Raw genomic sequence first — 72,089 nt, 5'->3', positions numbered from 1 at the left:
AAATAATGACCTAGACGGTGTAGACCCTCCCATGCAATTCGTCATAGGTCCTGATGGGTTTAGGGAATTCATCATACTTCCCTTGTGGAAGGTAAATGACTTTGTCTTTACTATCAAACCGTCGCACTTCAACACACTTAGGGAGAAGTACCAGATGCCCGACAACATATCCATCCGTCTACCCATTAAATAAGAAAGGTGCTACTATAGGGGTCTTGAAGACGTCGGGGTATACGAGTAGATGGTGAAAGCTGGGCTTCGCTTCCTGTTGAGTGCTCTTCACCGTCGTCTTCTCCAATACCTAGGATTGGTCGTCTCCTAGATCTCTCCGAATGCCTGGAGGGTTTTCCTGGGTGTAGAAGTCTTGTATGGGGTAATGTCCAATGGGGTGCGACGGTTGATGGTGGAAGAATTTTTCCATTGTTACCATCCTTCTAAGATTGCCTAGTCCAGGGGGATGTATAGTTTCCTTCCACGGAGCTCGGTGCTTAGATTAGTGTGTGAGACCTCGGACTCTAACAGGAATTGGAATGGTCGGTATTTTTTCCTCCGTGGGGATAATTAGATGTGTCGCCCCAATGACCATGAACACATGCCTGTGGACACGACATGGGGTATAATGCCTCCGTTTAGTATGTGTCTGTCTTATTAGGTTTAATCCCTTTTCTTATTTATTTGTTCAGTTGTCCTAACCGTCTTTTTTGCAACTCGCGACCGTCCACAGGTTACTACCGAGCAATTTGGTTTCCTAGAAAAAATCTTTAGGATCACCAAGTTGTTGGAGAGGACTTGGGTAAAACTTATTACCTTGGATACTTTCCATTGGTACTGCGACGGTCCAAAACCTACTACTGTTGCCCGTTTATACGACACACAAATTCACAGACCTAAGTTCGTTTCCCAATGTATGTTTGTATTAGTAATTACCAATATTCTTACCTGTCCACCTTTTTTTTTTTGTAGAAATGGAAGAGGCCAGGAGAATGGCATTCATCAAGCAGCAGGTTGCTGCTAAGAAAAAACTATAGGGGAGTCTTCCCCCCCAGACGGGTTCGACTTATATGTCCACAAAAAGGCAACCGTTCGAGAAACTTGACCGCCAAAGAAAAAAGCAAAAGGTGGTGACGCGATTAGCTGTCGGTCAAGCTTCCGACGGGTTTAAGTTGTCCCCTAAGCTTGGCTTAGGTAAGGAGAAACCTCCCGTCCTTCTCTGAGAGGATTCCCAGTACGCCCTTAAACAAATCACCTCCATCATCAAGGATGAGGACTAGGAGGACCTGGGCAATCACGCTACTGAAGCAATGGGGGAGATGACACTGTTCAACCTTACACAGGTTTGTATCCGTCACTACATGTTCCGTCGTATTTTTATCATTTCGTACTTACTCTTTATTGTTGGTATAGGGGGTCCTGATGATGAAGAGATTGATGGAGCGTTGCCTTTCTCACGAGAAGATGCTGGAGCGTGTCCGTGCAAAGGAAAATGCAATGGAGGAAGAGCTGACGGAGCTGAGGGCCTAGAGGCTCAGTCATGAAGAGAAGCTGAAGCTATCTGAGTAGCTTCGTGGTGATTTGGAGAAATAAGTAGAGTTGCTGAAAGAAATCTTGGAGGACAAAGAGGATAGTCTCCGTCAGGCAAAGGTTGGTGCTAGTCGAGAGTACCGGGGCTCTGATGCCCTTCTAAGTGAATTAGGCACTTCTTTTGCTGATGGCTTTGATGACTGCCTCTGTTAGGTCAAGGCTTCATTTCTGGACTTGAACCTTTCACACATCACCATTGACCCTTAAGGCTAGACTCCAGCTCACCCCGTTGACATTGAAGGGACGGACGAGCTCTTTGGTGAAGACCACAACGACGACGAGGCTCAAAAGGTTGATGCGAAGAGGTCCGTCAAGGGTGATGCCCGTCAACCTTCAGCTCAGGAGCCTGATGATAAGGAGGAAACTCCTGTAGCCCCAGAGTAGTTGTATATATTTTTTTATTTTTGTTTAAGTTTGGAAATGTACGGGAGAACAGTATGTTTGATATGTTTCAACCGTTGCCTTTTGTAGGCTTTTTATGTAAACGTTTAGTGTTTTGATTGTGTTTTTTCTAATGCACACTAGTTCGTTTTTCATATTAATTGCTTCTTATAATTTGAACAAGTTGTCCTTCTGATAATAATCTGTCCGTTTTATGGACTAATTTCATCCTTTATAAGATTATTCGTACAGTTGATGGACTTTACAAATTTCACTCTTCGTAGGATAAACCGTCCAATTTATGGACTATGTAAAGGAGTTTCATCCTTCATAGGATGATTTGTCTAGTTTGGGGATTTATGTAAATGAATTTCATCCTTCTTTGGATGATCCGTCCAGTTTATGGACTGTAAATAAATTTCATCCTTCATAGGATAATCCATCCAGTTTGTGGCCTTAAGTAAATGAATTTCATCCTTCATAGGATAATCCATCCAGTTTGTGGACTAGAAATGAATTTCATCCTTCATAGGATGATTTGTCCAGTTTGTGGACTTAAGCAAATGAATTTCATCCTTCATAGGATGATCTGCCCAGTTTGTGGACATAAGTAAATGAACTTCAGCAGAAAACATTCAATATGTTCTGCATAAACTCCTCTTATTATGATGGATAAGCAAATAGAATATTGTTCATAAAAAACAAGAAGATTGCCCTTTGGGCTCTAAAAGTACAGTAGAGAATAATAAAAACTAAAACTATCTGTTGAAAGAATAAACTGGAAATGAGAAGTGTTGGCGGTGGCACCTTTATCTATTGGTAGTATCTCTTTAAGTGTTCTGTATTCTGGGGATGCTGTAACTTTTTTCTGTCTAGTGTCTCGAGATAGTACGTGCCCTTCCTATGCCATGACACGATTTTGTATGGTCCTTCCCAGTTGGGTCCGTCCTTCCCATGAAGGAGGTACTTGGTAGCGCTCGTTACATTCCTCAAGAAGAGACCTCATTCCTTGAAGTCCCTGTGTTTCACCCGGGAGTTATAGTGCCTGGCTATGAGGCTTTGGTACCGTGCTAGCCTTTGTTCAGCCGTCACTCTGATTTCATCCACTAAATCGAGCTGCAGACACATCGCCTCATCGCTCCTCTTCTCATCGTGGTTCGCTACCCTGTAATTGGTGAGGCCTACCTCAGCTGGGATGACCACTTCGCTGCCACATGCAAGTCGAAACGGTGTCTTTCTTGTAGATGTTCTAGCTGTTGTCTTGTATGCCCATAGTACACTGGGTAGCTCCTCTGGCCCCCCTCAAGCCAAGTCTTGATGATTTTTAGTAAGGATCGTTCGTGACCTCAACCTGTCCGTTGGCCTGAGGGTGGGCAGGCGAAGAATAATGGTTCTTAATCCCAAGCTGTGAGCAGATACCCCTGAATGTGACGTTATCGAACTGTTTCCCGTTGTCTGATACCAAAACCCTAGGTATTCCGTATCTGCAAACGATGTTTGTCCATATGAAACTACATACATTATTTTTCGAGATGTTGGCCATGGCTTCGGCCTCTACCCACTTCGTGAAGTAATCTATGCCGACTAGTAGGAATTTTAGTTGCTTGATTTCCGTAGGAAACTGGCCCATGATGTCAAGCCCCCATTGAGAAAAGGGCCATGGAGCTGTCATTGGAATGAGTTTTTTCGTCGGTTGCCTTATGAGGTTGCCAAACCTCTGACATTTGTCACATTTCCTAACGTATGTTTGGGCATCCTTATGCATAGTGGAGCAGTAGTATCCGGCCCTAATCAGCTTATGGACTAAGGATTGTGACCCCGAATGGTTCCCGCATACTCCTTCGTGAACTTCTCTCATGATATAGTTTGCTTCTTCGGGGACAAGGCACCTTAGGTATGGGCGGGAGAATTATTTTTTGTATAAGACATCTTTAATTAGTATGAACTGGGCGGCACATACCTTCAATTTTTTGGCGGCTCCCCTATCCTCAGGCAACAAACCATCCTTCAGGTAGGAGATAATTGCCGTAGTCCAGTTTTTCTTAATTCATATCTCCTGCATGTTGACTACGTTTATAATTGGTGAGTTTTGAACAAAGAGGAATACCTGGCATGGGGAAGGCATGTTATCTGCTGAGGCCGCCCTGGCAAGACGGTCGGCTCGTTCGTTCTCTTCCCTTGGGATTTTAACGAACTCTACATTGATGTTGCATATCCAATTCTTCACCAGCTTAAGGTATTCCTTCATCCGTTCTCCTCTGCATTCAGAGCAACCGTTGATTTGACTAGTGACTACCTGGGAATCGCAATGTACCATCGCATTTGTGGCCCCTGCAGCTTGTGCAAGATCTAGTCCTATGATTAGAGCTTCGTACTCGGCCTCGTTATTTGTTACGGGGAAATTAAGTTTGATCATGCATTGAACCTCGTCTCCCTTGGGGCTAAAAAGTACTATACCGGCTCCTCCCGCATGTTTAATCGCTGATCCGTCCGTGTATATCACCTATCGGGGGTTCCCTCCTGCCCTTTGCTTATCCGAGCGGGCAAATTCAGCAATAAAATCGACGATAACCTACCCTTTGATGGCCGTACGTGGACGATACTGTATATCAAACTCACTTAGCTCAATCGCCCATAGTGCAATTTGTCTAGCCGCCTCTGGACTACTCATTACTCTCCGCAACGGTTTTTCTGTCAAGACGACTACAGTGTGGGCCTGAAAGTACAGTTTAAGCTTGCGCACTGCAGTCACCAACGCGCAGGTGAGCTTTTCCATAGGCGGTTACCTCTCTTCTGCCCCTCGTAGTGCTTGGCTTGTGAAGTATATCGGTTTCTGGGCTTCATTCTCTTCCTTGACTAGAGCCGTACTGACTGTGGTTGAAGAAACGACCTTGTAGAGGAAGAGCTCTTCTCTTGGTCTGGGTGGGCTTAACAATGGTGGGGAAGAAAGGTATGCCTTTAGATCCTCAAACGCCTGTTGACATTCAGTCGTCCATTCAAAAGCCTCCTTCAATGTGTGGAAGAAGGGGAGGGACTTATTTGTTGCTCTTGAAACAAATCTGTTCAATGCTGCGACCTTATTGTTCAAACTCTGTACCTCCTTGATAGTTTTCGGCGGTGCCAACTCCATGATTGCCTGAACCTTGTCCGGGTTAACTTCGATACCCCTTTGGGTCACCATGAATCCCAGGAACTTTCCTGTCGTCACCCTGAACGTACACTTGTTTGGATTCAACTTCATGTTATAGCTCCTAAGCGTCTCGAACTTCTCCTTCAAGTCGTCGAGGTGGTCATCCTCTCACACGTTTTTTATCAGCATATCGTCTACATACACTTCAACATTCCTCCCAATCCAGTGTGCAAACATCATGTTCATAAACCTTTGGTACGTCGCGCCTACGTTCCTAAGGCCAAACGACATTACCTTATAACAGAAGAGCCCCTAGCTTGTGACGAAAGAAGTCTTCTCTTGATCAGCTTCGTCCAGCTTTATTTGGTAATACCTAGAAAATGCGTCCATGAAGCTCAGTAGCTGGTGTCTTGCCATTGAATCTACCAAGATATCAATCCTTGGGAGTGGGTAGCTATCCTTGGGGCATGCTCTGTTCAAGTTTGTGAAGTCCATGCACATCCTCCACTTTCCGTTGGCTTTCTTAAACATTACCACATTGGCCAGCCAGTCAGGGTAGTACACTTCCTGTATGAACCTTGCTTCCTACAACTTACGAACTTCCTCCGCTATGGCTTTGTCCTGTTCTTGAGCAAACACCCGTTTCTTCTGGCGGACGAGAGAGAAAGAGGGCAAAACGTTCAACTAATGAACAATGACGGAAGGGTCAATTCCAGGCATGTCCTTATGGCTCCATGTAAAGACGTCCTAGTTATCTCTTAGGAATGACTTCAAAGCCTGCTGAACTGATAGGCTAGCAAGAGTACCTATTTTTGTTGTTCGTTTTGGCTTGGTGTCGTCAAGGCGCACCTTTTTGATCCCTTCTATTGGCTCTGCTGCTGTCCGCCATTCTTCTATACACATTGCTGGCAAATGGTCTTCTATCTCGAGCATGGCTATGTAGCACTCGTGTGTTGCTATCTGATCACCTTGTACATCCCCTATTCCATATTTGGTCAGGAACTTGACCATTAGGTGGTAGATAGAGGTTACGACTTTCCACGAATTGAGGGTAGGGTGGCCCAAAATAGCATTGTAAGCAGGTGAGCAGTCTACTACCAGGAGCATAACATCCTTGGTGATTTGCTAGGGGTAATCGCCAATTGTGACGGGCAAGGTGACCGCGCCTAACAGGAACACCCTTGTTCCTCCAAACCCAACTAGTGGTGTGTCAATCGGAATCAATCCTTCTCTTTCAATCCTTATTTGCTGAAACGCCGGGTAGTAGAGTATATTGGCAGAGCTTCCGTTATCTATTAAAACCCTGTAAGTGTTGTAGTCACCAATCTGTATACTTACGACAAGCGCATCATCATATGGATGATGGAGTTGTCGAGCGTCTTCTTCCGTGAACCTGATTACCGGGTCATCCACACGTGCCATCCTTAGGACCAACCCTGTCAGTTGGACGTTCAGAACCAACTGGAGGTAGGTCTTGCGTGCCCTCTTGGTTAAACAAGAAATTGATGTACCCCTCACAATCATTCTTATGTCTTCGAAGGGTGGCTTGGGGCACTTGTTCTCCCTTCGAGGGTCCTGCTCTCGCGGCTGGTCCGTCTTCTCTTTGCTCATGAACCTTTGCAATTTCCCTTGCCTGATCAGGGCTTCTATCTGCTGCTTCAAATCGTAACACTTGAAAGTATCGTGCCCGTGGTCGCAATGGAAATGATAGTATTTATCCCTGGACCTCTTGTTGGGATCACTCTTCAGCTTACCAGGAAACGTCAACGATCCTTCGTCCTTTATCTGCTTTAGCACCTGGTTGATTGGAACGTTTAGCGGGGAGAAATTTGCAAATCTTACTTAGGGGGTCTTGGAGCGTCTATCTTCTCGCCCGTAACCCGTCCTTATGACCTTTCGTCCTCTCTCCTGTCTTGCATCTTCCTGTTTTTCTCTCTTTCTAGGCTTTTCTTCTCACGCAAATAGCGCGTCTTCTGTATTCATGTATTTGGTAGCCTTGTATAGCACATTCGACATAGTCTTTGGATCGTTCTTTTATAGAGAAAACAAAAACTTACCTTTCCGTAGTCTGTTAGTGAACGTTGCCACGAGTATCTTGTCATCGGCCTCATCAATCGAGAGTGCTTCCTTGTTGAAATGGGTGATGTAAGACCTTAGCGTCTCATCCTTTCGCTGCTTAATGTTCATCAAGAACGCAGTTGACTTTGTGTACCTGTGTCTCCCAATAAAGTGTGAGGCAAACTGGGCGCTTAATTCATTGAAAGTATTGATGGAGTTTGGCGTCAGCCTACTAAACCACACCCTTGTAGGACCCTTCAATGTGGTGGGAAAGGCCATGCACATGATTTCGTGCGCTATGCCTTGCAGATGCATGAGGGTCTTGAGCGTCTCCAGGTGGTTTAAGGGGTCCTTCGACCAATCGTAGACCTCTCTTTGTGGCATACGAAAATTCGGCGGTAGAGGGAATGAAGTGACAGGTGTGGTGAAAGGTGAATTCGACCGGTGTACAGAATCGTTGAGATCATTTGAGGGCGTGCATCATCAAGTCCATCTGCTCTTTCATCATCTGCATATCTGCGAGCAGGTTTGGTAGGGCGATATCTGTGGCTGTTGGCCTGCTCATGACATTACTACCTTTTGGTCCTTTTCAATTCTATCTAGTGTCGTTGTGATGAAGGTTGTTGCCTTCTTGCTCCTCATGGTCCCGAGGCTCGGCGCCTCTTTGGCTTAGTTGCTCCTCCAAGTCTTGGTTTTGCTTGGTAAGGTGTTCGATTGTTGCTGCCAGTGTTTGAATTTGTTTCTTAAGAACCACGGTATGTGGTTCGTCTCCTTGGGCGTCGGTGTTGGTTGCCATCAAACGGGTAAGCACCATGCAACCCTTCTGTCCTTGAAATAGCAAAACTACTTACGTACTCTTTCCCATAGATACTAATGATGCTAAAAATTGTCAGTAGGCTACACGGTCCTCATGAGCCCGAAGCAGCACCTGCAAAACACCAAAAAGAAGAAGACCATAAGAGAGTACCAGTGTGGTATCGGCCTAATACCCTCCAAAGGTTAAGTCAGAGATTGTTAAAACTCTAGAGTGCCAGAGCTGGGATGAATTATGCGTCCCTCGTTTTTTGAAGGTTTTGGCATTTTTATAGTAGTAGGGAACCGACCTTGGTGCCTTGGGCAAGAAGAATATTTTCTTGTAGAGAAGATCCTCATAAATGCGCGTAATTTAAGGGACCCTTTCCATATAAGGGTTTGGTTAATTGTGGAGCTCAAGTTGTTGCTATTTGAAATTCCCTTCGAGGCCAAGTAAGCCATGTCACTGCCGCGTGGCCTATTTTGACACCGTTGTCATCAGTACCCATCTGGAGTGCTATTCATTTACTACAGGTCATTCGTCCACTAATGGACGATCCGTCCAGCTTAGACCGTCCATCGACTGAAGGTGATCCGCTCACCTTAGATCATCCATCCATACTTAAGGAGCTTCGTCGCCTCATGTTTTTAGCCGTCGTCCTAGTAATGCTACCTATTGTAGGTCTTTGCAAATTCTGACTGTCTACCCTAAATATACCCTCTTTAGAACGTCCAAAAAGATTTAATGGAAAAATAGGCCAAAATCATGAAAACCCATAAAATTCAGATTTGGCACTCATTTTGCTCATGAGAATTGGATGCAAAAAAACACGTGCTTTTTTGGACTAGAAGTATTCCTTAACATCTTGGAACAAATGGCTCGACAAAAATCTTCAAATTGAGAGAATCAAATCTGGAAAATTGACAATAACATGACAAATAGCGTGGACTAGCCTATTTTGGAGGCTAATAACTTTCAGCACGGTGCTCCAAATGACGCGAGACCAGATCCTATGGAAAGTACGCTGCGAGATCTTTCTGTGAACAGCAAGAACAATAAAGCTGGAGTCAAGCAAGGCCTCCAAATCAATGTGCAAAATCAGTGCATCAAAATAGGGAAAGCGAGTGAAGGAACAGCCAAAACTGGCCTAGAATAACTAGGCTCAGCTTAAAGCTGCGTTTGGCCCTCCAGGAAAACTTTTTCCTAAAATCATCCTTTGATTTTACGATATCTTACATATTTGTGGTCTAATTTTAGTCCATGATTACGTGCTCTTAATTTGCTTCAACCAAACAATTGGATTTTTGGTTAAAGTTTGGTCAAATTTGCTCAACTTTAAGGTTCAGTTGATCGAGTTTGTCATTTACAAGTTCTTCACAAAAATGGATGCGTTTTGACCTTGGTTGACCTTAAATTTGAATTCGGTTTACCTTGGTTGATTGTGAACCAAATATTTATTGAACCAAATTAGTCTTTGGTTAATTCTTGAAATCTGATTAATTTTGAAGAGGTATTTTTAGATGTCTCAATTTTTACAAAAGAATTCTAAAAAATTCTAGAGGGTCAAAATAGGACGATGATACAAAGCATATAAATAGGTTAACAAGCTTTTTCATTTATTTTTATTTTTTACTCTAAAATGGAACAATAAATAATAAAAAATTTGCATACTCTATCAAATGATACCCTTACAAGATTTTTTCAAGAGTTGACAAAAATTAAAGAACAAGTATTGGTAGTTACAATTTAGGTATAAATGTTCAACATGTATCTTATTGTATATATTCTTAAATAAGCATGTGTCTAAGTAGTGGTTACAAACTAATTTGTAATGGCATGTATGTTTTTTAAAATAAGTTCGCCAGAGATAAGGAGAAGTGGTGTAAGGAAATGCAAGCTAACACTATAAGAGATGTGGAGATGAGGTGACGGCTATAACATTGTAATTGTAGTAATAAAACAGAATCGGGACATTGAATTTTTTTTTTTCATGGGAATAGGAGCATTAATTTTAATTAAGAAGATTGGTACGGTTGAGAAAGGAGCAGCATATATGGATGCATGTGGCAACAATAAATAGCCGTCGAGGAGGACTAGTCAAACACACATCAAAGACAGTAGACACAATCTACTCGTTATTTAACTTGTCAATTCGTTTTAGTTCTATATATGCTTTACGATTCATTATTTTGAATTTATTATTGATTAATTAGTGGAGTAGTTGATTATCAGTGGAGTCCTTTTTCTGTAGCCTAGCTAGCTCCAAGTAGAAGGTGTTAAAACATACGTATATATGCTTCATTAACTTACTCTAAAACACTATATATCTATCCTGCTCCTACTTCTTCCCTCACAAAGAGCACTGCTTACTTAACAGTGGCCAGCCCGTGCCAGCAGGCCCAGCACCCACTGTCTTTTCTCCCCTCCCCCTCCAGTGGCAGCTCCACTTGTATGTGAGGGTGTTCACAACACCCTCACTTGCCATTTTTTTTTAATAGTTAGCAATATATATATATATATATATATATATATATATATATATATATATATAATTAGTTTAAATTAATCTGTTCAATGACCGCTTTGACTTAAAAAAATTGTATATATATATATATATATATATATATATTATACATTTATACTTACAAAAAAATATTATATACTATATTAACTTATTTTGACCACCCTAAGCCGCAGGCATGTGACAAATGCTGTGGTGTGGCTGCATAATAAAAATGGAAGGCACTCACTTAGGTCAGGTTATCATGTGGCTAGGAAGGTGCTCAGAAAGGAGGATTGGGCTGAATGCTCGACAGCTTCAGGGCAGCAGATATGGAACAAGCCATGGAAGATACGGGTGCCAAACAAATTGAAGGTTTTTGCTTGGAGAGCTTGTCATGAAATCCTGCCAACCCAAGTAAATCTGGCCAAAAGAGATGTTATCAAGGATAATACATGTCATTGCTGTCAGAGAGCTCCTGAATCTATGATTCACGCCATTTGGGAGTGTGCAGCTGCCTAGGATGTTTGGGCTGGCAGCTCCATTGCTTTGCAAAAATGTACTACTAACTTTAATGATTTTATGCAGTTATTTGAGGTGTTGATGGACAGGTTAGTTACTGCTGAGATGGAACTCTTCCTTGTTCAAGCTTGGACTGTATGGAACCAGTGAAATGCTATTGTGCACGGGAGACAGATGAAGGACCCACGCTGGCTGAACAAAAGAGCAGTACAATATCTTGAAGAGTACAAGAAAGCTCACGAACACTTGGCTATTATTGATGCCACACCAAGCAGACAGCATTGGAAGCCTCCTCCACAGAATGTGTTTAAGCTGAATTTTGATGCAGCAGTGTTCTCGGATTAGAAGTGTTCAGGTTTTGGTGCAATAATCCGAAATGCAGAGGGGGAAGTGATGGCTGGGATGTTTGTTAAGGGGCCCTATGTGAGAAACAGCGAAGAGGCAGAAGCTTTGGCTTGTTGAAAAGCAGTTGAATTTGCAATGGAAGCTGGTTTTTCAGCTTGTGATTGAAGGTGATAATCTCACAGTGATGAGAGCTATTTCGGACTTTTCTTGCCATAATTCTTTGCTTGGGCATATTTATGAGGACATTTATTACTACCTAAGTGGGCTACAACATGTTTCAGTTAGATGTGTTAAGGGGGGGGGGGGGGGGGGGAATGTGGTGGCACACTCGTTAGCTAGGTATGCAAAAAATATTATTGATGAAATGTATTGGCTAGAGGATTCGGGTGGCGGTAGAAGCTTTGTACCAAGATTTTTTTACGTCTTAATGAATGAATGATTTCATCGCTTTCAAAAAAAAAAAAAAAACTTTATTTTGACCACCCTAATAAAAATATTAAACAACATGATCTGAGAATTACAAGAATTTGAATTCAACAAAAATTATAGTAATGCTATATCTATAATATTTTCACAATAAATTTTACGTGGTTATTAATTCTAATTTGAATTCAGTATTGACATGTTTTACCCACCAATAATAGCTTATTGTGTAAGATTTGTAATGAAATTGTTGTGGTCACTTTATTATTCTCATATTAGCATTTTCAATTTCCACTTTATCTCTTATTTGTATTTTTTTTCCCTCTCTTTGCTAGTACAAAAAATTATAATATTTTATGTATTTGAGTGTTTTTTTTAGTGACGTTGATATATTTAAGTTGTCTCTTTATTAAATTTTATATAATTTAAGTTTTTTAATGATCATTCTAATAAAAGTTTTTAGAGTCGCCACTATCCCCCTCCCACTCCATATGAACCCTTTTAGGAGAAGTAGAACTACAACATGATAAAGAGACAACAGATGAAAAGAGCTCCAACCAAACCAAACTAATAGAATACAAATCAAATGTGTTGTTATTACAATGTGTACATATTTTTTTATTTGGTCCTTAAAATAAATTTCTGACTTTGCCACTAGTTAGAAAAATAATTATGAATGCTAGAGCCCTGATACAATGCTTTATTAAGATTGGGGAAATTTCTTGCATAAGGAGAGAAGCTAATGTAGTAGCTCATCAGCTAGCTTTTAAAATATTAATGCTTTGCAGTTTTTCTATGTATTTTAAACTTCGTGTCCTTTATGGCGATTTTCTTGCATGAAATTAGATATGTGAATAATGGACAAGTGTAAGAGCTGTTATTTATGTTTGAAAAAAAAAAAATCCATGTAATTGGTGTAGTAGAGAATCAAATGAACGAGAAGAAGAAGAAAATTACAACCCTATTCTCTTTCCCTGGTTCAGAAAATTCTTGCTGTCCTCTTAGAAAAAAATTCTCTTTGATATCAAATCTTAGAGAAACTTATAAAAAATCATTGTTCCTTTCTATTCCAAAACCAGCGCTAGCCAAATATGCTCAACATGTTTATGAACTAACAGTGTGGATAGAGGAAGTTTCTTTTTTTGTTCACTTGTATAATGCCTAATTTGGTTTATGATATTTAATCAAATTTTGCACAATAATTTTTTTATTTTTGAGTGTAAGGCATTAATGCAATTAATTAAGTAGTTCAATTCATGTTAGTTGTTACTCCTTGATTAATTCACTACCGTTATAAAAAAGTACTTTTCATTAAGGCAAAACATATAAATATCCTTGTCAAGACAAAATCAAATTACAAGATAAGAGCATTAATTGAAGTCTCCTCAAATATTTAGCTAAACTAATCCAAAAAACCCTACTTTTGCTAGTTTAGCTATCTATTATTTTCGTACACATACATTAGCCTCAATACTTTATTAACATTGAAATTTAATGTAGTGAGGATAGAGGCCCACTACATGTAGAGATGAGACTATCCTTTTTAAAAACTTTAGTTAATTTAGTGAGGCTAATGCGTACTTGTTTCGATTGAGTTAAGATAAATTTTTGCCGAAATATTAAATTAGTGAGACTGCTGTGAACGCTCTAAAAAGAGTAAAGAAAGACCATCCACGCTTTACTCTAATTAGTTTCCTCTGGCGAATCCAAATACCACCGATTCAGACGTTCAGATGCCTTTTTAACCTATAGAAAAGAAGGCAAAAATAAGTTGTTGATCATATGTTATAGCATGTATATAATAGACCGTAAATTAACACCAGATATGCATTGAACAGTCACTGTGGGAATTCATACAACAATGATAATTGGAAACTACTGTTGACTTCAAGTCATATGTATAACTTTATTTACTTTCACAGTTTAATTTACCTGGTCGTCCCAATTTGTTCTCCATATAATGAAGGAAAGAACAGTTGTCTGCATCAGCACTCCACATAACAACCCAATCCATAGACCCTGTAAATAAACAAATAAAAGTGAACTTTAAGCATAGGAAAACAGAAAGTAGAAAAAACAAAGTGTATTATTTTGTTCTCTAATTTCCAAAAAAAAGAAAATTTTATCTCAGTTTTAAATCATAGTATTGATTAAATTCCGTTAAAGATGTGACATCATAAGGATTTAGTCCAAAAACCCTTAACCACTTCATTTTAATCTAAACGTTAGGAGGAAAATTTTAATAATTGAAAAAGTTAATTAAACTAAATTATGATAGGGTAAACTTACAAAAGGGTAAATTGTAATTGAAAGTTTGTTAGCAGAATGTAAAATTTGTCATCTTAGGTAGGGATGGCCATGGGTAGGGTATATCCATACTCAACCCAGTTAATTTATTCACGGATACCCGATTACCTTACCCAATCAGTACCCATACCTAATTGTTACCCGATTTGTTTACCCATGTTTATTCATACCCTACCCAAACCTGATTTCTATAAAATCACCAAATATGCTCAAAAACCACTAAGATGACCAAAATATCCTCAAAATCTCTAAAATGAAAAGAGCAAAATACCCATGAAACCTCTAAAATGACCAAAATACCCTTGATATCTCTAAAATCACCAACTATACTAAAAACCACTAAAATGACCAAAATATCCTAAAATCTATAAAATGAGGAAAATGCCCATGAAACCTTTAAAATGACCAATAGACCTCCGAAATCACTAAATATGCTAAAAACCAGTAAAAATGATCAAAATATCCCCTAAACCTAAAAACTACGGAAATACCTCCAAAACCTAAAAAATGACCAAACTATCCACAAAACTTAAAAAAATTTCCAAAAATTCCTCCGAAACTTTAAGATTACCAAAATCCCCATGAACTTAAAAAATAATTGGAATACTTTTGAAACCTAAAATTTGACTGAAATACCTTCAAAACATCAAAATTACCAAAATACCCCTAAACTTAAAAAATGACCGAAATACCCCCGAAACCTAAAAATTGACTGAAATACCCCTAAAACTAAAAAATTACCAAAATACCCCTAAACTTAAAAAAGACCAAAATACCCCCCGAAACCTATAAAATGACCAAAATACTCCTGAAACCTATATGATGATAAAAATACACCTTAAACCTAAAAAATAACCAAAATACCCTCAAACTTATACATGACCAAAATCCCCGTAAATATTGAAAATGACCAAAATACACCAAAAACCTTTAAAATGACAAAAACTAACCCCAAACCTCTAAAATTACCAAAATACCCTAAAACCTATAAAACACCAAAATAGCCATAAACCTGTAAAACGACCAAAATGCCCCCTCAAAACATCTAAAATGACCAAAATACCCTTGAAACCCTTAAAGTGACCAAAATGCACTTGAAACCTCTTAAATTACCAAAATAGAGGTTTGAGGTATTTTGGATGTTTCGAGGGTATTTTTGTCAAAATTAAGGTTCTAAGTATATTTCAGTCATTTTGTAGGTTTTGATGAAAATTCAGTTTTTTTTAGGTTCGGGGTTATTTTCGTCATTTTTTAGATTTTAAGAGCGTTTCGGTCATTTTTTAAGGTTAGGGGGTATTTTTTTTTTCATTTTTAAGTTTTAGGGGTATTTTGGTAATTTTTAGGTTCCAGGATATTTTGGTCAATTTTTTTAGGTTTGGGGGGTATTTCGGTTGTTTTTGAAGCTTTGAGGGTCTTTTGGTCGTTTTTTTAGGTTTTGGGCACTTTTGGTCATTTTTTAGGGTTCTAGGCTATTTTAGTCATTTTTTAGGTTTAGGGTGTATTTTAGTTATCTTATAGGTTTTAGGGGCATTTTTGTCATTTTATAGGTTTTTTTTTGGGGGGGGGGTATTTTAGTCATTTTTAGGTTTTAGGGGTATTTCGGTTATTTTATAGGCTTTGGTGGTATTTTGGTTTTTTAAGTTTAGGTGGTATTTTGGTAATTTTTAGGTTTTGGGGGGGGGTACTTTGGTCATTTTTTAGGTTTTAGGAGTATTTCGGCTATTTTGTTAGGTTTAGGGGGCATTTTGGTAATTTTTAGTTTTTGGAAGTATTTTGGTCATTTTTAGGTTTTAGGAATATTTTGGTAATTTTAGGATTTTGGGGGTATTTTGGTCATTTTTAGGTTTTGGCGCGTCTTTTGGTCATTTTTTAGGTTTAGGGGGTATTTTGGTAATTTTAGGTTTTAGGGCAATTTGGTAATTTTGATTATTGGGTAATGGGTTGGTTGGGGGATACCAATAATAATTTGGTTTAGTTGGGTTTGGGTTAGATTTAATTAGTTAAATTGATAATTGATGATGCGAAGAAAATCGGTAGGCTGGATGCTTCGGATTTGAAAGGACCACTTGCTCTCTCGATGGCCTAAAAAAGAAAGAAAAGCGATCAAAGTTGACTGGGGTTGCCAGCCAAGAACCCTCTGATGGCAAAGTTAGTTTTCTCTCTATATTTTTGGAGTTCCAACTTTTTGGGAGAAGTAAAAAACGTACCTTTTTCTAGTCTTAATAGGTGTTTATATAGTGTCCTAGGAACAGTTATTGGGATTGTAACCTTCCCTGAATTTGAGGAGGTGCGAGGGTTCAAGGATAACTACCACAACCGTTTAGGAGTTATATTTTCTCATACAACGGTCACTAGAAGTTATACGTATGTTGTAGAGTGGTGAAATGTACTTAGTAATTCCTAAGTGTAAAAGTCTCGTTCAGGGGTCCTCTTGTGGACAAATCCCTTTAGGATGGGGATGGGCCCTTTCCTAGGACGAGTGCTGCGGGTGTGTTTTTGTCCATGGACGACCATGGGCGTTAGCCTCGTCTTGGTGCTTCCTTCTAGATGGCTACTGGTGTGGATGATCATGGACAGTCTGGAGAAAATTTTTCTTCATTCCTCATCAGTTGCTCCTTCGTCCAGGAGTCATGTAGTATATCACCAGACTTCAGGACGAGTTTGCAAGAACATTTATTATTGTTATTTTTTATTTTATTTGTTTCTCAGACAGTGTACCACATGTCATGCTTTCATAGGTGGTTGGTCACGTTGACTTACCCCTTCAAGGCAGATGCCACATGTCGCCTTCTCATTGGTCTCGTTGTTGTGAATACCAAGACTTTTCTACCTATAAATAGTGGTTTCCCTCTCGTGCCCCTCTCACTTTTTCAGATTTTCTATTTTGACATTCTCGTCTGTCGCCTCGTCTAGAAGTATTCTCAGCGTCCTTAGTATCTTTCTTCTAGGATGTCTGCAATGGCTACTTGTTCGTCTAGCGACAGTGTAGACAAGGCCATAGACGAGTACCATGATTCTTCTAGTTATAGCACTTCCAATAACGATAGTAGTAGTAGTAGTAGTGACCACACAACAGAGGAATATACCTCTGGTGTTCCTGGAATTCCCGTCGAAACCTTACAGGAAAATATTAGGACGAAGGCAACCTCTGGAGCTGATACCTCGACGAGTGTCCCGCCGTCCTCCCTTTTGGACGAAGAAGAAACTGTGTATAGTTGTGCTATAGAAATCCCTTCTAAGACGGACAAGAAGAGGTTAGATGCTCTTAGGAGTTGGTTCCAAATCCCAGACGATCGGAATCCTAGGTTAGCCGTCTGAGGGGAATGGTGTTGCCAACCCCATTTTGGGATAGGTATTTATGAAGCTTATTTGCTAGGGGGGCTTAGATTTCCTTTGAATGCCTTCGCTAGAAAATTACTCACTAGCCTGGGCTTGGGAGTTTGTCAATTTAACCCCAACACGTGGAGACTTATTGTCTCTATGCAAGTCTTATGGAGGGAGGTATTTGATGGGAACCGTCCTATCATCGTGGACGAGTTTCTGTACTGTTATAAACCCTCCTAGATAAGTCAATCTCTAGGCTTTTATCAGTTCACAGCTAGGGGCAATGACTGTAGGTTGATTAAGGCTTTGCCTTTGTTTGATAGAAACTGGAAGACATAATTTTTCTTTGTCTCTGGTTTCTGGGCGGGGCATCCTATCGAGGTTGGTAGAGATGCATTTGCCCTTTATACTGGAGAATTAGGGAACCTTCGTCAAGAAGGTATGTTATATTTTTCCTTCATTCTTTTTATTTATTTGTTTTGGCATATGTTATCTTTATATAGTTGTTTAACCTTAATTTTCCTCTTTTTTTTTTTTAGCTGTTAGACGTCATTCTTTAAGTAAGTTTCATCGTGACCGCGTCCATAGAGCTCGTCTATACCCCAAGAGGAATTTTCACTCATTGGTGACTCTTCGACGCTTGCATAGGTGGGGACTTGGCCCTGATCCATTTGCTGAAGCCCTTGCACACGTGCAAATTGTCCGTAGACGTGAGTGCCTTTCTTACTTGAAATTTTGAATTTATATATATATATATATATATATATATATATATATATATATATATATAGATATATGTGTGTGTGTGTGTGTACATGTGTTTTTTAGGAATGGCAACCATGAAAGAAAATAAGGGGAAAGAAGTGATTGACGAGATGACCAGACCTGAAGTTCAACCCTAGCCTCATCCTGTTGCTGGAGACAAGAGGAAGAGCTTGTCCAAAAATTTGGACTTGGGAAGCTTGCCCAGTCGTCGGGGGAAGAAGACCAAGCATGGGTCGGCCAAGCCCGAAACTGTCAAGTCTGACCCTTTTTCCTCTTTGCCATCCATCATAGTCGTTGATGTTGACTCGTCTACGCCTGTTGGCGTCACTCCGTCCAAGACCCATGCTCCTGCTTCGTCCCAGCCTTCTCAAAGGATTTCTACAAACTTATTGGAGAATGAGGATTTGGCTTGGGAACGATTCCAAGAGGCTGTAACAGGTGAGGACGTGGCTGCGTGCTACGATATGTCTTTGAGGGAGTTTGAGCATTCCGGTGTCCACGACCTTTTTAAGGTGAGAACCTTTGTCTCGTCTTGCTTTAGCCATGTTATCTATTGTTATTTTTATCTCTTGAACCTTCTTGTCTTCTATGTAGGCAATGTCGAAGTTCATAGTCGCTTCCAGACAGGCCACAGAGATGGACAAGGAAAGGATCCTTCTAGAGAAAAGCATATAAGAGATTAAAAATGACTGCAGAACTTGGGCTGAGGTGGCGAATAAGGCCAAGGACGAGGTTAAGGGGTTGAGTGCTTTGGTGGGGGAGCTGAAATCCGACGCTGCTAAGAAAGACGACAGTCTTGACTTTATTCAAAAGAAGAACGACAAGCTAAGTCTCCTCCTTAAGAAGGCTAAAGACGACGCAGTGGAGGAGTTCAAAGCGTCCAAAGAGTTTACTAACCTGCTGGACACGAACTATGCAGCAGGGTTTGAAGATTTTAGAATGGATACTATAGACAACTTTTCTGGAGTTGACTTTAGCACTATTAAACTCAACCTTGGCGCTGCTACAAGTTCTCTACTCCAAATAGGCTTAGATGATGTTAACATTGAGGACGATGCCACCACCAAGCCATCTCAGGACGACCTTAACGTTGATGCCCCCCCTTCTTGAAGACAAATTTTAAATTAGTGCTATTATTATTCTGCTTTTCTTTTGGTTCGTTGTTTTTGGACCCTTTTTTAAAATGTATTTGAGTACAATTATCTCGTCTAGAGTGTTCTGGATGAGTTTATTAATAATTATCTTTTAAGGCTTATTTTATAAGGGTTTTTGGACGGTGGTCGTCTACCCTTTTTAAACTAAAGAATATTTTTCTTTTATCTGTTATTTATGGTATGGACGAGTTTATCCATTATTTTCGCCATTTATGTTATTGGCTTTTAAATAGTGTTCTAAGAGTTGAATGATCGTCCATGTGATTTTCTTATGGACGACCCACCTAGGCATGGGTGTCTTTATCAGCCAGTCATATCTTTACAAGTGTAACTCGTCTTAGGACGACAATGATGACTTTGCAGTATTTTACCTCGTCCTTTGGGCAATTTATCACTCGTCTTCTTGCAAGAGGCTTATAATGTTTTACTCGTCCTAAGACATTGAGGTGTCTTGGCTAGATACTCGTCTTTGGAACTTTATGCCTTAACGTATGCCTTTTTCTTGCCTATCTTTCTTAGACGAGTATGCCTTAACTTTTTCTTTTTACTTTATCCTTATTTCAAGGAAAGCTTATGAATGATACATCCCTACGTCCAGAGATTTTCATTCGTTTTAGGCTTTTGCCCCCTTTGTGGGTATCATTATGGAAACTAGATTAAGTATATAAGAAATCCAAACCATATTATTGCATGAACATTGTCCACAAATATGGCACGTTTTAGAAGCTGGTGCCTTATTAAAACACTTAAGAAAATACATAACCTTGTCTTTCACAAGCTGATTTGTAGACGGTACAAAAGTTTAAGAACTAGTGTACTTTTTATTCTTAGTCACACTATAGTAGTAATAAGAACACAACAATATGTATAAGTAAACACAGATTGTGGCTGTAGTTGCCCATAGTATCAACCTCGCCCCTGGATCATTTTGTCCAAGTTCATCACTGATAGTACCTCTTCAGGTGTTCCACGTTCTAGAGGTGCTCTAACTTTCGTCCGTCTAGGGCCTCTAAGTAGTATGACCCCTGCCTCTTGCAGTTGATTACCTTGTAGGGTCCTTCCGAATTGGGTCCCAATGTTCCATGAGCTGGATTCCTAGTTGCTAAGGAGACTCTTTTGAGAGCAAGGTCCCTAACACTGAATCGTCTGGGTTTCACCATGGCATCATGCTGCCTAGCCATAAGATTCTTGTATCTTGCTCTCCTTTGCTTCGCATCCATTCTTACCTCGCCAATAAAATTGAGGTCAAGACGAAATTGTTCCCCATTCTCTCTCTCCTAATACTTCATCACTTGATGATTAGCCATATGAACTTCTGCTGGTATGACAACTTCACTTCCATATGCTGGCTTAAAGGGGGTCTCTCCTATCGGAGTTCGTATAGTCGTCCTGTAGGCCCAAAGAACACCTGGTAGCTCGTCTGGCCATATCCCTTTTGCCCCCTCGAGCCGAGTCTTAATGATTTTCAGCAGGGATCGGTTTGCTACTTTTGCTTGTCCATTCGCTTGTGGATGGGAGGGTGAGGAATAGTGATTCTTGATTCCAAAATGTTTGCAAAAGTCCCTGAAGGGTGCGTTGTCAAACTGACGTCTGTTATCCGATACTAGTACCCTGGGTACTCCGAACCTACATAGAATATTCTTCCATACAAAATTTTTAACATTTTGTTGAGTGATTGTTGCAAGAGGTTCGGCCTCTACCCACTTGGTAAAGTAATCAATCCCTACTACCAAAAACTTCATTTGTCTGGTTCCCATGGGGAAGGGACCTAGGATATCCAGTCCCCACTGTGCAAAGGGCCATGGGGCCATCATTGGGGTCTGGTACTCTAATAGCTGTCTAGGGACATTGCTATAGCGTAGATACTGGTCACAGACCGTGACATAGGCCTTAGCATCTGCCTGCATTGTAGGCTAATAGTAGCCTGCACGGACGACCTTATGGACTATTGATCTCGCTCCTGAATGATTTTCACATGCTCCTTCATGAACTTCCCTCAAAACATAGTTTGACTCGTCAGGAGCCAAGCACCTTAAGTAAGGTTGGGAAAAACCTCGCTTGTACAGCACTTCGCTTATGAGGACGTATTTGGCTACCCTGACCCTAAACTTTCTCGCTTCGTCTTTGTCTTCTGGAAGCCTTCCATCTTTAAGATAAATTACTATTGGACTCATCCAATTTTCTCCCCCTCCTATCTGCTGTATGTCCGGACAGTCTATGCTTGGCATATATTGGATGTTGTCGTCCTCGTCCGTAACTCCTCCTGCTGAAGCTGCTTTTGCCAAGGCATCTGCTTCCATATTTTCCTATTTGGGGGGTTGAACAAAACTTACTGCTGAAAACTTTCGTGCGAGTGGTTTCACTTTGCTGAGGTATTTCTTCATCTGATTTTCCTTGGTATCACACATTCCATTTACTTGGTTGATGACTAGCTGAGAATCTCCTCTGACTATTATCGACTCCGCCCCTAAGAACTTAGCCAATTCCAATCCTTTGAGTAGAGCTTCGTACTCAGTCTCGTTGTTGGTGGTTTGATACTGTAGACGGGCCGCGTACTCCAGCTTGTCACCCTCTGGGGACTTTAGTATGACTCCAATCCCTCTTGCATATAGTGTGGACGATCCGTCTGCATTAATGACCCACCTTTCAACTCCTTCGTCTTTGTCCAGCTCATCCTAGCTAGGGGTGAACTTTGCGATGAAATCTGCTAATGCCTGCGCCTTTATTGCACTCCTTGGAAGGTATCTGATGTCAAACTCGCTAAGTTCAACAGCCTACTGTATTAATCATCCAGTAGCTTCCAACTTGTTCATTGCCTTCTTTATGGGGTGATCTGTTAGGACGTTGATAATATAAGCTTGGAAATAATGCCTCAGCTTCTTGGAAGTCGTAATCAAGGCAAAGGCTAGCTTCTCCATCATTGGGTATCGTCCTTCTGCTCCTCTCATTGCACGGCTTGTGTAATAAACCAGTTTCTGGATTCTCCCGTCTTCTCTGACCAATGCCGAGTTTACTATGTGTGGAGACATCACTAAGTACAAATACAGCTCTTCTCCAGGTACAGACGGATTCAGCAATGGCGCTGTCATGAGATATGTCTTCAAGTCTTGGAAGGACTTTTGACACTCGTCTATTCACTCAAATGCCTTCCTAAGGACTTTAAAGAATGACAAACACTTGTTAGTAGCTTTCGACACAAACTTGTTAAGGGCGGCAACTCGTCCGATAAGAGACTGGACTTCCTTGATATTTTTCGGTGGTTCCATATTCAGTATCGCCTGGATTTTGTCTGGATTTGCTTCAATTCCTCTATACGAAACCATGAACCCCAAAAACTTTCCCGACGAAACTCCGAAAGCACACTTGCTTGGATTTAATTTCATGTTGTACCGTCATAGTGTATAAAAAGTCTCTTGAAGGTCGTCCAGATGATTGTCCTCGTCCTGGCTTTTCACCAGCATGTCATCTACATAAACCTTCACATTTTGCCCGATTTGAGGATGGAACATGTGGTTAACCAGTCTTTGGTAGGTTGCCCCTACGTTCTTCAAACCAAAGGGCATCACTTTGTAGCAATACAACCCTTGGCTTGTAATGAATGAGGTCTTCTCTTGATCCGCTTCATCCATCTTTATTTGGTTATAGCCTGAGAAGGCGTCCATGAAGCTCAGCACCCTATGACCTGCCGTCGAGTCCACCAGCTGGTCAATGCGTGGCAATGGGTAACTATCTTTAGGGCAAGCTTTGTTTAAGTCAGTAAAGTCCACGCATATTCGCCACTTACTGTTGGCTTTCTTCACCATGATTACATTCGCCAACCAATCTGGATAATAAACTTCTTGGATGAACTTCGCGGTAACCAACTTCTGGACTTCTTCCTTGATGGCATTGTCTCGCTCAGGAGCGAAAACCATTTTCTTCTGACGCACTGGTTTTGAATAAGGACACACATTCAGGCTGTGAATAATAACACTTGGATCAATGACAAGCATGACTTCATGACTCCATGCAAAGACATCGAGGCTTTTCTTCAAAAACTGGACCAAAGCTTGCTTTGCCTCTTCTTCTATGCTCGCCCCAATTCAAGTGAACTTCTCAGGCTGGTTCTCGTCCAAAGAGACGTCCTCTAACACCTCAGTGGGTTCCGCTGTGATCCTTCTCACGTCTATACTCATTGCCTATATATGCTTGTCCATCGCCAGCATGGCTAAGTAGCACTCTCTGGCGGCCAATTGATTTCCATGTACTTGGCCCACTCCGTGCTCGATCGAAAATTTGATGGACAAGTGGTAGGTAGAGGTTACCGCCTTCCAACTATTTAGAGTTGGTCTTCTAATAATTGCATTATATGACGATGCACAATCAACAACAAAGAAATTTACCTCCTTAGTTATCTGCTGTGGATATGTTCCAACGACCACTGGTAATGTGATGGTGCCCACTGGTTGCACCTTCATTCCTCCGAATCCTGCCAATGGCAAATTCACTAGTCGAAGTTGATCTCGTCCTAGCCTCATTTGTTGGAAGGCGGGGTAATACAGAATGTCCGCAGAACTGCATTGTCTATCAACATCCTCCTGGTTATGTAGTCAGCAATGAGTAGGGTGATGACTATCGCGTCATCGTGTGGGTGGTGAAGTCATCCTATGTCCTCGTCCGTGAATGTAACGGCCTGCTCGTCTACTTCCCTTGTCTTAGGAGGTCGTCCAGACAGCTGAATGTTCTGCACCACCTTCAGGTATGTCTTCCTCGACTTGGATGACTGCGCTGTCAAGTTTCCTCCTATAATTACTCTTATCTCTCCTAGTGGGGGTCGTGATGACTCTTCCACCTTAGCTTTCAGTTTCTCATCTTTCTGGTCTCGTCCAAGGAAGTTCCTTAGCTTTCCTTGTCTAATGAGATTCTTTATCTGCTGCTTCAAATCAAAGCACTAGTCCGTGTCATGACCGTGGTCTCTATGAAAACGGCAGTATTTACTCTTATTGTGCTTGTTAGGATCTCCTTTCATCTTATCCGGCCACTTCAAGGACGGATCATTCTTGATTTGCATAAGAACCTGCTTTAGTGGCATAATCAGGGGTGTGTATTGCTGATTCCTCGCTGAGGAACTTGCTTTCTTACCATCCTTGTCTTTTCTCTCGTCTACCTGAGCTTTCTTTGGACAAGGTCCCTGATCTGAGTAACGCTGGTGGCCTGCTTCCGAGCACTCTGCTCTCTTTCTCTTCTTGGCTATGATAGCATCCTCAGCATTTATGAAATTCTGGGCCGAATGGACGAGTTCGGCCATAGTCTATGGTTCCTGCTCGTAGAGCTTATGGATGAACAAGTCAGAATTGACCCCATTGTGGAAGGCGGCCAACAATAACTTGTCATCTATTTCGTCTACCGCCAAGGCTTCCCTATTAAACCGGGTGATGAAGGACTGCAAACTCTCATTTTTCCCTTACTCTATAGTCAGCAAACTAGAAAAGGAACGCTTGTGGCGTTGTCCTCCAATGAAATTATTGACAAACAACTTACTCAACTCTTCAAACGATCCCACTAAGTTTGGGGGTATTTTACTAAACCGCACCCGCGCTGGTCCCTTAAGTGTGGTAGGGAAAGCTCTGCACATAATCTCATCCGGGACCCCTTGAAGGTGCATGGTCGTCTTGAAAATAGCAATGTGATCACACGAGTCAGGATTTCCATCATACGAATCCAAGGAAGGCATTTTGAATTTCGGAGTTAGGGGATGACTGTTGATGGAAGCTGTGAAAGGGGAGTCCGTTCGGTGAACAGAATCATCCACTGGGTTTGCCCACCTCATGTTCTCTCTCATCTCATCCATGACTTTTCTCATCTGGTCCATCTCTCTTTCCAAGTGTGGCACTCTTTTTGAAGCGGTACCCCTTGTTTGATTTTCGGACTCAACATTTTCTCCTCCACCTTCCTGCCTCTGGGCTCGTTCCTCCGTGTGCCCATCTTGGCGCTGCCTCCTAAGGTTAATCTCCCTATTCAACTCCTGATTCTGACGGGTTAGTTCTGCCATAGCGGCAGCCATGGATTGTATATGTTGAACAGAAGGCAGTTGCATGATAGGCGCTGACCTGTGATTGCGAAGAGGATTACTAGAAGCATACCTACTCTCTTGGTGGCCTGGGTTGGTAGCCCTTGATCTTGTTCGAACCATTCACCCTTTTTTCTGGGAAAGGCTAATCGTTGACAACAAAAACAGATAGTCAAACGAAAAGAACAGTGAATAGATTCCCCATAGACGGCGCCAACTGATGATGCGAAGAAAATCAGTAGGCTGGATGCTTCAGACTTGAAAGGACCATTTGCTGTCTCGATGGCCTGAAAAAGAAAGAAAAGTGATCAAAGGTGACCGGGGTCGCCGGCCAAGAACCCTCTAATGGCAAAGTTAGTTTTCTCTCTATATTTTTGGAATTCCAACTTTTTGGGAGAAGTAAAAAACGTACATTTTTTTGGTCTGAATGGGTGTTTATATAGTGTCCTAGGAACAGTTATTGGGATTACAACCTCCCCTGGATTTGAGGAGGTCCGAGGGTTCAAGAATAACTCCCACAACCATTTAGGAGTTATATTTTCTTAAACAACGGTCACCGAAAGTTATATGTATGTTGCGGAGTGGTGAAATGTACTTAGTAATTCCTAAGTGTAAAAGTCTTGTCCAGGGGTCTTGTGGACGAATCCCTTCAGGACGGGGATGGGCGCTTTCTTATGACGAGTGCTACGGGTGTGTTTTCGTCCATGGACGACTATGGGCGTTAGCCTCATCTTGGTGCTTCCTTCTGGACGGCTGCTGGTGTGGATGACCATGGACGGTCTAGAGAAAATTTTTCTTCATTCCTCATCAATAATAATGGGTAAATGGGTAATATCTAAACCCTACTTGAAAATTTTGGGTAATATCCAAACCCTACCCAATTACCTTCTACCCATTAAGAACTAAGTATTACCCAAAATATTTGAATCGGTAGGATTGGATATCCATTACCCAATTAATGGGTATCACCATCCCTAATCTTAGATGTGTCAATGACGGTTTTGTGACAAAGGCTGAAATGCAAAAAGAGGCTATATCTACTCTCATGTTCTTTAAATATATAGGTGATGTGATATTCCAAATCAATACAATTGAGTTACCGAATACACTCTTGTTTCTTTGCTGCTAGAGGGTGTAGAGTCGAACTCTAACTTTCTTGCACTATTGAATAACTTGTCCCTTCCTGTGAAGGAGCTGTTAGGTTCTGTAGTGTACCACGTGTACTCTTCAGCTTGTTGGGTTTTTTTCAAGGGGTCTAGGGAAACAGGTTTTCAATTGGTGTGTTTGGTAGCTCCACAAAATCTATGGAGGATCTAGCACAATCTTGGAAGCGCCTTTCTCTATCAAAAAGGGAAGGGTCGGGCAGCTGCCTTATGACAGAAGAGAGTGTAAACCAATTCTCTATAGCTACAAAATTCACAATGAAGAGAGCAATCAATATTGATTCAATTGCGAAGACCTTTAATCCTTTATGGCGAACTAAGAAGGGCTTCAAGATACAAAAAATTGAAGACCATGAGATGCTCTTTTCTTTCGAAACTAAAGAGGAAGTAGACAGAATCCTAAGCAGTGAGCCATGGAGTTTTGACAAGCATTTGGTGGTCACGCAATGCTATGATCATGATATACCATTCCGGGATCTTAAGTTTGAAAAGACTACTTTATGGGTGCAAGTCCATGGTCTCCCAGTTAAGTATATTACTATTGCAGCTGCGGAAAAAATATGTGGAGTAGTGGGAGAGGTCATTAGTCAATCAGATCCGAAGCTTTACGATGGTGGTAGCTTTATTCGGGTAAAAATGGTAGTAGACATAACGCTTCCACTATGTCGAGGTCACCTTGTTTCATTGATCGATGGAAAGCAAGTGTGGATTTCCTTTAGGTATGAAAGACTACCGAATCTTTGCTACTGGAATGGCCACCTCACACATGACGATAGGGATTGTGAGCTTTGGATTGACAGTGAAGGGACACTCAAGATCGATTAAAGGGAGTTTGGTCCTAGTCTGCGAGAACAACCTTTTGTGGTATCAAAGAAAAATACAATCTCTGTGCCAGGATTTTATTCGACAATGAAGAAGAAAACTTGTATTGACAAAGCATGCCAAGCTATGGAGGAAGAGCCAGCAGCACAGCCACATTGTGCAACATTTGCCACCGTGTTAGAGAAAAGATCAGAGATGGAGGACAGTTTCAAAAAAGGAATTAATCTACAATCAATGCATAACGGTGATAACGTTCCTAACACCATCAATGCCTCAAATCCTATTATTATGCAAGCACATAATTCCGTAGTTAATGGGCTACCTGAAGAGTCAACAAATGCTGAAGTAGTGAGAGCTGAGGAATTAAACACGCATGAGGTGGCAGAGAAGGAATTAAAAGTGCGAGGGGAATCGGTGCCACGTGAGGGAATTAGCAAAACAAAGACTCACATGACCACTAGGGCTTCACCTCATGCAAAACGTGTCCTCCCTTCTTGGACACACAGGAGTAGGCTGGGCACACTAACTTTGAAAACTTCACCCACCAAATTAATAGGGAAGAAAAGAGAGTTAGAAAACTGAAGTGACTATGTGGAGCTGATTTCAAAATGTCGTTAGATTTCTCAAAATTCTCATAATGTCGAAGCACCATCCTTTATATTGGCGTAGGCTAATCATCAGCCCCGCCAGGAGCCATGAGTTGCCTAGCTTGGAACTGTCGTGGGCTTGGGAACCTACGTATAGGAAGAGAGCTTGTGGAAATCACACGAGCAAAAGATCCCTCTGTAGTGTTTGTGGCTGAGACACTTATAGATGATGCAAGGCTGGAGATTGTATAAAGAAGCATTAAACATGATCACCGTTGGGTGGTCCCAAAGGAAGGTAGAGGTGGTGGTTTGGCTTTATTTTGGAAGTCTTCAATAAATCTGACAGTAGTGGGGTCATGCAAGTATTACATTGACGCAGTTGTAGATTAGGGTTCAGAGAATGAATGGCAGTTAACTGGCTTTTATGGTGAGCTAGAAACAACAAGAAGGGCATAAGCATGGGAGAAACTCAAGTATCTCAATTCCCAATTTGACATTCCATGGTTATGCTTTGGGGATTTTAATGAGATAATTAGACAAGAGGAAAAGGTGGGAGGTGTGCTATGATGCCATAATCAGATGCAGCAGTTCAAAGAAGTATTAGATGAATGTGGATTTATGGACTTGGATTTTGTAGGTCCTAAGTTCACTTGGGCTAGGCACTTTGATAATGGTAACTCAATATGGGAGAGATTAGATCGAGGTTTGGCCACAAATGACTGGTTTTTAAAATTTCCTGGTACGAGAATGCATCACTTACGGTGTGACTCTTCAGATCACATCCCAATCCATATTGTGTTCACGGGTTTGGACCCTCCCAATAGGAAGAAAGTATTTCGATTTGTAGAAATGTGGTTGTCAAACCCAGGATGTTCTGATATTGTCCAATCCATGTGGAATAGGTGGGAGACTGAATCGGTGGGAGGGCTTTTAGGTAAAGTAGAGAAGTGTGGAAGGGATTTGAGTTGGTGGAATAAAAATGCATTTGGGAATGTACGAAGGGAATTGGAAAAATTGAGAAAACTTCTCCGCAAGGCCGAAGTGGAAGCCATCCTAAGGGGTGATAATACTAGGGTGAGACAATTAAAAAAAGAAATTGAAGAGTGGCGGGAGAAGGAGGCTACTATGTGGGCATAGAGGTCAAGACTTTTATGGGCAAAGCAACGGGATAAAAATTCGAAGTACTTCCATAGCTGTGCTACAAAAAGGTATTGGAAAAATCTGATAGAGGGTTTGAGAGATGGAGAGGATTCTTGGAAAACCAACCAGGAAGATATCTCAGAAATTCTTGTAAGTTATTATCAAGCTCTTTTCACTTCTTCGGGTCATTTGGAGCTTTCAAGGGTGTGGGAGTGTGTGCCAAATGTGATTACTAATGAGATGAATGCCTTACTGAGCCGACAATTTAAAGCACATGAAGTGGAAGTAGCTTTGCAACAAATGGCTCCCTTTAAAGCCCCCGATCTAGATGGAATGCCACCATTTTACCAACACTTTTGGGGTACGGTTAGACGAGATGTTATTTCCTCCATCCTTATGTGGCTTAACATAGGTACATTACCCCATTCCCTTAATCATACTTTCATTACATTGATCCCCAAAACTAGTTCACCTGAATATGCCCACCAATTTCGCCCTATTAGCTTGTGTAACGTGTTGTATAAAATTTTTTCTAAAGTTTTATCCAACCGTTTAAAAAAGTTTTACCCTCTATTGTTACTAAACACCAATCAACCTTCACTAAAGATAGACTCATTTCAGATAATATAATGGTGGCTTTTGAAACTCTACACTGCTTTCAAAAATATAAATCTGGATCTCATGGCTATATGGCAATAAAACTTGATATGAGAAGGATGAAATTTAATGAGGGGTGGATAAAGTTGATTATGTTGTGTGTAAAAACTGTGACTTATTCAGTGTTGGTAAATGGAGTACCTTGTGGTATGATTCACCCAACAAGGGGCATAAGGCAAGACGACCCCATTTCCCCTTTCCTATTTTTGCTTTGTACTGAAGGGTTGAATGGGTTGATCAAAAAATCTAAAAGGAATGGGGACGTCAATGGTTTCTCCCTATGTTGAAGGGGCCCAAAACTAACACATTTGCTTTTTGCAAATAAAAGTCTCCTTTTTTGCAGGGCAACTTTGGAGGAGTGTGGCAAAGTTTTGGATATTTTGAAGGATTATGAAGATGCTTCCGGTCAAAAAATAAATAGAAGCAATACGGCTCTTTTCTTCAGCAAAGAAACTAAGGGGAATATAAAGAACCAAATCAAAGAAGCTTGGGGTGTACCAAAAATTATGCAATACGAAAAATACTTGGATCTACCATCATTCGTGGGGAAAGGGAAAAAAGCAAGCTTCAACTACATTAAAGAGAGGGTATGGCGAAAGCTTCAAGGATGGGAAGGGAAATTACTATCACAAGCAGGAAGGGAGGTGTTAATAAAATCAGTCATATAAGCCATTCCCACGTATACAATGAGATGTTTCAAACTTCCATTGGGTCTATGTAATGAGATTGAGGCATTGATTAAAAAATTTTGGTGGGGGCAAAGAGGTGATCGAAGGAAAATCCATTGGGTCAAATGGAATGACTTGACCAAGGCCAAAGGAGTAGGTGGCAGGGGCTTTAGAGATCTAGCCAAGTTCAATGATTCACTACTAGCAAAGCAAGCGCGGCGCCTTTTGCATAATCAAAATTCTCTTTTCTATAAAGTTTTCAAGGCTAGATTTTTTCCAAATACAACCATCAAGGAGGCAAAGGACTCAAGAATGGGCTCTTATGCTTGGAGGAGTATCCTTATAGAGAGGGATGTTATTCAAAGGGGGGCTAGGTGGAGAGTTGGTGATGGGAAAAAAAATAAGAATTTGGTAGGATCATTGGCTGCCAAGGAAGCATCCTCCATATTTATTATCCCATCGATTAGTAGAGCTTGAGAGTTCTATGGTGGATGTCCTTATAGACCCAAGTAGGTTGCAATGGAATTTAGACATGATTGATGGTTTGTTCAACAATGAGGAAGCAGAGCTGATTAAGACAATCCCCTTAAGCCGTGAAGCAAGAGAGGATGTCTTGTTTTGGCCACACTCAAGTGATGGGAGGCATAGCTGCAAGACTGGTTATAGGTTCTTAAAGTTGGAGGAGGAGCTGAATGATGAGCCACAGGTGACTACAAATGATAATACTCAAGTGTGGAAGGCTGTTTGGTCCATGCGTGCTCCACCGAAGGTAAAAACGCTGCTGTGGCGTGCTTGCCGTGAAGCTATGCCTACAAAGAGTGCCCTGTTTCGACGCACCATAACAACAGATCCTCACTGCGTTAGGTGGCGCGTGTCCTCAGAGAGTTCTCTGCATGCCTTATGGTCTTGCTTGGAGTTGGATCCTGTGTGGTCAGATTTTGAGCTATGGGGTGTCCGGAGTTGGATTCCATTCGTGGACTTCAAAGAACTCCTATCTTGGCTGATCTGAAACAACCATCATCTTGAGCTTTTTGCAGTCACGGTCTGGAAAGTATGGAACCAACGGAACAGGGTGCGCCTCAATCAACCTGCGGACTCACTTCACCAGATAGCTCACATCTCAAAAGCTTGGCTAGCAGATTACCGTGCCAGGCAGGTGGATTCAAACATGCCAGTGCAGCAAAATCAGCATACCAGAAGGCATTGGAATCCACCACTAGCAGAGCTCTTCAAAATCAACTTCGACGGTGCGGTTTTCTCACATGAGAAAAGTCTGGCATTGGTGTTGTTATTAGAGACCACAGAGGCTTAGTGATAGCTTCATGTTTGAAAATGGCATACCAAGAATTGTGCAGTGATGATATTGAAGCCACAGCTGTGGGGTGGGCTCTAGCTTTTGCCTTGGAGATAGGAGTGAAGTGGGCTGTCTTGGAGGGAGATTCTTTGAATGTCATTAAAAGTCTTATGGTGGAAGAGAAGTTGTTGGTACCTATGGGTTTGTTGATTGAGGATGCAAAAAATTTATCTCATTGTTTTGATGAATTACTTTACTCTCACACTAAGAGGGATTGTAATACTTTAGCTCATAGTCTGGCCAAATATGTTATTGGCATACCAGATTTTTTTAGTATGGATGGAGGATGTTCCACCACAATTACTAAATGTATTTCAAACTGATTTATTAGGCTTTTTTGAATAATAGAAGTTTCCTTGATTTCTCCCTCAAAAAAAAAAAAAGTTCTTTAAAAATGTGATTGTTTTAAGGGGTCAAGCCCAAAATTCCATATGTATAATAAACAAAGAATAATGATGCTTCAAAAAGACTAAAATCAAAATGAAAATAGCAAAAATGCAGAAATAGTGACTGGAACACTAGTAAGGTAGATTGTAATTTTCTTTAAATCAAATATTGAAATATTTTAGCATATAACCAAAGAGAAATTAAGGGGGAAACATTAAACATGTTAAATAAAAATAAATAAATGTAGAGAGATTAATTAAAAGATGATGAGAAACCATTGTCGTTGTTCTTTTCAATCGATCAACAATTAATGGTGTTTGAACCTATTCAGCTACTATACATTTTATGTTCGTTTCTCATGGTTGAACAAAACAGATAGAATAAGTTTTTATCTCCAAGATCAATTTCCTTTTTTCCATTAATCAAGCATATAAAATTATAATTTACAATATATCTACCATTGACACAATTAACTGATATTTGTAAAAATATATTGTTAATCACTTCTTACCTGCACTTCAAGATCGGCCACATAAGCAAGCAGAATTCCAATTGGCACGCCAACCACATAATAGCAGCAAATGTTAACAATTGCAACAATACCTTGTAAACCTGCACCTATGGCCACACCTGATGACAAGAACCTAAAGGTGAGTAAACGTTGAAAACATGTTTACATATATCAATGTATATATGTATATATGCTTGCTAAAAGTTCAATATGATGAAACAATAGAAAATACGGTTGCTCTCAGCTAATCAGAAGATGAAACACTCACCTGTAAGTACTGGTTGAACACTATTTAGTAAGACTGAGAAAGCAAGTAGAGTAGAAAGACTTGACACAGCTTCGGCAACCTCTTCATCACTTGTAAACCAGTATGAAATTTTATTCCCAAAAGCTAAAAACAAGGCCCAAAAAATCACTCCAATAGTTATTGAAGTACAAAGAATAACTTTAATGGAAAATTTTGCAGCTTTAGCATTTCCTTTGCCAATCTCATTCGATACGCGCACACTGTACAGTTACATAACAAGAGGATTGAGTTTGGAGACAAAAAGTGGCAGCTTCACAATTGAGAGAGAGAGAGAGAGAGATGAAATCATGAAAACCTTACCAAGCAGCACCTAAGAATCCAAGGCACAACATAAATTCCCATGCAACGATATTAAGGCTACAAAAAGGAGTTAAAAGTTGAATTCTATCTTTCAAGTAAATTGAATAGAAAAAGAAGATCAATATGGAAAATGAGATAGATCTTACCAGATAGAGAAAGCTGATATGCTTACAGTTGCATTTGTCATATATCCAGCCAACAAAACCAAGATAGCATTGTACCAAAGCTCTAAGCTGTTGAAGATAAAATAAAAATCATTGAAAGCATTAGATATTGCTACCTGAACCACACAACAGTGTGTTTGTTTGCACAGCAACCTCATAATCTGTTGGGTCCCAAAAGCCCTCAATGATTGAGGCCCAATACATGAAATTTTCAATGCATGAACTGAGAATCACCTACTATGATATGATAAACTATATTTATTTTAAAATTTTAAACTATTAAAAAAGATGTAATATTTAGTCATTAACCATTATTTGAGTATTTTATTTACTTGGAAGGCAAGAATTTTAGATTAACTTTTGAGTATGGGACCACATTGTATATGATCCCATTGTTATTGCGTTTCCTGATTGTTATGCCTTGTTTATTGTTTAAAGATGATTGATGCATTGGATATCGCTCAAGTGAAATGCAAGCCAATTTGATCGCGGATAAGAGTTTCAGTTCTAGATTTGGTTAAGTCATGGTCATGACATTAATAATTGTTAAGAAAGTGATGTAAAATCTAGAAAACCCCCAATTGAAGTGGAGAAAATATAGTATAGTACAAATAATATTAGTAAAAGACACGTATGTTAAAGTGGGCCTAAAACTGAGGCTTATACATCAACAGTCCCTCTCAAACTCAAGGATGATGAGAGAATAGCTTAAGTTAGGAAACAATGGATCACAAAATGTTCTATAAGATGAGACATGGTAAAGATGTCGACAAATTGATCTTGAGAGGAAGTAGAGACCATTCAGAGAAACTTGAAGGGGTGATGCTAGCCAAAATGACAATCAATTTCGATGTGCTTAGTACGTTCGTGGAAGACATTATTATGAGCAATCTAAATGGCATTCCAGTTGTCACAATAGATAGAAGTGGTAAAAGAAGTAGCGACACCTAAATCCTTGAGTAAGCAACATAACCAAAGGAGTTCATATGTGGTATTAGTTAAGGCATGGTATTCTTCCTTGATACTAGAATGGGCCACAACATAATGTTCATTTGCCAATGAGATCAAAGAAGAGCCAAGGAGAAAGTAATAACCAATGACGGACCATCAATTTGTGGAGTCCCCTGCCCAATCAACATCAAAGTTGACTTGTAGAGTGAAAGGAGATTGGACAAAGAAGTATGAACCATGGAAAAGAGTGCCTTTAAAATACCAAAGAATGCACAAGACTGCAACATAGTGATTCAATTGTGGAGTAGACAAGAACTACCTCACTTGCTGTACAACATAGAAGATGCTTGGAGGACTGATTGAGATATATTAGACTGCAAACCAATTGCTAATAAAGGGTGAAATTAGGCAGTGGTTCTCCAATGGAAAGTTGCGCATTAAGTTCAAGATCATTATCGTTGAGGTCATCACTTATAATTATCATATCATCAACATAATGAAGAAAACAAATGGTGCCTTTATCAGTGCAACGAAGGAATATAGCAAAGTCATAAGAACTAGTAAAATAACTCAAACGAGAAACCATGGAGCTGAACTTAGCAAACCAAGCACGAAGAGCTTGCTTAAGACTATAAAGTCCACAACAGAGTTAACTGTCGTTGTCTTAAAATGAAAGAGACTAAATGGAGGTTGCATATAGATTTCTTCACTCAAATCCCCCATCAAGAAAGACATCTTTAACATCATCCCTTGAAGAGGAGCCACCGTCGAGAGGCTACAACAACCAATAGTGTGCAAAAGAACAAAGGACAAGCAACCAAAGCAAAGGTTTATTATAGTCAATGCCATACTTTGGTGTGAAACCTTTGGCAACCAGACAAGCATTGTTTCTCTCAATAGACCCATTGGATCAAGTATTGATCTTGAAAACCAACTTACAACTAACTATAGACTTGTTAAGAGGTAGATAATAAGATCCCAAGTATGGTCTTTAGCTAATGCATCAAGTTCCTCATTCATTATAGTATATCATAGAAGGTCACCTCAGCTTGTGCAATGTAGCAAGAGTAGTTTAGCAATGGAAGTCATGCTAATGGGAAAGACAGGATCATGCCCAAGAAGAGCAATGAAGTGTAGGGTTTGACATAGGAGGGGACCCAATAGTAGTGTGAGGCAGCTATTGGAGGGTAGTTTAGGAAAGTGCTCAAATGTTCAAAGAGTGATCAGGTATAAAAAGAAGAAAGTGAAAAGGAGGGACAAAATTTAAATACCTTACTAAAAAGTCAATGTTGTTAGAAGACATGTCAACAATGAGTAACTGGATCATAATAACAATAGACCTTCTAAGTTTCGCCATTCTTAAGGAAGCAGGAAAGACAAGAGTGAGGCTCAAGTTTGGTATGCTTATAAGCCTTTAGCCAGTGCTTTTGGCAGCTCATGTTGGATTGATTGATTTCATTCTCACAAAGTTGAGTTGATTGGCTTGAGTTCATTCCAGCAATACGATTGAAGATGTGATTGGATGATGGAAGATGATGGTTTTGGAATAGAAAATGATCTTGGTAGTAGTGAGCAGCTTTTGATAGCAACAAAAACACCGGAAGCGTCTAACAACTACGAAGTGACTTCGAATAGCTTTGATGGTGGCAATGGCTGACTAGAGAAGGCAGGGGTGTTGGAGGAATGCCTAGGAAGACAAGACTTTTCTTGAAAACCAAAATGTTAGAGTGATTGCTTTGATACCATATTGGAATTGTAAATCAATTATATTGTATTCAATGTGTAAAAGTATGCAAAGGGCTGTCTTTATATAAGTAGACATAGGAGTGAAGTGCAATATGAAGTATGTGTTGGAAATATGAGTGCAAGACATGTAAGATATGGTTGGCCTAAAACCAATTGGACTTGTATCCTAACAAGTTACTACTGTAATTAATATATTCCTTTAGGAACTGTTTTTTCTTTTTCTTTTTTTGCTAGAGAATGTCATGTACCTTAGCAAGGGAGTAATAAAAAAAAGGGCAGATAGTGAAATAAATTTAACTTTATAAGGCAGTAGCATGAATGAGCTAAAATTTTCTCAAAAATCCATTTTATACTACCTTATAATACATTTAACATTAATGATTTTATATTTTTTTACCACTTCGATTAAAATAATATAAGAACTCATTAAAATAATAAAAAAAATCTACCACAAAAATTTAGGAACTAGCCACAACTTCCTCCACCACCAATCCACCAGCCACGTCCATAACCACCATTGTGGCAACCGCAACCCACGGAAGAAGAAAAAAAAACAAAAAAACAAAACACAACCCATCACCACCAACCACTACTACCACTAGCCACAGTCCACCATCTCAACCACAATCCACTACCACAACCAAATTCACTACCACCACCACCAACTCTGCCACACTGACCCACGAACTCACAACGACCCAACACCGATACAGCCACACCGACCCATAACAACCCACACTGATCCACCCAACACTGGCTCACACCAATTCACCCAACATTGATCCACCGACCACCGCCATGAACCTAAATGAAGAGGGAGGTGAAAGAAAGGAGAAGACCGGAGAGAAAGAGAGAACAAAAGAGAAGGAAAAAAGAGAGAAGAAGACCAGAGAGACAGAGAAGGAAAAAAAAATAGAAGAGAAAGAGGAAAAAGAGAGTTTTTTTTTAACGAGAGAAGAGAGAGACAAGAATAATTTTTTTTTTTTTAATTTTCATTTTTATACCTTTGTTGAATTTTTTTTAACAATAACACCATTGAAGTTGCTTAGTTTTTGTTGTTTGTGGTGCTAAAAATAGCAATTTGGCAATATATCTCAATCAATGCTAATGCTCTAATGTGAAAAACAACTTGTAATTACCAAAGCATCACGCCAGAGGAAATTGACAGCTTTACTACAGGCCATAGATCGATGAAGGCAGCAGTAGAGAATCCTTTCCATGTATTTGGACACCAACCTCCAAAAATGAACACAAACTCTCCCGTGATTAGTAACCAACAAGCTATGTTGAACGCACCCATGGCACCAGCAACCCCCAAGTCAAGTATGCTCACGAATATCCAAGATAAAAGGATATGAAGTATAAACGAGAAAGCAGATAGCCATCCAATAATCGAGTTTTTGAGTTGCGCTTGCAAGTACATTTGGATGGTTAAGGCAAAAACAAAGGAATATAATATAGGAATGAACCATAAGGAGATTTCTTCGGACGCTACTGCTATTGCTTCATCCTCACCTAGTAGCCTAAATATGGGAGTTGTGAAGATGAAGAGTGGTACCATGATTGTTGCTGTAACAGCATCAACGATCCATGAACGTTGCAAGTAAATACCCATCATATGATATTGTCCTGCTCCAAATGCTTGCCCACATAAAGTCTCAGTCGCACTTGACATGCCCAACTTCAAAAAAGAAAATAAAAAATTATAATAGTAGAAAAAAAGAATTTTGTTTTTATTGTATATGACTATACAAATTGATTATATCTACACTCGATGGTAGCTCTTAAGTAAAGGTAAAACAAAATCAATAGCTAACTAGCTTACCAGTATCCCATTTACAAATCGTAAAAGAACACTCTGCACAAGTGCAAATGCAGCAAGGTCCAGTTCAGAAACATGTCCAATAAACACTTGTGTAACCACTATCATTCCAAATGCAGTCACTCTAGACAACATGGATGGTAATGCTATCCTCCATATGAGCTTTGATTCAACCCAAATCCTTCTTTTAAGATCAGTTGGCACTTCTGCTTCTGATCCAAGAAGCCTCTCCTCCACTGCATTATCCATTGTTCTGTATAATAAAATAAAAATGAAACAGTTTGAGTACACTTGGGTTTTCTACTCCTTATACAATTGACCCCGTTAAAAATAAATAAATAAATGAGAGCATGTTTGATTTCGTGCAAGATAATGAAACTTGTCAATTGAAAAATGAAAAATGCTCAACTAGTACTAATTTTACTATAAAAGACTTGCAATGAATATTGTTAGAATTGTGGTTAAATAAATAAATTTACTATTTTTTAACAATTTAAACTTTTTAGACAATTAATAATTTATCATAATTAGTGTGCGTTTCAGTATTTTTTTTTTTTTAGCCGAAAAGTTTGACTTTTCCCACAAATTTTACAGGCTCACAAATTTCACTTTTTAACAATTTTTTTTATTAAAAATGGATTCCACGGCACTATCCACACATTAAAAAATTATTTTGTACAATATTTTTCAGTTTTTAGCTTTTAGTTTCAGCTACATCCAAACGGACCTTTAGAGCAAGTAATCCTGTATCTTTATATCAACATAATGAATACTTGAAATACATTTTAGTAATTAATGACAAATAAGTTTTTAATATTTTTATAGTAATATTTGTACGCTCCCTAAAATCATTCTTAAACAATTTGTTTATTTTACTCATACGATTCATATAAAAATGTAAAGAGAGGAGGCTATCCCATATCGAAATTTAGTCCTATCATACCAATAATATAATATATAGACAATGAAGAAGAAATATTAGACCTCTCTACCTCTGAAAATATAAAGTTTTTTATTTTTTTTTTGAGAAAGTTAGCTAAGTTATTCTCAGCAAAAAAGTTAGCTAAAAAGTTAGCTAAGTTATAACTTATAAGGGCTAATATTTCGTTTTTCCTTTTCCAAGCCCGAGGGATTACAGAATTAAAAATGGAACCCAAGCAAAACGAGTTTCCCAAAATTGTCTCAGGTTATAAAGAATCTCAGTGGCTTACAATGAATCATAAAAAAAAAATAAAAGTGCAAAGACTTGTAATTTAAGAGGTTGGTACATCCAAACTTTCTTAAGCGAAATATTTAAACCAATTTCTTTACGGAATGAATCTCATTTTCCCCTTTCAAAAAAAAAAAAAAAAAAACGTGGAGCAACCAATGCAGGTCCCAAAAACTTTTGACGCGAGTCCCTAAAAATTTAGTAAATGTTCCCTTAACCAATAATGTGGAGCAACCAATGCAGGTCCAATTCAGCAATAAAAAGAAAAGAAAAAAAATGTTAGCCAATGTCTTAATGTATAACTTTCGCCGATCTAATTTGTTTGTCCTATTTGAAGAGTCAAACTAATTAAAGGAATATTATTTATTATTTTATTTATTTTATAAAAATATATAAGTTTACAAAATTACCTTAAAATAAATTTATCAGTTTTTTTTTTTAAAAGAATTGTTCTTAATGAGACAATTAAAAATGTACCCCAATCAAATTGATTTTTTTAAATATTTGTTAATTTTCTTTTCAAATAGTTTTGAAAATAAAGTAAAGGTATAATAGAAATATTAGTAAATTAATGATTTTTATTTTAGAAATAGGACAATATTTTGGGACATCCCAAATTGGAATAGAGAACAAACAAACTAAGACGGAAGTAGTTTAGGAGCTATTTTTAGAAACATTTTATTAGAAAAATGATAAAATAATAAATATTGTTAATAGCTTTTGTGGGGGTAAAATGGTCAAAACACGGATTTGACCCTTGAGCTTGATTTGGTGATATGAGCCTGTCTGAGCAGAGATTTTGGGGCCCACAAGCCAACTCATGCCAGAAAGATTGGTGAGGTTGTCCGAGGAGAGGCATCTCCTCAGACAAGTCAAATAAAGATCATATGACACGTCATGATATTTGGGGAGAGAATTCCGAAAGGTTTGGTAGGTAAAGATGTGTTTCATATAGTTATAGAAATGAAGAATGTATAAGAAATATTTAGTACCACCGCATTAAAGACCCTGTACCTACCTCCCTGGTCGCATTAATGAAAAAATGACATCTGAACAGTAATGTTCAGCCTTCCAGCTATTGTTTGAAGATATCAAAAAGGTGGTGGATGTGACAAGTATTTAATAGGGTAATTTGTGATACATGTGGAGGATAAAGGGAAGAAGAAGAATGATATAAAAGGGAAAGAAAGGGTAGGAGAAGAAAAAAAAAAAGGAAAGAGAGAAAGAGAGTACTATATACTTCACCTTCAATTTTAGTCTATTATTGAAAGAAAGAATAGCAATATAAGACTTCCTCGGCTTACGTTCGAGGAGGATTTCTCACTATTTTCATCCTTTGATTGTGTGTGAAGTAGTAATCTAGCCTTCCATCTGTAATCCAATATCCGTAAGACTTAGGTTTCAAGCCCACACCCTACAAATTTGATTGTATAAGGCCGTTTGGGCCTGAGCCTGTCACGCGTTAGGATCCGGGTGCCAGTTGTGCACTTACAGCTTTTTATATTTTCTATAAAAGTGATATCGAAACTTTTCTATTATAGTTTATGGGTCCTGCTAACGAATGCCCTTAGGGCATTGATTAAGAATCTATTTTAGGAAAAATTTGATATCACTTTTATGGGAAATGGAAAAAATTGTCAAAACATTAATTGCTTTTTTTTTTTTTCTTTTCCAATAAAAACTTTCTTTAAATGGATTATTAACCAATACCCTAAGGCATTCGTTATCATTTCTCATAATTTATTAACAATTTAGTAAATGTTCCCTTCAATAACGTGGAGCAACAAGGTAAATCCCAAATTTTTTTGATACAAGTCCTTAAATGCGTCCAACTACCTTTCTCGGTGGCAACATTAATGAGGCAAAAAATTTAATACCACAAATAAATTTACAATTATTTTAATTTGAATAATAATTCACAACTTAATTATTAGGTTATTAGATATCTTCCCTCTAAAAAAACGTGAATCTTAATAATAATAATAATAATAATAATAATACAAATACACGTGCATTGTATATGAAAATTATTCAACGATTTATATAGGACAATGAGAAATCTTTCAAATTCCTCTTATATTTTTTTTTTATTGAATGTGAATTTTAAAATTTTAACTATTAGATTTCATATTCTTTATTTTCTTAACGCGCATGTCAAATTTCGTTTAAATCGAGTGTTATTTACTATTTGATCAATAAACTTATTTTTTATGTATAATTTTTTACCACAAAAACTTGAAATTTAAATATGTCATTAATGACATAACTATTGATATTTGATTTCTTGAAATCTTGCAAGCATAAAAAATACCATAAGAACATAAAATTTAATGGTTAGATTTTCAAAATTCACAACCAAGAAAAAGATAGAGGAGGAATTAGAATGATTTCTCTCTAAATCAGTTTGAAGAGAAGCATTTTTCATTTATATAGCTTTTAAAATCATTAATGAATTTATGATAATTCAATCTAGCTTTAAGGAGTTGATGTTTTTATATAGTAACAATGATTCCCTTGTTATATTAAATACTTCAAAGTATTATAATAATTGAAGGGTTGGGTTTAAGTGATAACCCAATACTAATAGCATCATTTGTGATGTCTCATATCTATAATTTGAACCCTACCTTCTCCTCTCCCATTGCGTGTGTGTGTGTGTCAAAGAGTCCTAGGCTATTGTACATCTAACTCTTTATAAACTCTCACTAAAAGACAAAATAATAATAATAACAATAATAACTAACAAAACTCTTTATAAACTACTTTACTGCAATATAGGTTACTATTTCGGCATAAAATGATAATTTTATAATTTAGAAAAAAAAAATGTAATAAGTCCTTAAGCTACCATAATAGAGTAAAATGGTAAATGCACTATAAGGTGTTGGAAAATTTTAGTGCCAAAAAAGTCAAAAATGGGTTTTATAGGTTTCTATTTGTTCAAAGATGAGAAGTTGTTGCCCTTTTGTTAATATTTAAGACCAACAAATAAATTTCTGAGTGATGATTCTTTAACCCAATTTCAATTTGAAACGAGCAAGATATAATCAATTGAAGTTGATATAGCAATGATGTCCCTGAGAGTCCACTCATAACTCCCTTGAGTGAAAACGGTAAAGTTCTAAACTTTTAGTTCTAATACTACTGTTTGCACCAATGTAAAGCACCTTTTGCACAAATTTTAGAGGGGCCAAGTGCAGCCTTACCAAAGCAAAAAACTTTAGATCTTAAAATCTTCTTCCTAAGCCTAAATAAAGAAAAATCAAATTTGTACCTAGAGCAAAAACAAGAAAAACAAAGTGTGTGTTCTTGATAACATCTTGAGTTCTAAACTTTTCTTTAAACCATAGAGATCTTTTATAGTGAATTTGCTGCAACAAATCTTCAAGGAGGTTCCCCGTAGTGTTAGAGATTATGGTTCATGTGGACGAGAAATTTATGGAAGAAATCACTATATTAGGAGTTCAGAAGTTCTAAGATTACTGTGGTAAAAAGACAAACAAATGCGTTTGCAGTGTTTAAACTTATAATAGAGAGTTTAAATGTGCAAAGGTTTTATAAGTATTCAATTGTAATTATTCTTTTATAGTATATTTTTTACAACATTGCGACCCCAGAGTAGTCTTTCTATTGAAGATATTTTTTTTAATTGGTGTTCTACTCTGTTATGAATAAGAGCAAGCTCACAGATTCTAAGAGTTCAAGTAGTTGTGATAAGTGATAACTATAATATGAAATGCTATGAACCTGGATTTGATGCTCTTCTTAAAAATTCCATATGGACTCTGCTTCCACCACATGTTACTTGCAATGTTATCAACTGTAAATGGGTATTCCGGCTAGTGGCCAAGGGCTTCCATTGATTACCTAGAGTTGATTTTTGTAAGACTTTTAGCCCAGTTGTTAAACCCACTATGGTATGTACAGTTTTATGTATTGCGATTTCTAAGGGTTGGGTTATATGACAAATTGATGTTCAAAATGCGTTCTTGCATGATCATCTCTCTAAAGCTATTTATATGATTCGATCCCTGGGTTTTACTTATCCCCAATTTTCCAAGCATGTTTGCAAATTGCAAAAGGCTCTATATGGCCTAAAACAGGCTCCTCATGCTTGGTTCTCATGACTCTCTGGTCATTTGCTTAATTTTGGTTTCAAAGGCTCAAGGTCAGAGTCCTCTCTGTTCATTTATCACGGTACTGCATTCACCATATTCTTTCTCATTTATGTGGATATTATTATTATTCCTAGCTCCAAACCCTTTGCTATTGATGATCTTCTTTGGCAATTGCGTTTGGATTTTGCTATTAAAGATTTGGAGAATCTCAATTTCTTTCTTGGTGTTGAGGTTGTGCCTATTCTACGGGCATTATCTTGTCTCAAAAACACTATATTCTTGGCCAAGCCAGTAAGCTCTCTTATGGCACTATTAACTAGTCTCTTTGTCTTTGAGGGTGATCCTCTTGATGATGTAACTATTGTTAAGAATATAAAGTGAGAGAGAAAAAGACTGAATAGTCTATATATTTTTATGTGAATAACATTGTATAATAGAGAGCCTTATATAGGCTAAGTATGTATGAAATACAAGTAATATGAGTGTATTACAAGTACAGTATACTGGGCTAGGCCCGATGGGCTAGACTAAATTAAGCTATATACTAACATCCCCCCTCAAACTTGAGGTGGCAAGGAGGAAGCCAACTGGAATTTGGTGAAAATATTCGCAGGTTGGTCGGTAAGGAGATGGAGAATAACTAAAGATTGTCTTTCTTGCGATGCTGGCAAGTGATGTGGCAATCGATCTCAATGTGCTAGGTGCGTTCATGGAAGACATTGTTATGAACAATGTAGATAGCACTATGATTATCACAATAAAGAGGAGTGATAGTGGGCTGTAGAGCAAATCCTTGTTAGCCAAGAGCTATCGAAGCCAGACATGCTCGCAGGTGGTGTCAGCAAGAGCATGATACTCAGCCTCAGTACTGGAACGGGAAACCACGTCCTACTTCTTGCTACGCCATGAGACAAGAGAAGTACCCAATAGGAAACAAAAACCTGTGATGGAGTATCGATTAGTTGGATCATTTGCCTAATCCGCATCTGAATAAGCATGGAGCTTGAGAGAAGACTGAAAGGAGTAGTGAAGACCATGATAAAGTGTACCCTTGACACATTGGAGAATCCGAAGAACAACAGCATAATGGACAGAACGAGGGGCATTCATGAACTCACTAACCATACTCATGACATGTTAAATATCCAGGTGAGTGACAGTGAGATAGATGAGACTACCAACCAGATGATGATAATGAGTAGTATTTGATATAGGTTCACCATCCAGGGGTGTGAGCTTGGCATTGTATTCCAAGGGAGTGGAAACCGTTTTGTTGACTATGATACCGGCCTTGGAGAGAAGGTCAGAAGCATATTTAGTTTGGAAAAGATAGTATCCATCAGAGGATGAGGTAACCTCAAGCCCAAAAAAATAGTTGAGAGTGCCCAAATCTTTCATCTCAAAATTATGACTAAGGAAGTGTTGAAGAGAGTGGATACTTGCAAAATCATCTCCAGTAATAGTCATGTCATCAACATAAAGAAGAATAAGAGTGATACCAACAGATGATCTTTAAATGAAGAGAGCAGTATCATGAGGACTCGAAGTGAAACCCTACTGAGTAACAATTGAGTTAAACTTTTCAAACCAATCCTGAGGAGCCTGCTTGAGGCCATAAAAAGCACGATGAAGGCGGAAAACTTAACGGCCTGAGTGAGTATAGCTAGAGGGTGGTTGCATGTACACTTCTTCTTGGAGGTCTCCATTAAGGAAAACATTCTTCACATCTATCAAATAAAGAGGCCAACGGTGAACGGTAGCCACAACAATGAGACATCTGACAGATGTAAGGTGAGCAACAGGAGCAAAAGTTTTCTCATAGTCAATGCCATATTCCTAAGTAAATCCTTTCACAACGAGGCGAGCCTTGTATTGTTCAACGAATCCATCAGCCTTGGTCTTAATCTTGTAAACCACCTATAACCTACTACAGACTGACCAGGAGGCAAATCAACCATATCCTAAGTGTGATTTTTGTGGAGGGCATCTAATTCTTCGGACATAGCTTGCTACCAAAGAAGGTCAGTATGTGCCTCATGATAGGTGTGAGGCTTATAGAGGGTGGCAAGAGCAAAAAAATAGTGATAATCAGTGAGATAAGAAGGAAGAACGCTTACCCGAGTAGAGCAATGAAGGTCAAGACCAATAAGAGGCTTATGGGATGGTGGTGCTACAGGATCTAGGATAGGCGGGTCATGTGTCGGGGACAAAACTGGAGATGAGTCGTCTGGATAGGCAGTCGATGTTGAAGAATCCTCCACAAATTTGGGGTAAAGAGGGAGGAAAAGATTAGTAAAAATGGGATACTTTGAGGAAGAGGACACAAAAAACTGTTGAAGACTTGTGAAAGGACGATGTTCCCAGAACTCTACATGATGGGAGACATGAAGGCGATGAGTGATGGGGTCATAGCAGTAAAAACCCTTTTAGGATACACCATATCCAAGGAAGCAACAGAGATGAGCATGAGTCTGGAGCTTTGTTTATTCATGAGGAGGAAAAGAGACAAAACAAGCACAACCAAAAACCCAAAGAGATGAGTAGTCAGGGGTTTGACCATTAAGGAGCTCAAGGGGTGATTTGTTGTGTGTGGTTGGTGATGGAACACAATTAATGGTGTAAATAGAAGTGAGTGTTGCCTTACCCTAAAAGCGCTCAAGAATAAAGGAAAAAATGAGAAGGGTGCAGACAACATCAAGAATGTGACTATGTTTTTGTTCTGCACGACCATTTTATTGAGAGGTGTAAGGACAAGGCTAGTGTAGGAGAGTACCTTTACTATCTAAAAAGGACAAGAAAGATTTATCATTATATTCTTGAGCATTATTTGGCCGAAAGATCTTAACAATGCGATTGAACTGTGTTTCAATTATTCTATGAAATGTTTGGTAAATAGACACAAGTTCAAACCTATGTGAAGTAGATAAATCCAAGTATATCGAGAAAAATCATCTACAAATATGACAAAATATCGAGATCCGGCCTCAATGAAAATTGGTGCCAAACCCCAAATATCAGAATGTATAAGATCAAAAGGTGCAGAAGAAAAAGAGTCACTATTATTAAAGGAAAATTTAGTTTTTTACCAAAATGACAGGAAGATGAGATAAAGATGTATGACCAAGATTAGCATGCCATAAATCAAGGGAGAGGGTGGTAGTAATAGAAGCAGCAGAAACAACTTGTGAAGGAATCTTCAAGTCGTGAACCTCAAACATATGTCCAACCTTACGGCTTGTCCCAAGCACTTGATCCATTCGGGGATCCTGCACATCCACATCATGATTAGTAAATAGAATATCTACTCCTAATTCACATAGTTGACCAACAGAAAGCAAATTGAGGGACAATTTTGGAATATGAAAAGTGTCACTAAGGGATAAACTAGGAGTAGAGATTGTTCCTTTATGATTAACAAGCATAGGAGTTCCATTAGCAGTGTAAGTAAAGATAGGGTGCCTTATCAGAGAATTGTGATTCATCAGAGGTCATATAGTTACAACATGCATCATCAAAAAACCAAGAATGGTTACCTAATGTGACAGAAAGGGCAGTGGAAATTCGGGATAAAACCTGTTGAATTATTGCCTCGATATCAATTGTAGTATGTAAGGAAGCAGAAGATGGACTTGTAAGAAATGATAGATCCAAGGGATACATAGCAGTTGCCCAAGGAGGAGAAACTTTATTATGCTCTTGCATGAATTTCTACAGTTTATGATAAACAGAGATATCATGGCCTATGGCACGACAAAACTCATAGTGAGTGCCTTTCAAAAATCGAGAGGAGGCACGCCCAGAGGTTAATCGGGGAAGGGCAGTGATAGCAACAATGGAGGGCTGTGGAGGAAGAGAGGGTGTAGCCAACACATGATCAGAGGATGACATGTGATAAATAGGCCGACGATTCTCCTTAGAGGTGAGCTCTTTGACTGCATTATCAAGAGAAGGAGTAGGAGATTGGCTAAGCAAAAAAACTCTAGTAGGCTCAAAATCCTCATGTAAACCCATCATGAAATGCATAAATTTACGATGACCCCGATATTTGGCAAAAAGTTCAATGTCCTCAAGATACTGTAATGGAGGATCTGCAGCAGAAAGTTGTTCCCATATAGAAGAAGTCTGAGAATAATAATCAGAAATAGACTGACCTGTCTCTTGGCGCATTTGATAAAACTTTGATTCAATGTGAAACTCCAGGCTTGAATCATTAGTGCAATTGTAGAGATTAGATAAAAATATCCAAGCAGTTGTAGTAGTACCAGGACGAGGAAAAAGACTATGAATGGAAGGTACAGAGGTATTGATAAACCAAGATAATATCTTACTTTGAATACTTTCTCATTCCTCTAGGCGTGCTTCATAATCATCCTCTACAACAGTAGTCTTAGAGGTATCGACATTAGTTGCAGCTTTGGACTTAGGTATTGGCACTAGCTTGGGAATCAAACCAGTTACATAACACCATAGTTTATGACCCTTGAGACAGACATTCATATTCTAAGACCATGCATGATAAGTAGAAGGACCATCCAGGATAACGGTGATAGGACGTACAATGTCTTGTTCGTTTTCTTGAGCCATAATGAAGAAAATCACCAAAAAGAGGGATTTAGGGACCTCAAATGAAGAAACTGAACCCAAAAATGGAATCTATGTGAAAAACTGAGTAAGATAGGCCGAATCGAAAAGTTTTGACTTTGGTCAAAAAGTCAACAGTTAACAGTCAAAGTCAACGGTCCACAATCAAAGTCAATTGTTGACGTGTGCTGACATAGGCGGATGATGCAATACGCTGACATGGTAGGATGACATCACCTAGGGCTGGCATGGCTTCACGCGAATTGAATTAGGAGTGTGGTGACACAACATCAGTACGTGGAGGCACATCAGTGGAACTAGCAGCACGTGTTCAACTTGTAGAAACTTCTGGTAGCGCGTGTAGGTGCGTGACAACTCAGACCAAGATGTTTTTGGCTGGGTTTTTCTTGGGATAGTTTGATCTATCAATTTGTGGTTGTGGTTCAATGATTTAATGAGAGAACATATTGAATCCAAGGATTGCAGTGGCTTGATGGCGGTAACTTGCTTTTGATAGTGGTTACTGGATGAAGGCAAGGCCAGTAGAAGAACGCCAGAGATGACCACAGATACCAAAAAATTAGAGGAATGGCTCTGATACCATGTTAAGAATATAAAGTGAGAGAGAGAAAGATTAAATAGTCTGTATATTCTGTGTGAATAACATTGTACAATAAAGAGTCTTATATACGCTAAATATGTGTGAAGTACAAGTAATATGAGTGTACTACAAGTACAGTATATTGGGTTAGGCCTGATGGGCTAGACTGAACTAAGCTATATACTAACAAGTATGTATAGAACCATTGTTGGAACCTTAAAGTATCTTTCCCTAACTCGCCTTGATATTAATTTCATAGTTAACAAGCTCTCTCAATACATGCATTGCCCCACATCTATTTATTGGCACTATGTCAAGCGTCTTTTGCGTTATCTCAAACAAACGCTACACTACACTTTGGTTTGCAACTCAGACGCTCTATATTCAATTCTCTTCAAGCCTGTTAGGACATATGTGTTTCACTTGTTAAGAACATATGTCATTCATTTATGTAATTGGCTAATCCTTTGACAAAACGCACTTTACTTGTAATTGGGTAGATTTATGATGAGTTTTATACTTCAAGAAACTGTGTTTCAAGATCAAGTATTGAAGTCATCAAGTCTGTCCAAGAAATAAGCTGAAAAGTGCACATTCATTAAAGCTCGACAGCTAGCTCGATAGTTAGCATGTGTCTAGGTATAAAGAGCTGTTCTAGCCCCGTGGCTCAACAGTTGCTCGACAGGATTTCGATACTTCTATTTGTCGAGGTTTAAGAAAAACAGATTCTGAGTTCTGTTTTAATTCCAATCCGTGGATGTGTTTTTGGGCCTTCTTTTCTCCTAACCCTAGACATATAAAAAGATTATTTTAAGGGCCGTAAAAGGTACGCAAGTTGCACAAGCATTGAGAAATCCTTGTTCATGTAAATTGTGACTTGAGACAAAGTTTTTGCCCTAGTTTATCTCTCTTGTGAAGAAGTTACTGTATAGTATGCACCGTAGGGTTTTGTAACCGAGCATCTTCTTGATCTTCATCGTGTGGATGAATTGAAGAACTTTGCAGCCAACAATCTTCTCTAGTTGGTGATTGAAGTCACGTACTGGGATCTGCGCAATTGGTTAGTCACGTACTTGGGAGCCGTGCATTGAAAGGAGAAATTGTCACTACAGAACAAGTCAAATTGGATATTGGGGTAAGGGTTCAACTGTAGTTTGGTAAGGTAATTGAGATTCCTTTACTTGTAACTATTTGTTGTGATAATAGTGGAATTTCAGGAGTGGTGACTTTAAAATCACTTGGTGGGGTTTTTGTCATGTAGGTTTTCCCAATTTCGTAAAGAAATCACCGTGTCATTTATTTTCCGCTGCATACTTAGTTTAATTGATGATTTGTTTGTGCTATCACGCTTGGCATGTTAATTTGATTAATTAATAACTTGGCTAATTAATCAACTTAATTCGTCACAATGGGTCAATACGTATTTGGCCTATCAAGTGGTATTAGAGCAGGCACACTCTAATTAGGGTTAATCTTTGTGTGTGATCCATTGACCCCTGTTTGTCATGGATAGAGGTCAGTCTCTAATTATACCTCCATTGTTTGATGATACTAACTATGCATACTGGAAAGTACGCATGAGAGCTTTCTTACAGTCTCTAGATGAGAAGGTGTGGCAAGTTGTGGAGATAGGCTGGACCAAGCCTAAAGAAGCACTGGCCAATTGGGATGATGCTAAGATCAAGGTGGCAAACTTCAACAACAGAGCATTGTATGCCTTATTCAGTGCGGTCACTAATGAGGAGTTCAAGAAGATATCCTCCATTCTAAGGAAGCATGGACCATCCTTCAGACAACCTATGAGGGAACACAGGCTGTCAAAGATTCAAAACTCCAGAGGCTCACTACAAGCTTTGAAGAAATTAAGATGGAGGAGGATGAGTCGTTCGATGAATTCTATGCCAAGCTCAAGGACATAGTGAACTCGGCCTTTAATCTTGGGGAAACCAATCCTGAACCCAAGATTGTGAGAAAAGTGCTCAGATTTCTGCTCGAGAGATTCCATGCCAAGATCATGGCAATAGAAGAATCAAAGGATATTGACAAGATTCTTCTGACTGAGCTGGTTGGTAATCTGCAAACCTATGAGCTAGGGTTGACTAGAATTGGCAAGTCGGCTAAAGGCAAGAGCATGGCACTGAAGGCCAAGAGCAGTGAGATAGATGAGTCTTCAAACGATGAAGATTCTAAGATGAAGTCCTACATCACCAGACAATTCAAGAAATTCATGAAAAATGCCAATGGAAAAGGCTTCGACAAGGACCGTAGGCAATGCAGTTCTTTTTAGTTCAAGAGCCAAGATAAAGGGAAGAAGGATGCTAGGGATGACGGTCAGTACATTATTCCCGCAGGACCCAAGTGTTTCGGGTGTCAAGGTTTCGGTCACATGAAACAAGAGTGTCCCACATATCTCGAGAGCATTGGGAAGAGTAAGGCACTTGTTGCTACCTTGAGCGACACTAAGCCTGAGGATGATTTCGACAATGAGGATGATGGAATTTTAAATGCCTTCATCGCCATTGTCAATCCTACTGAGGGGATTGTGGAAGACGTGGATGAAGAAGAGGAACTGGTGGAATCCAAGTTTGAAAAGATGGATGATCAAGATGATATCTATACTGCTTATGAAAAAACAGTACAAGCTTTCTGAGAAGCATGAGAAACTTTATAGGCAAGCCATCAAGAAGCTCAGTGATGTGGAACTTGACCGTGAAGAGCTTTCCACTAAGTTTGATGAAGCTAATCAGACTATTAGGGCACTGAGATTCGAGAACAATTTCTTGGCTGAGAAGACCAAGAAGCTTGAAGCGGAGTTGTTTCAAGTTAAAGCTCAATTGGAGAGGACTTCAAGTGCGAAGCTAGATAAGATGCTTAGCATTCAGAAATCTGCTTCTGATCGAACAGGATTAGGGTATGAATTCTCTTCCTCTAATATTGCTTTTGCTAGTACTATTGTTTTTGTTCCTCCTACTAATAACCTTAATTTTGAGAACAAAGATGTTAAAACTGAATTAGCAAGTGAGAACCTAGACAAGGGTAAGTCCATCTTAGGAGCACCCCTTAAGCTTGAGAAGAAGGAAACTAAAAATCCTAGGACTAAGAAGGCTAACTCTCAAAAGCCTAAACAGAAGAAGCAGCATCTCTGTCATCATTGTGCTATTGCCGGTCATACTCGATCAAATTGCTATAAGTGGTTAGCCACTCAACAGAGCAATGGCATGATAGTATTTGGGAACCAGAATCAGCTTCAAACCTCTCTTGCTCCTCTTGGAGATCTTCTCAAAGCCCTCATGTTCCTTTCAAAGTTGAACAGTTTCAATCCTTCCCCCTCATCACCAGTTCAAGGATTTAAAAAAAGGAAAGATTCTTCCAAGGTGTGGAAGGAAAAGGATTCCAAGTGATTTATTCACTTTTTTTCTCTCTCCCCCTTTGTGTTTTTGTTTTTGCATTACTTGTGTGTTTTGCTTTGCTGTTTTGAGTCAGTCTAGTTTTATGCATTGTTTTGCTTTGTTTAACATGTTTTTGTTTGTTTACTTTCAGTTTGTGTTTTATTTTGTTTTTCAGATAAAAATAAAAATAAAAATGAAAAAATATAAAAATAGTGTGTGTATGTGTACATCGGTTCTTGTGAACCTTAAAATGGCCATTGAAACAGAGTTTTCTAAATTTTGTATCTCTTATAACTTAGATGAGCATTCTGTATGCATAACTAAGTAAGTGAGCTTTGTGGCTCTTTGTTTGTGATGAGTAAGGTTAAGTGATCTCTTGTACTTAACTCTTGTGTCATTCTTTTTGACGGGTAGGACTAGAAAATCCTAAGGGAAAGGCATAAATAACCATCTCACCATTGTTACCCGCCAATCATGATATGACATCTATATGCTTCGGTATAGCAAAAGTGCAATGTCAATGACATCTGTATGTTTCGGCATAGCAAAAGTGCAATGTCAAAAGGCTTAACATAATTGGGTATTTCTTTTCTCTCCTTTGTATACCCATGGATAGTTTGCTTAATTAAAAGAAAATATGCAAAGAAAATAAAAGCAAAAAGATCAAAAATGCTTTAAACATGATTGCAAGTGTGTTTTCTAGGAGATGTGGGAGTTATAGGATGTACTTTAAAGATGATAGTCCCCATCAAACAGTTATGATTGTGTGTGAGTTAAAGTGATTTTCTCATATCTCAAATCGTCACAACATAGAGACACTTATGCAATCTTACGATGTTTTCACACACAACACGAAATATTCTTTGCTACTTTTGATACATGTGCAGGTACAATGTGATTTAGCCATCACAAGGTTTACACGTGTTGATGAATATTCACTAAATTGTCTTAACTTGTTTTTGAAATATAAAATCGGTTAGACTTGTTTAGTGTGTGAGTGTGTGTTTTGGGATCCATGTGCTTCAGATTGTTGTTAAGAGATGATTTTGAGAGTCTAATATGTTGATTGGATCTTTGGTTGAGTTGCATGCGTGATTGCATTCATGTTTGTGTTTTTTCCCTCTCAAAAAACTACTTTTAAAAGCTGGCTCGACACCTCCTCGATACTTGGCTGTCTGTCGAGCTTTCTACTTTTTTCTTATCGCAATCTCAACAACTTCTTGACAGCTTCTAGATTGATCGAGAAACCTTCTGACCTCTCGATAGCTTCTCGACACCTGGTGGATCGATCGAGCTTCTATTCTCGTGTCCTTACTTTGGTCCTCGACACCTTTTCAATAGCTCTATCTATCCACAATGTTTTGCTCGACACCTTCCTCGACAAATGTCTCGACACCTCTCGACACTTGTATCTATCGAGATTTACTGAACCTCTTTTTAAAGGCTCTATGCGATCCGGTTCTTCATTTCTCTCGATCTCTCTCTCGATAACTCTGTCTCTTCACCTTCCAAACATCTTTCTCTCACTCCAAACCTTTACCCAAAGTTTCCTTACGCTTATTCAGGTTTTTCTTCACTTGGTAAGCACCTAATCTTTCTCATTTACATGCATTTCATGTTTTGAAACCTAGGTTTTGGGGTTTTTGAAAAATTTTGGGGTTTTTCACATTTGATGATTTAATCTTAAAAACTCCATACATTGCATCACATTAGCATTCAAACAGTATTCTCATGCGTTTAGATGTGTGCACACTATTTGTGTGCTGGTAGGATTGGATTGGGCTGAGCCCATGATGCTGTTTATATTGCATGTCACATGTTCATGCATTTCCCATGCATACGTTCTCTCTTTTCACTATACTTGTTATATTTGAATTGTTTTGGGACTTTCCTGAGTGTTTCTTTCTCCCCCCTCTCTTTTTGTTTACGTTAGTAGTGTCTATGGCACCAAAATGTAAGTCTATTTCATCCCAGAACCCTTTCCGTTCTAGGGGCTCTTCATCTTCTGATCCTACTCCTTTTTCTGTTCGGTTCCGTGATGGGAAAGCCCATCAAGACTTCTCGGAGAACTTTTTTAAACAAGGTGTTCACTCGGAACGCCAAGTTGTTCTGGTGGACTTCGTCGACACTAGCCTTCCCGATGTCTTTCACAAACGGGAATGGGAGTCACTGTGTGATGTCCTGGTCACTTGTGACATCCTGGTCACTTGTCCTTCCGTGCTGATCCAGGAGTTTCTCTCCAACATGCATGGATTTGATTCTTCAGTATCTCTCTTTCACACTCGCGTTCGAGGTACGCACATAGTTGTCACACCAGAGTTGGTATCTGATGTGCTTCAGGCTACGAGGGTTGTGCATCCTGATTGCCCCGGTTGTAAGCATCTACGGACAGTGTCCAAAGACGAGATGATCACAGCTTTCTATGAGCGCCCTTCTGATTGGGGTGAACACCAGTTTACATTATGTCGACCTTTTGCTAAAGGTCCTCATTTCTTGAACATGGATATGACTTTTGTTTTGTATCCTCTCTCTCACTACAACTCTATCACAAAGCCTCGTGCTCACTTTCTGTTGTCTCTTCTTAAGGATCTTACAATTGACTTTCCTTCACATTTTATCTTCTCTATCATAGATGTGTATAAGGATTCAGCTACCCGTGATAAGCTCATCTTTCCTTCTGCTATCACGAGGATTTTACGCCACTTTTCCATCCTTTTTCCCTTCTCCGACCCTTTTCATGTCATGGTTGCCATAGACGCCGCTACCGTCAAACGTAGTTAGGCGCAGTTTAGGTCGCGACAGACGGATTTAGCAGCTCTTTCCTCCCATTTCACTCCATCTAGATCTGCTTGAGCCTCATCTGCTCCCTCCTCTTCTATAAGTGATGTGTCACTAGGAGACATCATGGCGCAGCTTCAGCGCATGGATGCTGGCCTAGATACGCTCTCTACAGAGTTGTATCAGGTGAATGTTCGTGTTGGTTGCATTGCTCAGCGACAAGCGACCAGGGGTGGTTTTGCTCCTGAGGTTTCTCCTCCACCACATCCTATGGCTTCCGAGTCTGAGGATGACGATGGTGATGGTGATGGTGATGGTGATGATGCTTCGGATGATGATGATGGAGATGCTAGCTCTACTGATGAGATGTCTACTTGACGCTCTACCCTTTGTCACTCGTGACAAAAAGGGGGAGTAGTTTGGGTTATGAGAGTAGTCATACTTAGGGGAGAGCTTGTATAGGGACATTATTGATAGGGGGAGTGTTGTTGTTTGAGGGATGTAGTGATAATTACTTGTATCTTTTTTTTTTCTCTACTTTAGATACATTGTCTTCTTATACCTAAGTCTTGTGACCATTTTATGACATACATTGGACTTATTATCTTTATATGTTGTATGTTTCTTTCACCTATTTCTACATGTGTTGTTTCTTTTCTTTCTTTATACACATGATTCTTATACTTGTATGCAATCTATTTTTTTTGTTTCACACTAAGATGCCTTGATGAGTTTTGTTTAAAGTGTTTCAGAAATACAGGTTGTCAAAGTCTACTTGCTATAAACTCTCTCCTTGCAAAATTTTTCAAGAGTTTGTGTTAGGTTAGATTTTATTGTATTCAACAAGTGAATATGAGTTGAGTGATTTGTGACTTCTTTCATATGTTCATTTGTTAGTTGTGGTTTTGTCACAAATTGCCAAAGGGGGAATTGTTAGGACATATGTGTTTCACTTGTTAAGAACATATGTCATTCATTTATGTAATTGGCTAATCCTTTGACAAAACGCACTTTACTTATAATTGGGTAGATTTAGGATGAGTTTTATACTTCAAGAAACTGTGTTTTAAGATCAAGTGTTGAAATCAACAAGTCTGTCCAAGAAACAAACTGAAAAGTGTACATTCATTAAAGCTCGATAGCTAGCTCGACAACTAGCATGTGTCTAGGTTTAAAGAGATATTCTAGCCTCGTGGCTCGACAGCATCTTGATACCTTTATCTGTTGAGGTTTAAGAAAAACAGATTTTGAGTTCTGTTTTAATTCCAATCCGTGAATGTGTCTTTGGGTCATATTTTCTCCTAACTCTAGACATATAAAATAATTATTTTAAGGGCCGTCAAAGGTACGCAAGTTGCACAAGTATTGAGAACTTGTTCATGCAAATTGTGACTTGAGACAAAGTTCTTGCCCTAGTTCATCTCTCTTGTGAAGAAGTTGCTGTGTAGTATGCACCATAGGGTTTTGTAACCGAGCATCTTCTTGATCTTCATCATGTGGATGAATTGAAAAACTTTGCAGCCAACAATCTTCTCTAGTTGGTGATTGAAGTCGTGTACTAGGATCCGCACAATTGGTTAGTCATGTACTTGGGAGCCGTGCATTGAAATGAGAGATTGTCACTACAGAACAAGTCCAATTGGGTATTGGGGAAAGGCTTCAATTGTAGGTTGGTAAGGTACTTTGGATTCCTTTACTTGTAACTGCTTGTTGTGATAATAGTGGAATTTTGGAAGTGGTGACCTTAAAATCACTCAATGGGGTTTTATTAATAACTTGGCTAATTAATCAACTTAATTCATCACAAGGGGTCAATACGTATTTGGCCTATCAAAGCCTTTAGTGATGTAGATTGGGCTAGCTGTTGACCATGATGATCATCAATCTAATGGAGGTTTCTACATTTTTCTAGGTGATAATCTCATTTCATGGGGTTGTAAGAACCAAGTCGCTGTGGTCACTCCAATACAGAAGGTGAGTACAAAACCCATGCTAATGCTACTGCAGAGGTTAAATGGCTATGAGTTCTTTTATTCGAATTTGATGCTCTTGTGTCATAGTCTCCTATTCTCTGGAGTGATAGCATTGGAGCTACCTATCTATCTTCAAAACCTATTTTCCATGCTCACATAAAGCATGTGGAATTGATTTTCACTTTGTTCATGATATGGTTGTCGATGGCTCTCTTGTTATTTGTTTTCTATCTAGTCGAGATCAGCTAGCTAATATCTTTACAAAGCTATTATCTTCTTCCAAATTTGCTCTACTTTGGACCAACCTCACTATAGTTCCCATAATGTTGAGCTTGCGAGGGCATGTTAAAAATAAGAGCTAGCTTACAGATTCCAAGAGTTCAAGTAGTTGTGATAAGTGATAACTATAATACAAAATACAAACTCAAACAAATCTATAGATTGTGATAAGATAAGATAGAGTTCTTTGTATTTCAAACTCCTTTTGTATCTCAAACTCATTGTATCTGTACATTCTAATATAAAATGTAGAGCCTTCCCTGTATTTTGGCAAGGTTGTGTAGAGTCCATATTTTTAGGTTGGAAAACTGTGATAAAATGTAATCCATTTATATTATTTTTGGTAAGTCTTGATTGTGTTAAATGTGCACTTCAATGTCTAGGACAAAGACCCAAGTTCAGATCAAGAAATAATCGATTTAGAGTAAGAAAACAAAGTTTCTTCTAGTTCAACTTCTGGCTCGACATTTGGCTTGATTGATCAATAATTTTGATTGTAGCTTGACACCTAGTTTGATTGATCGAGATTGCGATATCAGCAAAAATTTGAAACGCAAAAAAGCCTATAACCTACGCGTTTTAAGCACAATTCGTGATCCTTTTTTTGTGATATTTAAAGGACTTCATAAGCTATCCCTAGAGAAGCTTTCAGAGAGAGAAATCACCGTTTCAACAGCTTAGGTTTGTATAACTGAGTTTCTATCAATCTTACTATATTGGAGATGTTCAAAGTAGATCTGAGCCTCCATCTATTCAACCCATGAGAGTTCAAGAGCACATAAAGAAGAATCAACACAGTGTTGTTGCTGCTTTAGTGTAGATCTTGTATGAAGCCATATAGAAATCCAGTTTATGGCAGTTGCTAGTCAAAACCTTCAAGTCGATTTCTTAGAGCCACAAACAGGGAAGTTTGTGTGAAATTAGTTAACCACAATTATTGATCTAAAATGTTCGAGTGGAGATCTCCAAGTCACAAACAAAAAATTTTGTATGCAACAGTTTCATTGTAGAAGAGTCTATAGATTTAGAGCTATGTATGGTCACGCCAGTAAGTACTACATGAAGTAGCAATAAATTTAGGGCTAAGTCTATTGTACAAACTTCAATTATATTAGTAAATTGTTGTCTTGAGAATTTTTTAAGTTAAATCTTCTCTAGGTTTTATACTTTGAAACAATAGTTTCAAAAGTTTTTCTAGATTATCATTCTTGGTGTTCATATGATCTATGTTTATTTGATTTAGATCTAATGCATAATTAATTTAATTAATTAATTGGCTAAGATTTGATAGAATTTGAGACAATTGAGATCTAATATCCTAATAGAGTGAAAACTCAAATCAATTTTCTATTATGTCTTGACATACTTCATTACCAAATTTGTGGGTGCTTTTACTGCTTTCATTTTTGTTATTTGTCTTAGATATGGTATTTTATTTATGTATGTAATTAATACATGTGTTTGTGTGTTACTGAATTCCATAACAAACTTGTTGAATTCTTTTATTTATTTTACTGCATAAATTGTTTCTGATCCAAAATAAGAATTTTGGATTGGTATTAGAGTATTTAGAACACATGAATCTAAAACATATTTTACAAAGCATCTTTTTAAAAATAACATCTAAAACAATATATATATATATATATATATATATATATATATATAAAAGAGCTGATTTGATAACGTTATTCTAGTAATATTGTTTAAGTGTTGTGAAAATACGTGTTGTGTTGTTTAAACAATAAAATCAATAATTAGACTTTTTTTTATTATTATTATTTTTTTTTAAGTATGAATGCTGTAATAAATTTTTGTAACAAACAGCTTTGAATTTTTTGTACGAACACTGTGTACTGGAGACTGTCGGGGGTAGTTGGCACTTGTGAATAAGCAAGCCCCACGACGTAGAATATAGAGACAACAGAACTATCAAAGTTTTCTGTAGGTGGTACCTTCCACAAATTGTTGGTTCTAAATTCTAAAAGTTTCTAAACAAACAGTCAAAATCGAAAATCCCATGACCAACCAGCTCGATATATATATTTATTCAAAATAATGAAATTTGCTAGTATAATATAATATTACTCGAGAATGAGCATCGACTGGTTCTATAATACTACTATATATAATTCGATGTTCTAAGCAACTAATAAGTCTAAAACTAATTGCATTAGTATTTTATAACATAACATGACGCAAATCAACCGCATATACTGTCGGGAATCTCGTGATATCCACGCTTAGCACGGTTCGAGGCTTCCAATCACTACGCTGTCTTGTGATCTTGATTCTTGTATATTATATTATTATATGATAATTATGACAAAATTTTAAATTTTTTTGCTTCTGTTTTATAATAATAATATTATTATATTCTTATAAAAAATATATATTATTATTTTATTATTAGTTCCAGGCACCAATTAATTTTAGTATTAATATTCAAGTTCAAAAACTTCACTTGATAATAAATTTTTTTCACCAATTGAGCAAATTACAATCCTCCCCATTCATCATGTATGTTGTACGTATTCCCTCCCAATTTCATATAATAATCTATATTTATTTTTCTATGAATGATTTTACATAATAGTTAATTTAAACATCTCATTTGATTTCTTAAAATAAATTGAGAAAATAAATAAATAAAATTATTCATAGTATATAGCAATATACCTACAAAATAGAATATACATCAATTTGGGATTATTGTGAAAATCCAGAATTAAAAACTTTGGAAAAAGCTTAAGAGATAGAAGAGAAAAGAGATAATGGCAATTTTTAAGGTTCTAGTAACCTACAAAGTTATTGAGTAGTTTTTCAAAATGTTATTTTGTGTAAAATATGAGACCGCTAATTAAAATGTTATGAGCCAAAAAATAAAATAAAAAAGATAGGCAAAAGTTGTTGTGAATGAGAGAATACAGCAAATGTGGGACACAACAAAAATTGATAATAATTTTACAATCTTTTTAAATTAGCCTATTTTCATACTTATAGTGGGTTTATGTGTGAGATTATAAACTAATTTAAAATTATTGTGACTTTTTGTCAAGTAAAGTGCTTTGTTTAGACATAAATAATTTTTTTTCACAACATCAAGCAAAAAGTGGAGTATGTTTTTTAATTAGGCCCCACCTTTGCTTTGAAGTGGCTGGCTGTGGCAGGAAAAAAAAAAAACGACTGATAGGCAAATACGTGGCTAGCTAAGATATTTTGTTGATTTAATTTAAAAAACCAGTTATATAGTTGTTTACATTTCAGACATTTAAGTGATAATTACATGGTTCGGTTATATGACAAAAGAAATTAATAAAATAGTAAAGGAAAAATTTTCCACACACGTTTTCTTAGTAATTAATGACACTGTCGGAAAGGCAATTACACTCTGAAAATGGGCCCACCCTACAAAATTTTTGCATACCCTAAAGAAATTCATTTTATTATATAGTTTAATTTGATTAAATTTGTATATACAACCTCATTTCATAATTTTATAAAATAATTTGATAGTTATAATGATTATAAGGGAGATTTGAACCCTAATTTTTAATAAACGAGAACAAGAACAAGTTATCTATTGAATTATAGAACTTTTGATATTTCTTCTTATTAATTAAGTATTAAAATCATTTAAAATATTATAATTTTATCCTATAAACTGTTCATTTAACTTGTCAGGTTTGTAATTCTTTTAAGGAATTCTTGTATGGGCATAATAAATTCAAAAAATTTTCATAACAAGTTGAATTGATGACCCATCATAGGTTGATATACATATATATATATATATATATATATATATATATATGTATGTATATATATGTATATGTATACACACACTTGAACTTACCATATATAATTCAAAATAAGGACGTTGTAAAAATCTTATAAGATCTTGTTGTATCCGTATATTTTTTTTTCTTTTTTGAATAATTGATGGAAATTACAATGAAATCTATGTGTTTTAAAATTTTTAGGTTGAAATTATAAGTTTAAAATTTTGGAATACAAAAAGGGAATATAAATTATTTATGTGCTTCTTTCAAAAAAAAAAAAAAAAAGCTTAATTTGGTATTTGTTTATGCATGTTTCAAAATCAATCTTTTTTTTCTAGTTCAATTGTACTTTTTTGACTTTTTCTAATTTATTTTCTAAACAAAATAAAAAATAAGTTATATTAAACCAAAAAGATAAAATGAAATAAATAAAGTAAAATGAGAAGTGGATGTGGATCATTACCCAAAGGAAAAGGATAGAAGTCTGATCAAGTGTCAACTACCAGCCCTGGGTCCCCATGACTGGTAGTTACAAATTGAATAAAGAAAAAACAAAAAATTATTCATTGACCTATACCTTCTACTCGGCCAGCCACCAGAGCATAAAAATCAACCACTCTACGGCTTAGAAAATAAGAGAAAACTGAGAGTAGGTGTAGCTACCTCAACAAGCTTTATTTTTTATAATCTTTTTTATTAGAACCTTAGTAAGCTAAGTACAGCTTTTTCTACTGGAAAAGATGTTACCTTATGGACTATAGGCCAAGGAATAATATTCACTAAATTAGACAACTTAAATGAAATAAATATAGTATGATTAAGATGTGGAATTAAAAAGATTCATCAAAAAAAATAAAAAATCATAAAAAAAAGATGTAGAATTAAAAAGGGGGTCTTGTTCTAAAATCAATCTTGATGTGGTAGCTGCAGTGTTTTTTCAATAATCAATCTTGATTGTTTAACTACCATATAGATACTACTGTTATATAGTCTTCAAATAGTACTAAGCAAGGTATTGTGCTCTGATTGAATCCTTACAACTTAAAGCAGTCCAGCGAGTTCAAAAGTTCACTTGAACTTCAGAGATATAGCAGTGCAACATATTGTAAGCTAAAAGCAGAGAGACAATGGTAGCATACCTTGGCCTTAAAGATTGCTGCCTTTCGAGAGAGTGAACCGAAGTAGACTTCAAGTGCCGTGCAAATGTTCCAACCTTAGAGGGAATGAGAGACTGTCATGCGAAGAAAGATGTAATCGTTAAGGAAAAGAACTGGGGTTTTTTTATTAGCAAGGTCTGTCTTACAAATCTTTCATGAGCAATATCGAGAGAGAGAGAGAGAGAGAGAGAGAGAGGCTTTACTGTCTGTTTTTGAAAGTAACGAAGATCCTGCCAAACACTGGCCACAATGTTTGTACATTCGTGAATCTTTATGGCCTGTTCCGGTAGCACGGTCAGTGATACTTACAATGACAAGTATATGGAAAATGACAAAATTTGTGAACAGTAGGTTGATCCGTTAGATTCTGTCACGCGGCTACTCAATAAAAAAAAATACACTTTTATTTCATGAAAAAAAACCACATAACAGAATTTTAAGAGGGAATCTAAGGACTAATACCTGTACCTAAGTCTTGCCTATTAGTTCTTAAAGTTTACCTTATGAGCACAATTAGTTCCTCAAGTTTCAAGCGAGTGCTATTAATCCCTCAAGTTTTGACAATGAGTGGTACTAGTTCTTTGGTTAACTTTAGTCAGAAGTATTGTTTATGTGGTTAATAGAATACTAAGTTGTCATTTTTTAATGATGTGACATTTTCAATAAAAAAAATTACAAAATTATTTACTATGGTACATCTTTTACGGTTTACTACAAGTGCTTTTACAAAATTATGAGTTCCATGTGAGTCATTATTTTTTATTGCTTTGGTAAAAAAATCTTACTCTCCAATATCTTCCTATGACCCAAGCACTTCATCTTCCTTTCTTACCATTCTCCCAACCATTGTGGTTGCAGCTGTCGTCACTATCATCACTGCTCTTCTTCTACCATATCAACTCCTCCAAATGGTCTTCATTGTTACTGCATTACCTAATACAAGCTCTATCCTTTGCCAATCTCCATGAATGTCCGTCGACTGCTAATCCCCTAAAGATCTTTATGTTTCTTTGTTTAGATTTGTTTCCAATGGATCCATAACTGCATGAAAAAATGTTTAAATTTGTTTCATTATAAATCTTCAAATATTTGAAGTATTATATTCAAGTTTTTTTTTTTTTCCAAAAAAAAGAAATTGAAAAAAAGATTGGTCATTTTTCTTTCTCCATCATGAACCGATGGTAGTCACTGTGGGAATCTTTGTTGCCTATCACTTTTGTTGCACTCAAAATATTTGTTGGTTTCTTGCTCTTGACATTAGACTATTGTGGGGACAAAAGGCCCAAGATACATTTTTGGGCCATGGGCTTGAGCCGAAGACGTTTGCTTGTCCGAGGATGGGTTAATGGTAATAACGATATCAAACTTACAGCCCCGGAAGCAAATGTGGCAGATGAGGTGAATGTAAATAATCCGAGGAAGACTACCTCCTCAACTGAGTACAGCAAGGATCAAGTGGTACATCATGTTAACTAGAATGACATTTTAAAAGGTCTTGGGAATGAAGATATGGTGAAAAAGGGGCAAGAGGGGTAAAGAAAAGATCTGAGAGAAAGCTACTACCACCGCATTGAATGCTCTGTGCCAAAGTCTCTAGCCACATTTATGAGGAAGTGATATCTGAACAATGATTTTTAGCCTTATAGCTATTACCTAGGGATTTCCAAAAGAGGCAGGTGGGACAAGTATCAAGGGGAGCAATCTGAATCTAAAGGAAGGGAGAAGGGACTAGAAGAGGAGGAGAGGTCCTATAGAGAAAGAGGAGGGAACATTTGTAAAGAATCTTTAAAGTAAGAAGAAATATAAACATTTGGTTCTCGGCTTGAGTCCGAGGATAAATTTCATCTTATAAACTTGTTCATCTACATGGTTTTGTGATCTTGGGTCATTGCCACTACCATTCAAGCTCATTAGAATCAAGATTTCTAGTCCACACTCTACAAATTCATTGTATCGGGCTCTTTAGGCCTACATCCTCCTTCTTGTTGAGCCGGGGCACCAAATTATGACCTTACAATTGGCGTTGTCTGTGGGAAATTTTGGATTTTTAGTGAGTCCAAAGTCTGTTCATGGCAAATTCAGGTCCACACCAAGTAGAGTCTAAAGGATCTCAGCATCAAGATGATGTTCACATTATTGAACAAGGTGGAGATTGGGAGGGAAGTTTACATACTACCCATATGAGTGGGAGTTAGTCACAAGGTGGAAGCAGAATCTCCCATGAAGAAGAGAGGGCTACGGCCATGCAGGTGGAAATTGATAGTTTGAAAAGAAAGTTACGTCTCGAACGATGGAGGCGGATTCAATCCATCTTTGACTCTTCTTCTGGTGAGAATGAGAATGAGGGGGATAGCTATAGGCGAAGGTTGACAACTCCCCCTAGTGAGTCTTACTTGTATGAAGATGACAGCCACCATAATCGCAAGAATAGGAGTTCATCCACTAGGGGTTTAGGAATTGATGCTATGGGTAGGGCGTTGAATCAAATTTCTAAGTCTCCCTTCACACGTAAGATTGAAGGGGGAAAGCTTTCTCGGCGTTTCACTCAGCCAACGTTCACCATGTATAATGGTCGAATTAACCCTATGGAACACATAAGCCATTTCAACCAAAGGATGGATGTGCACTCCAAGAATGAAACATTGATGTGCATGGTTTTCCCATCCAGCTTGGGGCCTGTTGCGTTGAGATGGTTTGATGGATTGGGATTAGGGTCCATTAATTCCTTTAAGGAACTCATTCGGGCATTTGGATCTCGCTTCATTACATGTAGTAGAGTCCCTCAGCCTCTAGATTCTTGGTTGTCCATGGCCATGCGAGAGGGTGAAATTTTAAAAAGGTACACAAATATATATTGGGAGATGTTCAATGAGATAGATGAGGACTTTGACGATGTGGCCATTAGAACTTTCAAGGTCGGCTTACCCGCTGAGCATTGTGTGAGGAAGTCATTAATTGGGAAACCGGTCAGTAGTGTGTGCCAGCTTATAGACCGGATTGATAAATATAAGTAGGTTAAGGAGGACCAACAGTTAGATAAAGGAAAGGTGAAGGTGGTCTATTAAGATAGGAGGGACTTCAGGTTGAACAAATACAACGACAATCGTCCTCGATGAGACTTCACTAGGCAGATTGGGGCTGGTATTGTGCCACAGGCCGTAAACACAGTATTTCGAGAGCCAGTCCATCAGATTCTGGAGAAAATCAGGAATGAACCATACTTTAAATGGCCTAACAAGATGAATGGAGACCCCGCAAGACGTAATCAAAACCTTCATTGTTAGTACCACCAGGAGTGCGGACATACCACCGAGAACTGCAAAAATCTATGGTATCATTTGGAGCAATTGGTTAAGGAGGGAAAGTGACAACAGTTCCTATATAGGCCTAATGGGCAAGCTGGTCACGCAGGTTTAGGTACTCAAGGGAACACCTCTTCGAGGCCTCTATTGGGCACCATTAATGTCATCTTTGCAACCCCTAGTAAGGCAGATTCGTGCCCCTCTCGGGTAATGACTGTGGCTCGACCACTATTCGAGAACTCTAATCATGGGCTGAAGAGAGCAAAGGTTGCACTACAATTGGAACTGAGTTTCTCGGAGAATGATAAGATTGGAACTATCAGCCACATGATGATGCTCTAGTGGCCACACTCAGGATAGGGGGTATGACGTGAGGCGTGTTATGGTGGATCAGGGTAGTGGGGCAGAAATTATGTATCCCGACTTGTATAGAGGTTTAGGATTAAAACCCAAAGACTTGACTAGTTATGATTCACCTCTAGTAGGTTTCGATGGGAATATGGTTATACTAATGGGACAAGTCAAGTTGTCGGTACAGATAGGGTTAGAAATTATGGAGGTCAACTTCACAGTGGTGGATGCATATTCTCCATACATGGCCGTTGTGGCGAGACCTTGGCTTCACGCCATGGGGGCTGTCCCTTCTACTTTGCACTTAAAGGTGAAATATCCATCCGGGGATCGGGTTGAAGAGCTGATCGGAAGCCAATCTACGATGAGGTAGTGTATGGTGGCTGCAGTTAGATATTAATCTGGAGTTGGGTCATCGGCATCAGATGATCATGATTTGTAGCAATTAAAGGAGCCGAGGTTATCAAGGGATCTATCGGTGGAAACAGAGTGTGAAGCCTTGGAGCGATTTGTTATAGGTGATAATAAAGAAAAGTATTTTTAGATAGGCACCCAGTTGCCTCCTTAGGAGAAGGAGGAGTTGGTGAAGTTCCTTAAGGGAAACCTTGATGTCTTTGCTTGGAATGCTTATAAGGCCCCGAGGGTTGATTCGAGCTTCATTTGTCATCATTTGAATGTCAACCCTACTGTGGTACGAAGGAAGTAGCCACCTCGGCGATCGTTTAAAGATTATTCTGACGCTGTCAAAGAAGAAGTAATTAAGCTCAAGAAAGCAGGAGCTACCAAAGAAGTGTTTTATCCAGATTGGTTGGCTAATACAGTGGTAGTTAAGAAGAAGAATGGAAAATGGTGGGTCTGCGTAGACTTTACTGACTTGAATAAGGCGTGTCCTAAGGATCCTTTCCCCATGCCTCGCATTGATCAGTTGATGGATGCCACGACTGGGCATCCTCAGATGAGTTTCCTAGATGCATTTCAAGGATATCACCAAATACCTTTGGCTCTGGATGATCAGGAGAAAACAACCTTCGTTACTCCTACTAGAAACTATCACTATAAGGTAATGCCTTTTGGTTTGAAAAATGCAGGGGCTACTTATCAAAAGATGATGACTAGAATGTTCGAGTCTCAGCTGGGAAAGAGCATTGAAGCTTATGTAGATGACATGGTGGTAAAGAGTAAATTGGTGTCTAAGCATGTGAGAAATCTTGAAAACATTTTCGAGACACTAAGGAGTATAAGTAGCGCCTAAATGCTTCCAAATGCTCTTTTGGTGTGGGGTCTGGTAAATTTTTGGATTTCATGGTTACACATCGTGGAATCAAAGTTAATCATGACCAGGTTAAGGCTATTAACTGTTTGCAACCACCTCGTAATCCTAAGGAAGTTCAGAGATTGAAAGGAATGATGGCTGCGTTGAATCATTTTATTTCTCGGTCCGCGGACAGATTTAGGCCTTTCTTCTAGTTGCTGAATAAGTGGAAAGGATTTGAATGGATTGAGGAATGTGCTTTGGCTTTTCAATAGCTCAAAGAGTATCTTTTTCAGCCACCTATTATGTTTAGGCCGGAAGTAGATAAGGTACTGTTTGCTTATGTCACTGTAGTTTCCCATACTATTAGCTTGGTGCTAATAAGGGTTGACAACGGTGTTCAGAGACCGGTTTATTACGTAAGTAAATCGTTACACGAAGCTGAGATTCGCTACTTACCCTTAGAAAAAGCTATTCTGGTAGTGGTGCATGCCACGTGGAGACTTCCCCATTACTTCCAGTCTAACACAGTTGTGGTTTTAACCTAACTCCCGCTCAAGTCTCTGTTTCGGAGCACTGATTATACGGGAATGATTGCCAAGTGGGGAACAATCTTGGGGGCTTTTGATATAAAGTACATGCCATGCACTTCTGTGAAAGGTCAGGTTCATGCTGATTTAGTGGCCAAGTTTCCTGAGCCCTCATTAAAAGAACATACGAAGAGCTTAGACATGGATGAAAAATCAGTTGGCATGATCTCCCTGAAGGAGTCTTTGTCATGGAAGGTGTACATGGATGGTGCAGCAAATCAGCGAGGATCTAGAGTGTGGCTAGTCGTAATATCTCCAGATAAGATTGTCATCGAAAAGTCTTTGAGAATGAGTTTTTCAGCCATGAATAATGAAGCCGAGTATGGAGTTTTGCTAATAGGGATAAATATGGTTCGAAAAATGGGAGGCAAGAAAGTAGAGATGTTCTCAAACTCAAGGTTAGTTGTAGGCCAGGTGGAAGGGGAGTTAGAGGCCAGAGACTCAAGAATGTAGGAATATTTAAGTCAGGTTAGAGAATTGCAATCAAATTTTGAATCTTTCACTTTAGTGCAAATTTCTAGAAACAGGAACACATATGCCGACTCTCTAGCCACCTTGGCAATGTCCTTGACACAGAGTTTACCTCGGGTTATTCTAGTGGAAGACTTGTACACGCCTACTAAGATGAATGTAAACATAGTCCAAGTTCATCAGATCAAAGTGGGACCCAACTAGATGGACCCTGTGGTACTGTATCTTAAAGAGAATGTCTTACCTGAAGAGAAATTTAAGGCCGACAAGGTACGTGGGAAGGCTCCTCGATTTTGGTTATCCGAGGAACAAAAGTTGTATAAGTGCTCTTTTGCTAGACCATATCTGTTGTGCATGCACCCTAAAGCAACGAAGTTGCTACTAGAAGGATTGCATGAGGGGATTTGTGGAAGTCATACAGGAGGAAGATCCTTGTCTCATAAAACCCTTACTCAAGGATATTGGTGGCCTAATATGCAAAAGGAAGCACTGGAGTATGTAAAAAATTGTGATCAGTGGTAGAAGTTCGCTCCCAACATTCATCAACTAGGGGGAGTCCTTAATCCTTTATCTAGTCCTTGGCCTTTTGGTCAATGAGGCTTGGATATTGTAGGACCTTTCCCTAAGGTAGCCGGGAATAAGAGATTGTTGGCATGAATTACTTTACTAAATGGGTTGAGGCCGAGATATTATCAAATATCAGAGATTTAGATGCAAGAAAATTTGTCTGGAAGAATATTGTCATCCGGTTTGGGATTCCTCACACCTTTATCTCAGATAATGGTGTTCAGTTTGATAGTAAGGCCTTTAGAAGGTATTGTTGTGATCTTGGTATTACAAATAGATATTCTACTTTGGCTTATCTGTAAGGGAATGGACAGGCCGAGACTGTTAACAAGGTAATTGTTAATGGGCTTAAGAAGAGGTTAGATGATGCTAAAGGGAGATGGGTAGAGGAGTTATCTCATGTCCTTTGAACTTATAGGACTACACCCTGCAGGTACAAGGGAGAAACTCCTTTTTCGATGACTTATGGAGCCAAGGCTGTACTTCCTCTCGAGACAGGTTTCCCAACATTGAGGTCGAATTCTTTTAGTCTGAGAGATAATAATGGATTGTCAGAGAAGAGTTTAGACTTGGTTGAAAAACGAAGGGAAAATGTCATGATTCAATTAGCAGGCTACCAGCATAAGCTTAAATAAGGTTACGACACGAACGTTAAGCAAAGACCACTGGTGCCACGGGATTTGGTGTTAAGGAAATTTTTGGGTACGACAAAAAATCCAGCTTGGGGAAAACGAGGACTAAACTGAAAAGGGTCATATTGCATCACCTCAGTAGCTGGAATAGGAGCTTATTATCTAGAAGATTTGGATGAAAGGGTTGTACCTCGTCCTTGAAATGTAAATAACCTGTGAAGGTACTATTATTAATGAAGTATTTTTTAGTTTTAAATATAATCTACTACTTTATGCATTACATTCGTTCTATCTCTAAAGATTCAAACAGAACCTTGGCTATGTCTGGCTCTTCAGACAACATCCCTTAGGAAAATTGATATCTTCCATTATTTCTCTAAGAATCAAACAGAACCTTGGCTATGTCTGGCTCCTCGGACCACATGCCTTGAGAAAATTGATATCTTCCATTGTTTCTCTAAAGATCAAACAGAATCTTGGCTATGCCTAGCTCCTCGGACCACATGCCTTGGGAAAATTGATATCTTCCATTGTTTCTCTAAAAATCAAACGAAACCTTGGCTATGCTTGGCTCCTCGGACCACATGCCTTGGAAAAATTGATATCTTCCATTGTTATTTTAAGAATCAATTCATACCACATACCTTGGAGAAATTGATATTTTTCATTATCTCTAAAGATTCAAACAGAACCTTAGCTATGCCTGGCTCCTCGGACCACATGCCTTAGGAAAATTGATATCTTCCATTATTTCTCTAAGAATCAAACAGAACCTTGGCTATGCCTAGCTCCTTGGACCATATGCCTTGGGAAAATTGATATCTTTCATTATCTCTAAAGATTCAAACAGAACTGTAGCTATGCCTAGCTCCTCGGACCACATACTTTAGGAAAATTGATATATTTCATTATCTCTAAAGATTCAAACAGAACCTTGGCTATACTTGGTTCTTCAGACCACATGCCTTGGAAAAATTGATATCTTCCATTGTTTCTCTAAGAATCAAACAGAACCTTGGCTATGCCTGGCTCCTCGGACCACATGCCTTGGGGAAATTAATATCTAACACTTTCTATGAGTACCAAACAGATCCTTAGCCATGCCTGGATCCTTTGACCATATGCCTTGGAAAAATTGATATCTTTCATTATTTGCTTAAGTATTGCATAAACCCTGGGTCATGTTTGGATTTTTAAATCATATGCCTTGGGTGTATGAACACTTTTTGATGTTCATTTGTTTGCTACTATTTATTAATCTTGGAAAGAATATAATCCCAATGTTATCAAATGAAAACATTATCCAGATTAATGATACAAATGTTTTAAGGGTTCATTTCATTCATTCTTGAAATTAGATTATTTCCTTGTCAGATTACATATGTTACCAAATTGTGCATTAAGACCTACCCTATTCAATTGAACACTGAATCATTCATATTGTGTATATGAGTCGCATTAAAACAAAGAGGTAAACATCCCAAATAAATAAAAATCTGTATGGAACAAAAGATAAAAAATCTTGAACTTGTCATTATAACTGTGCGTAATTACACTATAGATTAAAAAATAGACAAAATCACAAAAGTAAGCATATAATAAGTTGGAGCTATCATAAAATTGGGCAGAGAGAAAAGGGAATCCTGGGCTAGGCCTTAGTCTTCGGCGAAGGGTCTTCTTTGGACTTGTCTACATCTTCCTTTGTTTTGTCCTCAGTCCCTTCGGATTTGGCCTCAGTCTCTTTAGGTTTGGGAGCCACCTTTTTATAGTGAGGGGAGCATTTGGAGCTTTGGCCTCGGACAGGGTCACAACTCCTTTTCCCTTGTCTTTCTCTCCTGGCCGAGGATCACCATGACTAACCTTCCCGCTCAAAACCTTATTAGTCTTCTCACTTTGGTCCATAGCTTGATTAAGACCTATAGATACTTTACGAGGTGGAAGAGAGCCTTGGGTGGTGGAGGGTTGTATAGTGAGAGTTAACTCAGGGGCAGTTGGAGGGGGAGGGATGGCTTCAATTGCACGGATATTTAGGGGATACCATACAATTTTGGCCTTCCTCCTTTCAGAGGTAGCAAATGCTCCTGCCACATTGAAGGCTTCCGCCCATACTTGTTGGCAGTAGTCCCTACATACCTCAACAAGCTCCTCAGCCAGACGAATCTCTGTTTCTTCAACCCCATTATTGTAGGAAGCTAGTGACGCGGCCTCCACTATCTCCTTGATGGTGCGAGCTGCATCCTTAGCTTGAGCGAACTCACTTTTCAAGCCTAGAACTTCTTATTGGGCAGTGGCTAGCTCTATTCCTTTGTAATGGAGCTGTTTGCGTTGCTCCTTTGCCTGAGTCTCAGCAGTCTTAAGCCCGGCCTCAGCACTCTTCCTTCCTTTCCCCTTTTCTGCCAACTTATCTGTAAGCTCCTGTTTCTCCTGCTCAGCCAAACCGAGGGCTTTTCAGTCTCGGCCCTGAGGTTGGCTTCAGCTTTAGCCTCGTTCCGAGCATCATTTACCCATTCCTCAGCAACGAACACCTCCTGGATAGTTTGCACAAGAGCAACGAGTCAGTGCGTCATAACAAAATACTACTAAAAAACAAATAATAACAAAATAATGTAAGAAAAGATGTTGACGTTAACAACTAATCTTACCAAAGCTAAGTCCCTTTTGAGAGACAGGAAGAGCTTTTGCTGTCTCATTTTTCTTAAGGTAGCCATATCCTTAGGTAGAAGTATAGGCCGCTCTAAGGCCTTTGCCAGATAATGAACTTGCCCCTTTCGAAATTCTCTTATTGTAGAAATTCAGGGAATAGCGGCTCCATCCAACTTCAGCCGAGGGCCCAATTGGATTGGATTTGGCGTACCGCAGCCACTTCATGGCCCTCTTTGCTCTCCACAGAAGAGGCTCGCGTCTGGCCTTTGGTTATTTTTGTTGTTTAGGCCCCTTCCGTTGAGCTAGCTCCCCCTCTTCAACTTCATCTTGTCTTTTCTTTTTAAGATTGGGTATGGAAAGCAAGGTACCTAGAGGAGGAGGTAGAGGTGGAGGATTGGCAGAGGGCTGAGACCCCGAAGCACCCTTGGTGGTTTGCTTACCCCTGTTTGCAATGATAGCCTTCAAAGCTCTCCCTTTTTGCAAAGACATTTCTTCTTCCTCT

General features: G+C 38.7%; 3 protein-coding genes across 4 annotated transcripts; all 3 read right to left on the bottom strand.

The window, feature by feature from the left end:
• Positions 1 to 6,217: 6,217 nt before the first annotated feature.
• LOC142609066 (uncharacterized) lies at positions 6,218 to 7,194 on the bottom strand. Its single transcript, XM_075780703.1, has 2 exons — positions 7,150 to 7,194; positions 6,218 to 6,889 (listed from the first exon to the last, which is right to left on the bottom strand). The coding sequence occupies exons 1-2, from the start codon at positions 7,192 to 7,194 to the stop codon at positions 6,218 to 6,220; spliced, it is 717 nt and encodes a 238-aa protein (XP_075636818.1).
• A 5,836-nt stretch (positions 7,195 to 13,030) lies between these two features.
• Positions 13,031 to 62,054, bottom strand: LOC142609684 (protein DETOXIFICATION 24-like). 2 transcript variants are annotated; one of them, XM_075781337.1, is made up of 10 exons: positions 61,983 to 62,054; positions 61,762 to 61,853; positions 37,915 to 38,164; positions 37,229 to 37,770; positions 33,375 to 33,461; positions 33,229 to 33,285; positions 32,890 to 33,128; positions 32,622 to 32,740; positions 13,666 to 13,752; positions 13,031 to 13,479 (listed from the first exon to the last, which is right to left on the bottom strand). In XM_075781337.1, exons 3-10 carry the CDS (start codon positions 38,158 to 38,160, stop codon positions 13,417 to 13,419), a joined length of 1,440 nt encoding a protein of 479 aa, XP_075637452.1. In that variant the 5' UTR covers positions 38,161 to 38,164; positions 61,762 to 61,853; positions 61,983 to 62,054; the 3' UTR covers positions 13,031 to 13,416. The 2 variants fall into 2 exon arrangements, with proteins under 2 accessions (XP_075637452.1, XP_075637454.1); XM_075781339.1 differs by having other exon boundaries at positions 61,762 to 61,835; positions 61,983 to 62,039.
• Positions 46,314 to 47,406, bottom strand: LOC142609064 (uncharacterized). The gene is made up of 2 exons (XM_075780702.1): positions 46,952 to 47,406; positions 46,314 to 46,698 (listed from the first exon to the last, which is right to left on the bottom strand). The coding sequence occupies exons 1-2, from the start codon at positions 47,404 to 47,406 to the stop codon at positions 46,314 to 46,316; spliced, it is 840 nt and encodes a 279-aa protein (XP_075636817.1).
• Positions 62,055 to 72,089: the final 10,035 nt, after the last annotated feature.

Source organism: Castanea sativa, chromosome 9 (genome assembly GCF_040712315.1).
Source record: "Castanea sativa cultivar Marrone di Chiusa Pesio chromosome 9, ASM4071231v1".
Lineage (NCBI taxonomy): Eukaryota > Viridiplantae > Streptophyta > Magnoliopsida > Fagales > Fagaceae > Castanea > Castanea sativa.
This window is presented reverse-complemented; position numbering and strand designations above follow the sequence as displayed.

What these genes read in the sequence shown, in the direction of transcription:
- LOC142609684 (XM_075781337.1), bottom strand. Translation starts at nt 38,160, where the DNA reads ATGGATAATGCAGTGGAGGAGAGGCTTCTTGGATCAGAAGCAGAAGTG. An exon ending in TCCTCTGGCGTGATGCTTTG is followed by an intron (nt 33,462 to 37,228) that starts GTAATTACAAGT and finishes TATCTTCAACAG; the next exon opens with CTTAGAGCTTTGGTACAATG. An exon ending in ATATCAGCTTTCTCTATCTG is followed by an intron (nt 33,286 to 33,374) that starts GTAAGATCTATC and finishes TCCTTTTTGTAG; the next exon opens with CCTTAATATCGTTGCATGGG.
- LOC142609064 (XM_075780702.1), bottom strand. Translation starts at nt 47,406, where the DNA reads ATGCGCCAAGAGACAGGTCAGTCTATTTCTGATTATTATTCTCAGACT. An exon ending in ATCTCTGTTTATCATAAACT is followed by an intron (nt 46,699 to 46,951) that starts GTAGAAATTCAT and finishes TTCTCTGATAAG; the next exon opens with GCACCCTATCTTTACTTACA.
- LOC142609066 (XM_075780703.1), bottom strand. Translation starts at nt 7,194, where the DNA reads ATGACAAGATACTCGTGGCAACGTTCACTAACAGACTACGGAAAG. An exon ending in CACTAACAGACTACGGAAAG is followed by an intron (nt 6,890 to 7,149) that starts GTAAGTTTTTGT and finishes CCAATCAACCAG; the next exon opens with GTGCTAAAGCAGATAAAGGA.